This window comes from Henckelia pumila, chromosome 3, assembly GCF_033568475.1.
Source record: "Henckelia pumila isolate YLH828 chromosome 3, ASM3356847v2, whole genome shotgun sequence".
Classification (NCBI taxonomy): Eukaryota; Viridiplantae; Streptophyta; class Magnoliopsida; order Lamiales; family Gesneriaceae; genus Henckelia; species Henckelia pumila.
Window position 1 is genome coordinate 138630488 of NC_133122.1, and position 72089 is coordinate 138702576.

General features: G+C 37.2%; 3 protein-coding genes and 2 pseudogenes across 13 annotated transcripts; 1 reads left to right on the top strand and 4 right to left on the bottom strand.

The window, feature by feature from the left end:
- Positions 1–8535, bottom strand: part of LOC140889609 (UDP-glycosyltransferase 86A2-like) — a 17804-nt pseudogene extending 9269 nt beyond the window's left edge.
- Positions 8536–16201: 7666 nt separating this feature from the next.
- LOC140889610 (uncharacterized) lies at positions 16202–18756 on the bottom strand. Its single transcript, XM_073297327.1, has 3 exons — positions 17540–18756; positions 16904–17430; positions 16202–16825 (listed from the first exon to the last, which is right to left on the bottom strand). The coding sequence occupies exons 1-3, from the start codon at positions 18360–18362 to the stop codon at positions 16202–16204; spliced, it is 1974 nt and encodes a 657-aa protein (XP_073153428.1). The 5' UTR covers positions 18363–18756.
- Positions 18757–21506: 2750 nt separating this feature from the next.
- Positions 21507–29210, bottom strand: LOC140890453 (transcription factor bHLH140). 2 transcript variants are annotated; one of them, XM_073298240.1, is made up of 5 exons: positions 28866–29210; positions 24821–25767; positions 23510–24128; positions 23220–23390; positions 21507–23029 (listed from the first exon to the last, which is right to left on the bottom strand). In XM_073298240.1, the coding sequence occupies exons 1-5, from the start codon at positions 28992–28994 to the stop codon at positions 22700–22702; spliced, it is 2196 nt and encodes a 731-aa protein (XP_073154341.1). In that variant the 5' UTR covers positions 28995–29210; the 3' UTR covers positions 21507–22699. The 2 variants fall into 2 exon arrangements, with proteins under 2 accessions (XP_073154341.1, XP_073154342.1); XM_073298241.1 differs by having other exon boundaries at positions 22936–23070.
- Positions 29211–37207: 7997 nt separating this feature from the next.
- On the top strand, positions 37208–39823 carry LOC140889611 (receptor-like protein 7; annotated as a pseudogene).
- Positions 39824–56542: 16719 nt separating this feature from the next.
- LOC140887788 (putative F-box/FBD/LRR-repeat protein At3g49040) lies at positions 56543–64021 on the bottom strand. Of its 10 annotated transcripts, none has more exons than XM_073295274.1 (7): positions 63909–64021; positions 62636–62674; positions 60992–61310; positions 57581–58174; positions 57283–57445; positions 57062–57208; positions 56543–56995 (listed from the first exon to the last, which is right to left on the bottom strand). In XM_073295274.1, the coding sequence occupies exons 4-7, from the start codon at positions 58171–58173 to the stop codon at positions 56690–56692; spliced, it is 1209 nt and encodes a 402-aa protein (XP_073151375.1). In that variant the 5' UTR covers position 58174; positions 60992–61310; positions 62636–62674; positions 63909–64021; the 3' UTR covers positions 56543–56689. The 10 variants fall into 10 exon arrangements, 9 of the variants coding, with proteins under 9 accessions (XP_073151375.1, XP_073151370.1, XP_073151369.1 ...); XM_073295269.1 differs by adding an exon at positions 61603–61735 and having other exon boundaries at positions 57283–58174; XM_073295268.1 differs by lacking the exon at positions 63909–64021 and adding exons at positions 61603–61735; positions 63645–63902 and having other exon boundaries at positions 57283–58174.
- Positions 64022–72089: the final 8068 nt, after the last annotated feature.

The window sequence follows — 72089 nt, forward strand, 5'->3', positions numbered from 1 at the left end:
GAAGTTCTAGAGTTTAACAACTACTCCAAACTATAACATGCCATGATAACAGCACGGCAAAGCTTGCATGTCAATACAACATAATAACGAAGTTCGATATCTAAACATGTTCTAACGACGCTAGGTAGACATGCTGACACGACTTCTAAACCGAGTCTCACTGCTACAACTTTCCCTCGGAGCTAACCATGCCTCTTCTGACTGGATCCTGCCCCACCTGTTGCCAAGCACACAAACAAAACAAAGCAACAGCCGGATAACCGGTGAGAACGATATTCCCAGTAAAAGCAACATATCAAGAAATATAACGATAAACATGCTTTCAATTCAAGAACGAAATCAAAGCAACGTAATGAAATGCATGTCTTTTAACCGGGATATCAAATGTGATAAACGAGGGATTGCTGCTGTGCTTTTGGGATCCTGAGGATGAGATCACGTAACAACTCACCGACTCTCCCAATCGAGGTGGTGCCACGTATCCCACTCCTCTAGACTTTGGGCAACCATAATGAGTATGCTAGCACTAGGCGAAATACTACAACCTAGGCCACTCAATCATAGTTCCCAAACGTCTAAACAAAAAGGGCGGTTCTGCCCGCTGAAAACAAGATTGGCTCAAGATGAATGCATAACAGAAACATAACGCATAAGCCATTTAACAAAAGCCAAAGAAATCAAACAAAACACAAGTTCTTCATGCTAGAACAAGTGTAGATGCAAGTATGTGATTTCAAAAGGGAAAACTCGATAACCACAGTCTCGAGTATGCTATCCCGCTACGATGACTGCTTTTACCTTTCAATGCAGTAGTTCCAACTTCAGGAAAGCTACAACAAAAGATTGTATCAACAACTATACAATCTAAACAACAACTACGGATCAAGGTAAATCTCATTACCGATCTTCGTCCAACTCTGAAACAATCAATCAGCTGCTAACTCAGGGCTTGACAACTCCAAACGAATCTGTTCAGATACAAGAGATTGATCAACAACAAAGACCAACTTACAAGCCAAGTTCAACAACTCAAAAACGGTTCAAAACCCTCAAAACTCAAACCGACGGCATAACGGCTATAAACTGAACAAATCGGCAACGCAGACAGTAGTTCAATACTGATATCAACTCAATTCAATGCTAAAACCACAACAACAAGACAAACCCAACAAATCTCAAAACCCACATTTTCGAATAATACTTCCAAAAATCATAACAATTCCGAACGTCGCTCTATTTCAAAACCGACAGATAATAAACGATCATAACTCGGTAGAGAACAACATACTCGAATATAGAACGATTCTAACAACATCCAAAAACTAGAATGTGCCGTATCGAAGAAGAACTTACGATAAAACAGAGCTCTCACTGCAGTGATCGATAATCTGCCTTCAGAAATAAATTCCAACGGCCGGATCGAGCTCGGGCTGAAATCTAGGAGCTTGGAGAAAGCTTGGGGCGTTTCAATGGAGGGGAGGCGGCTAAGGGAAGGTGATGAATGAATAATACAAGACATTTCCCTTATAAATATCTAATAAAACCCATATTTGCGTTTAGTCCCTGAAAAATCCAAAATTTGAAAAAAGGACCCTGATCAAAATCAAACCGGCTCGAGAACTCTGTAATCACTGATTAACTCAAATAAACTCATTTAAGATAAAAAACGGGGCGTTACATACACTCATGGAGGTAGCCGATATTTTATGTCAATCATTGATGATTACTCAAAAATGGTTTGGACTTACCTCCTTAAAACTAAGGATGAGGCTTCTGGAAAATTCAAGGAATGGATTGAAATGGCAGAAAACAAATCAGGACATAAAGTCAAGTTCCTAAGGACAAATAATGGTTTGGTGTTCTTATCCAAGGAATTCAAAGATCTGTGTTCACAAAGGGGAATATCAAGACACTTCACAGTTCCTTACACACCCCAGCAAAATGGAGTGGCAGAAAGGATGAATCGTACACTATTGGAAAGGGTACGGTGCTTAATCTTGAATGCAGGTCTCCCTAAGACTTTCTGGGGTGAAGCTCTAGACACTGCAACATATCTGATAAATATGAGTCCCTCCAGTAGTTTAAACTTCAAAACACCTCTTGAACTTTGGAAGGGAACAGCAGCCAACTATGCCAATCTAAGAATATTTGGTTGTCTACCATATGCACACATAAAGCAATCTAAGAATATTTGGTTGTCTACCATATGCACACATAAAGCAAGATAAACTGGAACCAAGGGCTTTGAAATGCATCTTCATAGGATATCCAGAAGGGGTCAAGGGTTACAAACTATGGAACTTGGAGCCAACTGGACCAAGGTGTTTCAATTCAAGAGATGTGACCTTTGATGAAACAAGAATGATATATAACTTGAGAAAGGCAGAGCTTAAAGCAGAAAGTGAAATCCCTACTGATAAGGCTCAAGTTGAGGTGGAGTTACAGGAAATGGACAAGGTAGAACCTCAACACCTTCAGGAACAACAAGAGGCTACTGAGGCTGTCCTACCTCAAACCGAGACAAATCTGGAATCCTATAAATTAGCAAGGGACGGACAAAGAAGGAAAATAAGGCCTCCTGTCAGATACTCAGATGCAAATTTGGTTTCATATGCTTTAAGTACAGCAGAACAGGTGGAGTATGGTGAACCATCATCATATAAGGAGGCTATGCTAAGTAAACACAAGGATCAGTGGAAGTTGGCAATTCAAGAAGAACTAAATTCACTCCTCTACAACAAGACTTTGGAATTGGTTGATAAACCAAAACATCAAAGGATCATAGGCTGTAAATGGATTTATAAGATTAAAGAAGATTTTACAGCATCAAACAAAGTCAAATTCAAAGCCAGATTGTTGGCCAAAGGATACTCACAAATTGAAGGAGTGGATTTCAATGAGATTTATTCCCCTGTAGTGAAACACTGCTCAATAAGGATGATTCTTGCCATAGTCACTCAAATGAATTTAGAGCTCGAACAACTTGATGTAAAAAACAGCTTTCCTTCATGGTGATTTAGAGGAGACTATTTTCATGGAGCCTCCTGAAGGTTATCTTATTCCAGGAGGTAAAAGTAAAGTCTGTCTACTCAAACGATCTCTCTATGGTTTTGAACAAAGTCCCAGGCAGTGGTACATGAAATTTGATGAGTTTATGATGAAAATAGACTTCCACAGGAGCTGTTATGACACATGTGTATACTTCAAAGAAGAGCTGGATCATTCAAAGACATATCTTCTATTATATGTTGACGACATGCTAATAGCAAGTAAAAGCAAGGCTGGAATTCAGAAATTAAAAGGAAAGTTGAATTCTGAATTTGAAATGAAGGATCTAGGAAAAGCTAAGAAGATATTGGGGATGAAAATTCAGAGAAACAGGAAGAAAGGAAATTTGTTCCTAAGTCAAGGAGATTACCTTGCCAAGGTACTGCTAAGGTTCAATATGCAAGAATGCAAATCTGTTACCACACCACTTGGACAACATATGAAGCTATCATCAGAACAATCCCCTACAGAAGATGATCAGAAGAAATAAATGGAATCCATATCTTATGCAAATGGAGTGGGTAGTATAATGTATGCTATGGTGTGTAGCAGGCCAGATTTGGCTTGTGCAATAAGTGTTGTTTCTAGGTTTATGGCAAATCCAGGGTTACAACATTGGGAGTCTCTTAAGTGGATACTAAGGTACTTAAGGGGAACAGAAAGCATTGGACTGCTGTATCAAAAGCAAGAAATTGGACAGAAACCAGTAGTAGGATTTGTTGATTCCGATTATGCTGGAAACATTGATACAAGGAAATCTTTAACCGGCTATGTGTTTACAATGTATGGGACTGCTATAAGTTGGAAAGCTAACCTACAATCTGTGGTTGCTCTTTCAACCACATAGGCATAGTATATAGCCATGACAGAAGCTATAAAAGAAGCACTTTGGCTAAGAGGATTGATCACAGAGCTTGGGTTGAAACAAGAACAAGTGGTGGTCCACTGTGATAGCCAAAGTGCCATTTATCTTTCCAAGCATCAGACTTTCCATGAAAGAACCAAGCACATAGATGTAAAACTTCATTTTGTCAGGGACATAATTGGAAAATGAGAGATCAAAGTGGAAAAGATCAGTACAAATGAGAATCCAGCAGATGCTCTAACAAAGACATTGCCTCATTCGAAGTTTAAGTATTGCTTAGACTTGATTGGAGCAATGGAGGTAAAGTAACTATTAAGCAGAATGGGAAGGAGATCAACCATGGTTATTAGACAAGGTGGAGATTTGTTTAGAAATGTCTATCAAACCATGCCTTATAAGTTTTGTGGGCCTCGGAAGGACTCCTAATATCTTTTGGGCCAACTCAAGTTACAGTCAATGACCATGACTTATTTGTGATTGGGCCCAATAAGGATAAAGTAGTTATTAGGAAGCCCATAATCGTGCTAGCCGTTGAGGATCAGGCGTTTGTTTATAACTGATTCGGGACTTCTTTCTTGAGGTATAACAAACACAGAGATTAATAAGGTCGATTGATTCATATCAAGAAGCAACTCTCCAGAAAACTCAAGAAGGGAATACACAGCTGAATCGGCAGATTCAAAAGAGAAGAAAGACCGAAAAGATCAGAGAGCAGCTAGGGATTGAGGATAGAAGCTCAATCCGGGAATCTGTAAATCTGAGTCTATTTTGTTCTTTGTTGTTCTATCGATCAAAGTGTATTGAATCTTGTTGTTGGTTTAATAAGAAGTGGCTATCTCCCGTGGATGTAGGCTCGTTATAGCCGAACCACGTAAATAGGTGTTCTTGATTTTATTGCTTTGATTTTACTGCCTTAGTTATTGATCTTGCTGGGGAAATTGATTGACATAAAAGGAGACTTCTCTGTATTGTTCTTGGGGTTAATTGTATCGGATTAGATTGGTTAGACAAACATATTAACAGAAACAAGCAACCCTTTATCTTTAGCATCATCTTCGAATCCATCCGGTAGAGCATGAGTTCCGTCGAAGCTCACGATGTCGGCTCGAATTATCCATATGAAGTTTACTTCACTAAGTAGAAGCCCGTATGCTATTTCTTGAATCTCTTGCTTACTGATCTGAGCCAGGCTGCCGAAGGAGACATACAGAACCAAGCCCGAACGCTTGGATTCGAGCCATTTTTCGCAGTCGGATTCGGCCCATAAACTCTTGGTGATTGTAAGTGGTACTGTACAATTCGGGATGAAATTTACAAGGCCGATTGCATAAGAAGTTTGTTTCTGGTTGAGAGCTGAGAGAGCTTGAAATTCGAGTTCTTCCACTGTGTTGCGTAAGATAAAATCTGATTTCTTGAGCTCTTCAAATGCTTTGATTGAAATTATTTGCCCTTGTGTTGCTGTTTCCGATTCTTTTAGATTAGCCATCAAGTCTTTTGTGGTTATTGCCTCAATTCCAGGTAGGTACCTTATTTCTTCCTTAACATTGTCTAATATATACACACCATGAAAAAACTTACTTCAATAATAATGGGACATGTATATATTTTGACTATTTGTGATTTCAAAAAATGATTAATTGAAAATGTAAAAATATTTAACATAGAGCACGAGAGTGGATTTGAATCAACGTTTTTTGGCATAAAATCACTTTTCATCCCTAGGGGTAGTTTTTCGTATTACCTTACTATAAATATTGGTATGAAAAAAATTCATACCGATATCGATAGTAAAATTCCAAAACTTTAGTACGAAAAAAATCCATATTGATACCGTATAGATACCGAAAAAAAATTCGGTATATCGAAAAAATGTCTGTATATCAAAAAAAATTCGGTACGATATGCCAAAATTTCGATATTTCGGTACGGTATGTCAGCCCTAGACTCATCCCACGGAAAATTGAAGTTTTACTTGCATTTTTGCAATATTTTTGGTTTTTTATGTTATCGAAATTGAATCTCAGTAAGGGATGTAAATGAGACGAACAGTTCGCGAACAGTTCGGGTCTCGGCTCGTTAAAAGTTCATTCGAGCTCGTTTAATGAGGCTCGTTAAGGCAAACGAACCAAGCTCGAGCTTTACAATATTCGGCTCATTAGCTCGTGAACATGCTCGTTAACAGGCTCGTTAACAAGCTCGTAAGTCATCTCTTAGACGAAAAAATAATAGTATTGATATTTAATTTATAAATTTACACTTTACTTATGAAAAATATTGAAAAATTTATAAAAATTAATTTATTAGAATAAAATTACAAATTTTAATAATATTATTATATTTTTTCAAATATATAATTTAGTTTTTAATTAATTTAATGAATATTTAAATTTATAGCTTAAATATATTAAGCTCGTTTAGGCTCGATAAAAGCTCGAATAAGCTCGTGAGCCATGAATATATTCGTTAAATAAGCTCGGGCTCGGCTCGTTTATAAATAAACCGAGCTTGAACATTCAAAAGCTCAGCTCGGCTCGGCTCAACTCGTTTACATCCCTAATCTCAGTCATGTATCTCTCTATTTTTACCACATCACCATATCCACGAATGAGGGCCACGCTTGAGAAATGAAGATGACTTGCTTAATTTGACGACTGACATACAAAAATCTCAAAGAGACAATTAAATATGATGCTACTAACAACCTCAAATATTTCAACCGTATAGTCGCAATTGAAATATGCTAATTTTGAATTTTAATGTGATATATATTTTAATTGGAAAAAGCATTTTTTCTTAATTAAGTTGGCTAAATTAAATAAAACGTTTGATCCTCTAGTTAATATGGATCCTATGTTTCTTTTATACCAATTTTTTTTACATGTAAACATCGTTATATCAGTAATAATATCCTGAATCTTATGTATCATTGGAAAAAAACTACATTATTAGTTCTGTAAGTTGACTTGTTTTGGGTTTTAATCTTATAATTTATCAAAGTTTGATCAAATTCCTATCAGTTGATTATTTTTTTGGTCTTTTTTTTTGCCTGAAACCATTAAATCCATGAAATATGATTAATTGGCACCGATGCTCTCGCACGTGGCACATGTCACGACTCACGAGAGTAAACCCTATATATGTTAAAACACATTAAAATTCATCTAAGGAAACAGAAATGTGAAAATGAAGTACTACAACCCTCAATATATATATACTTCAAAATGAGAGGAGAAAGGTTTATAGTTTTCTCTTTTATTTTTATTTTTAGTTAGTGTAATGCATGAATGTGCGAGAAAGAGGCGCGCCCGCGCATGTCCACTGAGCGCCCGCGTCGTCGTATTTTTTTATTTGAGGAGTCTGGGTTTTTATGGAAACTTTTGGGTTTTTCTTGGGCTTATCTTGGACGATTTTTATGGCATATAAAAGGAATTTTTTGAGTCATATGAGGATTATCAGCCGTCATACACACAATTATTTTGAGAGCGCAATTTCATGAGATTTTGGGGGATCGAGCATTGAAGAATACTTGGAATGAAGACGAAGAATTTTCAACCGGACACGGAAGAAAGACTACGGCTTTGTTATTCTATCTTTATTTATCTTTTGAGTGTAGAATTATGTTTGGATTTTTAAACATGATTTGGTTTGTTTTGAATTTGAATAAGAACTAAACTTTTCTAGTCTAGAGGTCGACGTAGATTGGTTGAGACATATTCATGAATCTTTGATTTTAATGAATTGAATTTCTGTAGATTAATTGTGTTTCTAGAATCGAATGTTTTCTTAATTTACTGGCCATAAATTGAGTTGTTATATTTATTTGAAATCTGGCACTCAGGAGACGGGATTTTGAATAAGATCAATAGAAACTACACTGTTAATTGTTAATATAGCTCGGGAGAGTATATAACCTTAATAGAACCTTTAAGGAACATCGTTTTATAAATATCACTGCATCTATATTTTTAATAGGAATATTAAAATTGAACTGTATTGATACACTCTATTTGTTGCTCGGGAGAGGGGAATAGAATAATTTAAGTGTTCTTGGTTATTAATTGAAAAAAATTCATGAAATAGATTATTTAGGAATGAATATTGTCAAGACCAAGTGAAATCAAAACATCTAGACTATTTTTTCTCTGATAAATAATCTCTTAAAATTTATGTGTGCGTGAGCTTGATAATTTCTTCTATTTATTTAATTATTCAGCAAATCTCTAAAGTTTAATTTTCTAAATAAAATTAGGACTATTTTAATTATAAATATTGAATATTTTCATATTACTCCTCGTGGGATCGACACTTTACTCATTTTTTACTAAAACTTGACAACCGTGCGCTTGCGAGCGTAAATTTCGCAACAAGTTTTTGGCGTCATTGTCGGGGTGCTGTTTTTTGATTTTGTTTAGTCTTGTTACCAATTCGTCTACGATCCTGCATCAGCGATTATGCAGGGTCGTCTTAGCAAGCGTGTGGTGGATATATTGAGTGTGGATGAAGGTTACTGTGATGCCCTTTGAAGCCAGTTTGATTGCTAAATTGATGGCTGGATTGATATGTCCTTGGTACGGAAGTGGGATTACAATAGCATGAAGTGCTTTGCGAGTTGGCTTCGCCATGCTTTTTTTATTCACAAGAGATCAGGATCATAATTAGAGGTAGCTAGGATATATATATATATAAGATTTTTGTATCATTTCTTTTCTCAAAACATTTTTCAATTATATAAATATAAATCGATTAAAATCATGGTAGAAGACCTAACTCTTATAAAATATATTATAGCTAGACATGTATATATATAGTTTTTGAAATTTTTATTTCATATTAATTCTTTAATTTTATAAGTTTTTTGATTCGGTTCCGTTCCGTGTCATAACTCACAATTGAACTAATGTTCAACAAAGTACGGGTGTAACTTTTGATAATTCATATAAGGTGTGCCGTGTGCTAGACGAGGTCCAAATAATAATATTTAATCTTATAATATTATCTATACTATTATATAAAAATTGAATCTATTATAGTAACTAACTTTGAGGACACCAAAATTTTTTATTTCATAATTACCCTTTCTTATCCTTTATCTCAATAAACCTCCCTCTCAATCTATTATTTAATTTTAAAAAATTACATAAAAAATCATTTATTTTGCACATGCAAAGCATGTGCATTTTGCACTAATATTAAATAAAAGTACAACTGCTATTATTTATCTAGCATCATTCAACGATTATACGCATTGTGTGCTTATACAATATATTTTTAGTTACGCGTTTTACTTCTGTAAGGGAATAGGGGTAGGTAAAGATTTAAGGAATAAATATTCCTTTCAACTTCAATTCTGTTTTTTTAAAAAAATTAATTAATACACTCCTCTTCAAGACTCCCAACTAGAGGTATCAAAATAGGCTAGGTCTGTCGGGTTGGCTGTTCCATCATATAAAATTGGTGGGTTGGGCTGGCAGTTTTCCAAACTGCTAAAGGTGGGCTGGCCCGCACCGACCCGCCTAATGGTAGGTTGTGGTGGTTGCGGGTTGGCCCGCAAAAACCCGCCAATTTACACGTGAGCCCGAAGGGTTGGCCTGTCCCGCCACCTAAAATAGATGGGTTGGATTGTTGTTTTTCCGCTTCGCCTAAAAGGTGGGTCGACCCAGCCCGCCTAATGGTGAGTTACGACGGTTGTGGACCGGCCCAACCCGTTGACCAGTTTTGACACATCTACTCCCAACTCTGCAAACCTAGCGTTCACTCATTCTGCTCAAATTCTCCTTGATCGCCGCCCGCCGTTACCGTGGTTCAGGAAATATTTTATATTTGATGGGTATAAGTATATTTTTTTAATATACTTTTTATATATAAATTAATAGAGTGGGTCAATCTGCGAGAATAATATTTTTAAAGGACTAATTCTTAATTTGGTAGTCCTGGATGATTAAATTGCATTTTTTGAGCCTAGGAGGGTTATTGTGCAATTTAGCTCAATTTTGCCTATAAATAGGAGTGAATCTCTTCATTTCAAGGTAAGTGACTCTTTAGCCTACAAAAGCTCTCTGCTCTCCTGTTTTGTGTGGAGGTGATCGCTGACTTGAGCGTCGGAGGGTTTCCGCCGGGTGACCACCCGGCGCCTCTAACGTGTGTTCGTGAATCAGGTGACCACCCAAAAGGAAGACGTGCAACTTCTTCAGGTGACCGACGGAGTAGGAGATCAGGAGATCGTTCCCATCTATAGGTGACCGAAGAAGCAGGAGACCAGGAGGACGTACGACTTCCTATTTTATTTGCTGAATAGGGACATAATCATTTCGCCCGCATCAGATTGGCGCCGTCTGTGGGAAAGCCACCTATCCACTAGAGATGCAAACGCGATCACATGCCACCCGTAACACTGAAGGTGGATGGGAGCTCCCGCCTCCTAACCACCCGCCTCCTAACCATCCGCCGCAAGAGGAGTTTCTGATCACCCCAAATGCCTTGAAATCCATGTTGGAGGAAGCTGCCTCGCGTGCGGTCGCGGAAGCCATGACACATTTTTTGGCAGCGCAACAGCATAACTTGGAGGACAATCCAAATGTAAATGGTGAATTGCCTCCTCCTCAACACCAAGAAAGGAGACGCACACTAGAAGAAGAAGTTGGAACGAACAGGGTACCAAACCCCAGTGCAAGAAGGGAAACAGTGCTCCATGAGGAGGAGGTAAATAGCCACGGGCCCGTGCGCCCCGGAATTCGGACTGAGGAGAGAGGAGAAAGTGCTCTAGCAATCTTACCGGCCCGGCGAAGCCCATTCACTACTGCTATTTTAGCCGAGGTACTGACAGCTGGAGTGAAGATAGCAAGTCTGCCAGAGTATGATGGATCAGGAGATCCTCAGGATCATCTCGACAGGTTTTATGCAAAAGCCGATCTATATGACTTCAGTGATGCCGCATACTGCAAAATCTTTCGGACTACGCTGACTAATCGCGCACTGGCATGGTTCAATAAACTCCCAGCAGGAAGCATTGCAAGCCTGGAACAACTTACTCAGCGTTTCCTTCATCAGTTCTCCATTAATCGAAAATACCCTAAGACTGCATCATACCTATTCTCGGTTGTGCAAAAAGAAGGAGAGAGCTTAAGAGAGTATGTGCAGCGTTTCACTCAGGCTGTTCACGAAGTCCCACATGTCAATCATGATCTCTTGGCAGGAATTATGCAACAAAACCTCCGTCATCGAAAGTTTAAAGAATCCATAGCAGGAAAACCCCCAAGCACCTTGGAAGAATTACTGGAAAGAGCCGAGAAGTATATACGCATTGAGGAGACTATTGAACCACGATATTTAGGAAAAAGAAAAAGGAAGAAGAAAAACCAAGAGAAGGCCGAAAAGAAGAGAAACGAGGATTCCAAGGCCCTCGTCTTCAGCAGGTACCCCTAAATGCACGTTTGACTGATATATTGGTGGTTGCGGAAAAACAAGGCTTGCTGCAACCTCCGAGGCCAATGAAAGACAACCCAAAGCGACTGAAATCTGACAAGTATTGCCACTTTCACAAAGACAAAGGACATTCTACCGAAGACTGTTACAGCTTGAGAACAGAAATAGAGAAGCTAATCAAACGTGGCTATTTAAAAGACTTCGTGAGTAAGTCTCACCACCAACAACGAGACAACAAGTCTTATGAAGATCGTCGAAACAGAGAACCCCCAAAGAATCATGAGAAGCAAGGAAAGCATAATGGAGATTTCCATGAGAACATGCCGACCGGAGGGGTTATCGCTGTTATAACCGGGGGACCAGCTTGCGGAGATTCAAATAGAGCGAGGAAGACTCTTCTGCGTAATGCTTCTAGGGGGAATCACTATCCTCACCCTAACCAAGCCCAAGTCGTGTGTGAAATATCGAAAATATCAAAAGAAATGACATTCACTGAGTCAGATAGGGAATACCCTTTAGTTGAGCACAATGACGCATTGGTCGTCTCTGCTACAATATCCAACTTCTGGGTGAAAAAGATGCTGGTTGACTCAGGCAGTTCAGCAGATATCATTTTTCTTAATGCATTTGTTAAAATGGGGATAGACAATGCACAGCTAACGCCCATCAGCACCCCTTTAGTTGGATTTTCTGGAGAAGTAGTGGAAGCACTAGGAGAGATCACACTTCCGCTCTCGCTAGGTTCGTATCCGAGAAGAGTTACAAAAATGGTAAAGTTCTTGGTAGTAAATGCATCATCTGCATATAACGTGATACTGGGGCGCCCGAGTCTAAATGTTTTCCAAGCCATAGGATCAACCTATCATATGAAGTTGAAGTTCCCAACGTCAGAAGGAGTTGGAGAGGCTGTTGGTGATAGCAGGTTGGCTCGGGAGTGTCATGCTAACATCCTGCGAGACCCTGCCAATTGTAAGAAAAGGTCAAGGGTGGACGAGATATCAACTCAGAAGAAGAGACATCCACAGACAGATGAGCCCAAAAATGATAGAATACATACTATCGATAATGAAGTCGAGAAAGTAAAACACTTAGAGGCAACCGAAGCGCTAAAAAGAATAGAGGTAACTCCAGGAAGTCCCGGTAGAATTCTTAAGATTGGAACGGAGATGCCTGCTGAAGTAGAACAGATGATAACAACATTCCTCAGGGAAAATGCAGATGTATTCGCCTGGGAAGGTGAACCCTTACCAGGAATACCTCATGAGTATGCCCTCCATCAACTTAATGTGGACCCCAGGATGAAGCCAGTAAAGCAAAAGAAACGATCTTTTGGAGCAGAAAAGAACAAACATATTACGGTCGAAGTAGAAAAACTGGTGAAGACCAAGTATATCAGGCCAGTCTCCTATCCCGAATGGCTAGCAAATGTGGTGCTTGTTCCCAAACCCGGAGGTAAGTGGCGTCTATGCATAGACTTCACCGATTTAAACAAGGCTTGCCCCAAAGATCTCTTTCCATTGCCGCGAATCGACTTGTTGGTTGATTCCACCGCCGGATGTGAGTTGCTCAGTTTTTTGGATGCTTACCAAGGGTATAATCAGATAGGTTTAGCTCCTGAAGATCAAGAAAAAGCAAGCTTCATTACTGATCAAGGTATCTATTGCTATGAAGTAATGCCTTTTGGATTGAAAAATGCTGGGGCCACGTATCAAAGATTGGTAAACAAGATGTTCGAGAAATTGATCGGGCGGAGTATGGAGGTCTATATCGATGATATGTTGATAAAAAGCGTTATAGCTCTCAAGCATGTGGAAGATATCAAAGAATGTTTTGAGATATTGAGGAAATACAAAATGAAGTTAAACCCCGAAAAATGTGCTTTTGGGGTTCGAGGAGGAAAATTCTTAGGATACATGGTTTCCCAGCGAGGAATAGAGGCGAACCCTGAGAAAATTAAAGCAATCCTAAGCATGGCACCCCCCAAGAGCATAAAAGGGATGCAGGAGTTAGCAGGAAGGATGGCCGCCTTGAACCGTTTTATTTCCAGATCGGCTGACAGAGGGTTACCATTCTTCAAAGTCCTAAGGCAGGGAAAAGGTTTTCGTTGGACCGAAGAGTGTCAACATGCTTTCGAAGATTTAAAAAAGTACTTAGCAACATCACCATTGCTCATGAAACCAAAAGACGGAGATACCCTTTTACTCTACTTGGCGATATCGACTGAATCAATCAGCGCAGTTCTGACAGTGGACAGGGAACGGGAACATAAACCCGTGTACTACATAAGCAAAGTATTGCAGGGCGCCGAGCTCCGATACACTAACATCGAGAAGTTGGCCTTAGCATTAGTAGTGGCAGGAAGAAAGCTGCGTCCCTACTTTTTATCCCACCAGGTGGTTGCACTAACAAATCACCCTTTGAAGAGAATATTGTCCAGCCCAGAGACATCTGGAAGGATGACCAAATGGGCCGTCGAGCTAAGTGAGTATGGGATTGAATATCAGCCGCGCCCCGCCATTAAAGCGCAAGTTCTAGCAGACTTCATAGTAGAAATGGAAACCAATGGCGCAGGAGTTTCAGCTCCCACTTGGGCAATCCACGTAGATGGATCCTCCACGTCTGGAGGAAGTGGAGCAGGGGTGTTAGTAGAGAGTCCACAGGGAGATCAGTTCCAGTACGCCATCAAATTTCAGTTTCCAACATCAAACAATGAAGCAGAATACGAAGCACTTATCATGGGAATAGAACTGGCTTTAGCGGCAGGGGCTGGAAAGCTGATCGCCTATAGCGATTCACAACTCATAGTCAATCAAGTTCAAGGGAACTATGAAGCCAAAGAAGATAGTATGAAGGAGTACTTATCAAAAGTGAAAGACCTTCTTGTTCGTTTAGAGAATTTTGAAATCAAGCAAATTCCTCGAGCTGAAAATGAAATAGCAGATCAACTGGCCAAATTCGGCAGCTCCGCGACAGGAATTAGTAGCAGGAAAATTACGTTCATCACGTGTGATAAAAAGGGAATAGGAACTGGAAGTCTTAACATCCTGTGTGCGAATCAGGGTAAGCCAAGTTGGAAGGATGAAATCATCAAGTACCTGTCAGAAGGAGAACGCCCCCCAGAGCAGGACAAAGCAAGAAAGCTTAGGGTAAGAGCCGCTCGATTCACTTTAATAGACGGAGAACTGTACAAGAGGGGGTACTCTCAGCCGTACTTGAAATGTCTTGCACTTGCTCAGGCAAACTACGTACTCAGGGAAATCCACGAAGGAATTTGTGGAAACCATTTGGGAGGCAAAGCATTGGCTGGAAAAGCACTCCGACAAGGATACTTTTGGCCTACGATGAGGCAAGATGCGCTCGAGCTAGTAAAACGATGTAGGTCGTGTCAAGAACATGCTAATATTCAGCATCTACCAGCTACACCGCTTCAACCACTCGAAAGCCCATTGCCTTTTGCTCAATGGGGAGTGGACCTAGTAGGGCCTTTTCCTCTTGCTGCAGGGCAAAGAAAGTTTCTTATCGTAGCTGTCGACTACTTTACTAAATGGGTCGAAGCAGAGCCACTTGCAAAAATTTCTGAGAAAGAGGTGATTAATTTCCTATGGAAAAATATAGTTTGCCGATTCGGAATTCCGCGAGCACTAGTGTCTGACAACGGCACTCAGTTTTCCGGTGCCAAGTTGAGGGAATGGTGCCTAGGACTGTCCATCCAACAATTCTTCACTTCTGTCGGGCATCCACAAGCCAACGGACAGACCGAAGTAACCAATCGAACTATCCTGCAACATATCAAGACTCGAATTGGGGAGGCCAAGGGAAAATGGGTTGACGAACTACCCAGTGTCCTGTGGGCATACAGAACCACTCCGCGAAGCTCGACAGGAGAATCTCCGTTCAGCCTGGCCTATGGGGCCGAAGCCATTGCCCCTGCAGAAATCGGAGAAGAATCACTAAGGATAAAACATTACAATGCAGAGGGAAACGAGCAGGATTTACGGGCATCTCTAGACCTTATTGAGGAGCTTAGAGAAGGGGCAGCAGTACGAGCCGCAAGGCACAGAGCACGGATGTCAAGGGCATATGACCACCGAGTAAAACAACGAACTTTCCAGGTGGGAGACCTGGTAATGAGAAGAGCAGATGTCCTACACCCCGTAGGAAAGCTGGATCCAAAGTGGGAAGGACCATATAAAGTAATCAAAATAGCCCGAGAAGGAGCTTATCGCCTTCAGCATTCGAACGGGAAGGTGCTGCCTAGAACGTGGAATGTGGCAAACTTAAAGAAATATTTTCAGTAACTCATAGCTGCTTTTCCTTTTTAGCTAAGCAACAAGAGTAATAGTTCCGTAGTTGTAATACGTTTTCATATAAATAAAAGTTTTTGTAAAAGCATCGCATCATGCTTTCTCCCTTCACAAAACTGCATGAGTAAATCACGCATGTTTACTCACTTAAAAGCATTTATAATCGTCACTAAACCCTGGTCGTCAAAAAACAGGTCACCTAAAGCATAAGAGGCCTGGCCAGCCCAGCTAAGGTACTTTGACACTGTAAGAGGTCAAGACGAATAGGAAGCCCCCACCACCCATGAGGTAGGTGTACGATTTTCCAAGAGACACGACAAACCTTGGAAATCTGATCAATTTCCAAGTACTAACGAGAGTATAACAATAAGGAAATATTTCGAAGCAAGCATAAAATAAACCAAGATATATAGCAGAGTATAACAAAAACCAGCTCCAAAAAACAGACAGAGTATAAAAACATCGGAATATCGCTCTCGCAGGAGCTGGAAAGAGACTATAATAGAAATTCCAAAAAACGCAAAATCGTTTAAAGGACAACTCTCTACACATGAAATAAATATCATGGAACACCAGGAGCATCATCTCCCTGGAGGGAGTTCAAAGCCTCTATAATCTCGAAGTCACCAAAATCATCAAGGGGCGCAGCTACCCTCGGCATATCAGTCGGTCCCATGTCCGGATCCGGAAAACCAGCGCCAATCATCTTGACCACATTCTCCGAAACATGCTGCTCGCGAAGAATTCGGCGGCTCTCAAGTATCAACTCATCATGAATCGCATAAGCACGCCGAAAAACTTCCTCCTCAAAAGCAGCGGAGGCGCAAAATGATTCAACAGCCCTCTCCTCCAAACTCCTCTGCAACTGCAACCCCGGAGGGGAGGACAAAAACCCAGCTCCAGTCTGTACCTCAGTATAGTGCCTCTCATAAAGAGCACTAAGCTCAGAACGAAGAGTCTCCCCCTCCTTTTCCTTCACACCAAGCTTCTCCGGCCACTGACGGAGTTCTTCCTTAATGCTAGAATTCTCCCCTCCCAAACGGAGAATCTCTTCCTTCGCCCTAACCTCCGAAGCTTCAAGGCAAACAACATCTTCCTTCAGTTTGGCCAACTCCTTCAGAATCTTAGCCTCGTCAGCTTGAGCCTTGTCTTCTTGAGCCTCCAGAGCTCGTACAGCCGACAAAATCTCAAGCCAATAAGAGAAAAATAAATAAGAACCTTATTGATAATATCAAGATAAGAAAAATAAACTCTTCAAGAATACCTGACAAGAACCAAGGGCAATAGAGTGGCGTAGGATCGAAGAGGATCGAGGGATCAAATGGTTCAAATCATGATCCCCTACTACCTTGGCCCCCCGCCTAAGGCCAATCTCAAAATCACTGGAGTCCCAGAAGGACTCTGCACCATCCCTATTCACCCCGTCAAGAAGCAAGGGGTGTGGTCTCGCTTTCCTCACCGAAGAGGATGAAGCCTCCCGAAGTTTCTTCGCAGGATCAGCAGGAAGGACTTCACCCCCTTTTTTACCCTCCTCCATCGGCCTCTTGCTCGCCCCCCTCCGGTGATCAATAGCACCGGAACCCGAAGATCTCTCATCAGGCAAGGAAGGGATACTATGGCCCTGGCGTCCTCGTGGTACCACGCCTCGGCTCACTCCAGCACGGGGAACTGACTCAGAAACACGATCAGATGCATCTCTCCCATTTCCCTTGTGCTTCGGCCCACTCCAAGGAAGAGGGCGACCGGACGTATTCTCCCGATGACGGAGCTTACTCAGGTCAATCTGGTTACCTGTAAGGAAGATTGCATAAAATATAAAAAAAAATGTTCAGAGCCAAACAAATATAAGTAGTAAATACAAGAAGTAAATGATTACACAAGCAAAAGACCTAAATAGTACCAGCACTAACTAAACACCGAGGGTCAAAATTTTCGTTAAAGAGCCCCAGAGACCGACATTGTGATTGAAGCTCAAGAATAGATCCTTTATTCTTTATTATAGTAAGCCCAGAGCTCCAATCCACGGGCACCCCCCACCCGCAATCTTTAGCATAAAAGAAGTCTGACTTCCAAGCACCTCGGTGAGATCGAAGTTTACGTAAGAACCTACACTTCGGACGGGGCTGGAAATATATATCAGAATCCGGTTTCGTGGGACGAGCTGAAAAAAGTGCATGAAATAAATCCAGGCTTGGATCCAATTCAAAAGCACCCACTTGATGTCGAAATCCGAAAAAATACAGAAGGGCATTAGGAGTCAACTGACTGAGACTAACGCCTAAACTTTTTATTAACCCTATCAAGACAGGGCATGGAGGAATTGAGAAACCGCTGTTTAAGTGTTCAACATAAACTGTGAAAAAACCAGCAGGCGGAGAGTGACGAGAGTCACCGGGGCACGGAACTATAATGTCGCAAGATCTGGGTATTCCTTTGCAGCGGCACACATAAGAAACGCTTTCACGAGACAAAGGATGGGACACCGTCTCACCAGGAATCCCATCACTGTCTGACTCGCTAGAAGAACCAAGGTCGGGCTCAAGATTAAAATCGACAGGCTTTAGGCTCTGTAATGATGCCGACGCAACGTCAAGTGTGACAGAATTACTCAAATTGACGATACCTACACCTGAGCTGGGACTGTAAACCGGCAATTCAATTTCAGTGTATCGCTCAGAATCAGGGCTATGATTGGACTCAGTCTGAGATTCACGCAAAGACATCAATAAGGAATATTCTTTCCCTCTGCCGCATCCTACGTAATTTTGCGGGGATCTCACAAATTAAATTTTGTATATTTGAGATACTTCTTTGAAGATATTCCTCGAAAATAATTAATGCATAAACATGAAACATATATACATAAACAAATATACAGTCAATAAACTAAAAATTAATTGCATAATACATAAGTACAGTAACAACAACCAAGAGAGCGACACCCGCTCTTTTTTTTCTCCCATCTCCGTCAAAATAGTAAATAAGCGACACCCGCTTTCCAGTCAAAACTCCGTCATGAGCGACTCCCGCTCCCCTTCGCAAAATCCGATGCACCAAAATGAGCGACACCCGCTCAAACACTTCCTGTCAAACACCGTGAGCGACGCCCGCTCCCCTTCAAAGAGTCCGAACGGCACCTCGCCGCGCCCATTACTCCGCCCAGCAACACACCGCGGCCACCACTCCTCCACTACGCCGATACAAGCAACACACCATCGCACTACTTCCAAAAATCAACAAAGAGCGACGCCCGCTCATCTTCTCCCCCTAGCAATGCATCGCTGCCCTTATCACCATCCATCACCCTAAGGCACGCAAGCAGAACTCCACCTCAACTCAAAAATACACCAGCTCTCCGCAGAAGCAGCACCATCACCCACCTCCTGCAACAAACCAACATCGCATATCTCTCATTGATGCAATCGCAACACCTTCTCCGCACTACCTCCGCCACCAACTAGAGAGCGACGCCCGCTCAGATTAGCAACACGCCGTTGCTCATGCCCATACCAACAACCCCATCGCCATCATGCCTCCACCAGCCACCATCCCAATCTTCACACGGCCCCAGCCGATGCACAAGAACATCATTCCCAATCGCGAGCCGTCACTATCCCCACCACTTCATGAGCTTAACCCCACGACCCATCGCCATCGTCGCGCTAGCATCACCATCACGCACCAATCACCACCCATGGCCCCAGCCATCCCTCTGCCTCCTTCGAAATCTCGAACAAAAAAAAAGAAAAACAGAGAAAAAAGGAGAAGCAGAGATGAGTAACAACAAGAATAGTGGAGAGACCACCAAGAAACACAAATGATATCTTCGCGTGAGCACATCCACCTGAAATTTATTAGCTCCTCGCGTCTAATCGGTTATAATCGACGCCATGGAAGAAAAAAAAAAAAAAACAAACAGGGAAGAAGAAAAGTGCCGAAGAAAAATAGTGGAGAAACCACCAAGAAATGCAAATAAAAACTTCGCGCAAACACATCCACCTGAAATCGATTGGCAACTCACCTTTGATAGGTTGTGATCGACGTAGTGGAAAAAGAAAAGAGCAAACAAGAGGAGCAGAGCGTGAAACGAAAAACAAAAAAAAAAGAAGAGAAAAGAAGGAGACAAAGAAACACAAATATTGTATCGAGCAAAATGAATATAAAATATAAAAAATGCGTAAATGGAGGAAGAAAACAAGAATGCTACCTGTCATTTTGGGGAAGAACAATATAATAAAGAATTGAGGTACACTATCTTTTTATAGTGGCCGCGTGAAACCCTAAGAGTAAGGTGTTTTAAGGTATGAGTGAGTGTAAAGTGAAAATATTGCACTCTCAGTACAAAATAAAAAATAAAAAAAAAAAAAAAAAAAAGAGGGAGAGAGTAAATAATAGTAATAGCATACTCTCGACCATCTTCAATAAAATTGTAGCTACTCAAGAGTAGGGGGCCTATGATGGGTATAAGTATATTTTTTTAATATACTTTTTATATATAAATTAATAGAGTGGGTCAATCTGCGAGAATAATATTTTTAAAGAACTAATTCTTAATTTGGTAGTCCTGGATGATTAAATTGCATTTTTTGAGCCTAGGAGGGTTATTGTGCAATTTAGCTCAATTTTGCCTATAAATAGGAGTGAATCTCTTCATTTCAAGGTAAGTGACTCTTTAGCCTACAAAAGCTCTCTGCTCTCCTGTTTTGTGTGGAGGTGATCGCTGACTTGAGCGTCGGAGGGTTTCCGCCGGGTGACCACCCGGCGCCTCTAACGTGTGTTCGTGAATCAGGTGACCACCCAAAAGGAAGACGTGCAACTTCTTCAGGTGACCGACGGAGTAGGAGATCAGGAGATCGTTCCCATCTATAGGTGACCGAAGAAGCAGGAGACCAGGAGGACGTACGACTTCCTATTTTATTTGCTGAATAGGGACATAATCATTTCGCCCGCATCAATATTTAAAAAAGAATTAAATTTGTATATAATCTCCTCAAAATTTTCCCCTAACTTTAGTTTGGCCAATTCCTGAATTTTTCTCCTTGAACGTCGTGGCGCCGCTCGCCTCTGATCGCCATCCGCCGCTTACCATCACCGTTTCCCTGGTTCACGTAATAGCCCAAGTTACATACAATCGGTCCTCCTATTGAAACCATCAATTCTGGTATCGTATGGATTTTGGTTAATTTCTTGGAAAATAATAAGTTTTCAAATTTAATTAATCTGACCATAATTTGGATTGGTTAATATGATCATTACAATTCCAAGGATTTACATTCATGTTTGCTTCGTTATTATTTCTGTAAAATAACATGTTCTTTAAATCATTTGGTCGTGGAGTTATTCATAAACTGGCAAATCGTGGATTGGTTATCCAGTTGGTTTATAAAAATATCTTGTCTTTGAAACTAAAAAGTGATTTAGGCATGGAAGTGAAAAATGGATAATGTATGTGAAATTTTTTTATTGATTGAAATACTTTTGTGATGCAAAAATTCATTGCAAATCATGAAGAATTATTAGTAACTTTCTCATTTTTATTTGTTGTACCTATTTTTTTTTTTTGTAAACAGTACTTGTATATAATTGTATTTCGTAAAATGACTGAGAAGTTCTTATTTATCACGAATTATTCTTTTGTGGTTCCTTTTCATGTTTTCTTTTATATCAATTTTAATAACTTGAATCAACTCACGTTATAATAATCTTTTCATAATATGAGTCGCATAAATTTCTATATCCATGAGTTAATAATCATTTTTTCATAATATGAGTTGCTTAAACTTCTGCATCGATGAGTTAACAAATTTATAGTGAGGAAAGCTTCTTTTATCCTTTTTATGATTCAGACGATGTGATTCACGTTTATTTGTTTTTGTTAAGTTTGTGATTAACAAAATTTTCCTTTTTTTTTGCAAAAAATTAGTGACAGAACACTAAACAAAAAAATATTCATTCATCTCGGCTAACTATTGCAATGCTCAAGGAACAAACTGGACCTAAATGGGTTGTCAATAACTTCATTGAAAGTCATAATCATCCATTCTCGACTCCTTCAAATTTTTCGACTCCTTCAAATGTACATTTGCTACAGTCACATCTTAAGGTTTCGGCAAAGAAAGCATTGACTCAACAGTTTTCAGAAGCCAATGTACCAACTTTTCAACAAAGACGGTTACTAGAGATAGAGTATGGAGGGCCTGAGCGTGTAGGTTGCACAGAAAGAGAAATTAGAAACTTTGAAGAAAAACTAAGGGATGAACAAAAGGGTATCGATGCTGAAACACTGATTGAGTTCTTTACGTCAAAAAAAATAGAAGAATTCTAATTTTTTCTTTGATTTTGAGACCGATTCAGATAACATATTTCGTAGGTGTTTTGGGTGGATTCTACATCGAGGAGGGCATACAGTGTATTTGGTGATGTAGTTGCATTTGATACGACGTATAACACCAACAAATATGAGATGATCTTTGCACCATTTGTAGGAGCTAATCATCATCATCAGACAATATTTTTTGGTTGTGGCTTTCTAAGTGACGAGAAAACCAAGTCTTTTGTTTGGTTGCTCAAAAGTTCATAAAAGTCATGCCTAGAGGTGCACCAAATGTGATCATTACTGACCAAGACCCTGCTATGACGAAAGCCATTGCACAGGTTTTCTCTCAAACAGTGCATCGATATTGTTTGTGGCATATACTGAACAAATTCTCAGATAAAATAGACCCTGTGATTTTTCATAACCACTATCAAAGCATAAAGAATGTCATTGCAAATTCTACATCTAATGAATTTGAGAAGTCCTGGGAAGAGATAATCAAGTGTGCAAAGTTAGAGCAAAATGATTAGTTGTCATTGATGTATGGCATGAGACACAAGTGGGTGCCAGTATATTTTAACCATGTATTTTCAGCTGGAATGTCAAGTAGTAAGAGATCTGAAAGCTCACAAAAGAAGCCAAGAAGATTATATCAGTCAGTATATACAACGCATCTCTTTTTACCACCTTGGAGTCAAAACAACAAAATTTAGAAAGCACAACACAGCAAGTTGAATCTGCAAGTTACTCAAGTATGTTGTTACTTCCGGAGGAAACAAGTCTGCCATTTTGGAGTAGACTGGCAGGGAAAGGTGCTTTACAAGAACTAATATGCGATTTCAGACGTGGTATGTTTGGATGGGCACTTCTACACCGATGGCACCTCAATTCCATGCCTAAAAACTCATCATCTTTCACTGTAATCTTCCCATGCTCCTCGACTTCCTTTATCACGTCCACTGAATCTCGGAAGAATGGTGTAGTGAATGAGTTCCAATGCTTCTTGTGTTTTAGACAATGGGAGTCGAAATCCTGGCTGATCACATGAAGGTGCAATTGTCGCATGGAAGGCTCCTGGAGGAAGGAGTGGTAAAGTGTCATCTATTAGCATGTAACTGTTCGTGGAAAGAAACAAACCAGGTACACGATTTAAATATCATGTAAAACATACGGTTAACTTTGAAGGTTTGGATTTCTTATTGACGTTTATTCTTGAAGCATTAACCGCTACAGTAAAACTATGACAACATGATCAGAAACTTACGGAATGATATCCAAGACGAAATGACAATGATTCATTATCATCCAGGAACTTTTCTGCCCATTTCAAACCAACAGTATGCATTGTTTTCAACAATGAGATGTGTTCTCTACCGACAATTGCGGGGCAATCGAGACCATCAGCCCGTGCTAACACCAATAAATGATGCTGTGCCTGTAAGAACAGAAAGAAAAATGTTTCAGCCATGTTATTACTTTCAAGTATGTGGGTGTGGGTGTGGGTGTGGGTGTGGGTGTGGGTGTGGGTGTGGGTGGGTGAGAGAGAGAGAGAACCTTGGGATATGCATCATTCATCACTATAATGTCATCCGATACTTCCAGTAGAGCATTCTCATGCTCCTCCGGATGCATAGCGACTTTGTAAAGAGCTTGAGCCCATGAGCCCCAAGCATTGATCTTGCCATCTGTAACCCTTTTATCCTCAGAGGTTTTTTCATCCGAGTAACTGTTTCCACCAGTCTTAAGGACCTGTTGAAATCCCTTGTACTTTTTATTCTTGTCCGATTCATAAGTAGCTTCCCTTTTTCCCTTCTGATGATCACTCGAATGACTTAGCTCTTTGGAATCTCCAGATTCTGACGAGGAGTGTGACTTTAGTATAGACACAAACCCTTCAAAAAGGGACGAGTAGGCCTCCCGAAGTATCTTGCAGCCTTGAACATAGTCATCTTTGAGACAGTCTGGTCTCATGGGATTCATATTTGGTCCAAGTACATGTATGACATGGGTAATGCCTTCCCTAACAAACAATGGGGAAAATGAAGGAAGAGGCACAACCACAGAATTTCCCGGTCTCAGGCATGCTGCCTTTTCCTTGGTAGCTATTTCCAAAGCCGATCCCGCAGCATTGAAGATGGCAGCATTCACGCCTCCACCTCCTGGTTTTAGACGCCTGCACTGAGTTAAATTTCAAATGACAAACCATGCAAAGTAGAGCATAACTAATAAGAGAAACACTGTATGTTGCATGATGATAAAAACAAAGATAGATGTTTGACATTACCACCATCTTCATCATTATGTTCGAAAGATGGAACTGAAAATGCCAGCATCATATAAAGATACACTCCGCTTAAGAGATGGCAATTTATACATAGAAATATTTTGGTAAATAAAGATACACATACTGCAGAATCTCTCCTAAGACCTACTTGAGACAGAAAATGCTTATCATCCACAAATATTGGCAAGTTCTTGTAGCTTCAATCAGATTTAAAGTTATGTTTGTTTATGTATTTACATTTTCACGAAGAACCATTAATTATTTGTTTAATGATCTGGAATAAAGCATAATTTCAACTAATCCACTTACAATAACATGTTGCTAGGAATCTGCACCACATTGATGTTCACAAACCCAACTCAAACAGTTTGATGTGATGAACTAAAAATCGCATCACCAATTCTTTGAAAGTGAAACTTTTTCACGAGGACACACCTTACAACCAGGAAAGGAACAATCATGAGCAAGAAAAGATCTCCATTTGATGACACATAAATAATTCTATCAGTCAGCTACATGCAGCCAAGACAGATTAGTTGCTTGTCATTGCTGTATTAAAGTTATGATTTTTACAAGCTTACCAGTTAGCAGCATTTGCAATTACATTGTAGTGTAAGCCTTTATCAGAACGGAGTCGAGTTATATCTCCAACCATTGTAAAGAACTTTTTCGAGTCAATGTTTTTTTGTGCAGCTTTAGCCTTCACCAGAGACAATATTTTGGATCCATGTGACAAATCTACCAAAACAACAGCAGCATCCCCTATCCTACTTACAAACTCCCTAACTTTTTCAACAATAATATCAGATGCCTTTTCCAGATTGAATTGAAAGTCTGCGGTAGAAATAGATGGAAATGCCAAAGTGGGAGCATTGCTTGAAATAATATTATCAGTGGAACAGGCTGTATCATGTCCTTTTGAATTCTCATGAGCCGCACTCGTAAGATCAGAACCCTTATTTACTCCCTGAAAATCAGAATCCTTTTCTGGGGGCGTCTCATTAGGAATGGGTTTCTGAAAGCTGGTTGGTTCAGATCCAGTTTTACTTGAGGGATCCAATTTTTTAAGAAATTTCATAATACCTACTTGAGTCATTGTATCCTTATTCTTCTGGCCAAAATAGCCCGAAGGCAGAGAATCTAATGGGCCAAAGGAACCATACATACTGATGGTTTGGCTGACATCTTTTTCATCCTGACAGATCGTAATTCTAGTGAACCCCTCACTTAGTTTAGGTAATTCTTTCTTTGAAGCCATTCGGTTCACAACAGCAGCAGCTTTCCCGCCTTCTAAATTTCCTTCATGTCCAGTACGCTTTACAGAACGAGAAATACAAACCTTGGTTGGAAGATCAAGCACCACAGCATGTTTCTCCACTTGTTCGCCACCGAGGTTTAGAAAATCTGCACGCTGCTCTTTGTCAATGTTACATCTGTCAATAAATATACTTTCACCATTCTTTAATGCAGCAGCAGCATTTGACAGACACTGATATTTTGTACCAGCTTTACCATTATTTATAGAATCCTGCATTTCAAGATAAAATACTAAATTAATCAACAACAAAAGAACGCGATCATCAATAAAGAGGACAAGACATCCTTCACATAGCACATCAAAAATCAAATGTTCGCCAACTTCCAAAAAGCGGATGCATAATCAATGATATAACAATGCTCATTAGATAGACCTCCGAATCCAAGTATCTGGTTTTGAAGATGCATCAATGATCAAACATTAGATCATCTAGTTCCTTCTAGCCTAAAAACTTAATAAAACTCTCAATGGAGCTTTCATTAACTTCTTTAGCAGCTTTATTTAAAAAAAAAAAAAAACTTATTTAGCAGCTTCTAAATGAATAAAGGTCATAAAAAACAGAACAAGATTAATCATCCAAGCATTTTCAGTTTTGCATTAACAAAAATCAAAATCCATTGAACAAGATTAATCATGATGTTCTTTATATATATGTCTTATAAAATAAGTGGGTACAATCGAACCTCTCAACACTTAAATATAAGTTGTCAGGTTAATAAAACAGATATTGTTAGTTTCAATATGTGAGTTATCCAAAAATTTTAGCCATGGGTAGCCATAATTAGCTACATTGTTCTGAATGGATGTTTTTATTTTGTCTAAATAGTTTGATGCAATGATTGGATGTTTTTATTTTGTTTAGATAGTTTGATGTAATACTTTCCTTACTCCTTTTGCATAGGCTCTGGATCACCCAATCTATTTATTGAAAATTGCACCCTTGAAAGCTACGACGGACATATGAATCATATGAGCATCTTGTCCGGAGATATGAGCAATGAACAAGTTTAATTCATCAAAAATACCACCTTCATGCCTTCAATCCCTCCATTGCTTTTCCAACAGCAACAACCAACTTTTGTGTTCTAAAATTCGACCCATTAATCTTTGAATCACATTGGCAGTAGCCGTCGGTTTCAGAGTCTCCTCCTTGTTAGCCCAAGCTCTCACAACAATCCTTCTCAGTCACCATATCGAAAGCACGGGCCAGACCTGACATATGCACTCCCATTGGTCATTGACTCATTGCTATCCTTTATATGCACGAATTCCACCAATGATGGCTCAAGCATATATTAGTCATCTATGCACAAATTCCACCCATGACGACTCAAGTATCTACAAGAGTGCCAAGATATGTGGTTGTGGTTCTCAATCTCTCACCACCATTCCCACCCCTTCCGCCCATGCTCTGGTTAGCCTCATGCCAGCTCCATCTAAGATATTCTCTTAATCGCATGTTCTCAATACCTAAATGAACTTTTCTTTGCTTTGTTCTAATCTTGTAGCTAGTTCGTTATATGACTTCGTCCCAAATGATAGTAATCAATCAATGCATAAACATTAAACACTAGCTTGTGTATTTTTTATCTTTACTTTTGAAAAACTGTTCTATCGAGGTTGCAGATGTCAATTGGAGTTCAATTTGTTGGCAGGATTGATACATTTTTCTTATTTATTCTACTGACGAATTAAACTTTCTATGTCAAATCAAACGATGAAGACCGATGCCAATGAAACACAACACGTCATATGCATACATTATGATACCGGACATGAAGCAATTTTGATCATCGTAGTCTCCAATTATGTGTTTCAAGTTAACATTGTACATAATATTTGAGTAGCAGAAAATTTGGAAACTAAGATTAACGATCAAACAAACTAATCATTATCCATATACTTGATCGATGCAAGAATTAGAAACGAAATTGAGTTGTTCCCTGTTGTAGAGGACTATGGAAGGTTGCATTGTAAGAACAACCTAGATCTCTTCCATCTCTGTCTGAATCCCCATTAACTTTTTGTTTTTAGCAAAAAATTGCATTGAACTGAAATGTGGAAGACGAAGAGAAGTCGCGAGATTCATTTTCTTTGATAGATGGAGGTTTGGCAGGTCAATGCAAATTTCTGCTAAACCAAGACATAATTGGCATCCAGACAGAGATTGAAGAAATTAAGGTTGTATTTCTGTGCAACCTTCCATAGTGCTCTACAAGACTACAACATGGAACAGCACAATTTCGTTGCTAATCTCCATCAATACGGCTTCGAAAGCAGTTTTTGGGCACCAATCATGACTAAAGATCAAATCCAGGCCGTGATCCAAGCTAAAGCTTACCAGTAGTGAAGGTAAATCTCCGTGAAGAATATCTTGTATTGATCAAGTATATGAATAATGATTAGTTTGTTTGATCGTTAATTCTTAGTTTCCAAATTTTGTGTCAGTCAAATATTATGTACGATGATAACCTTGAAACACATAATTGGTGATTACGCTGATTAAAATTGTTTCATACCTGATATCTTAATACAATACTTGCATATGATGCGTTGTGTTGTGTTTCATTGATATCTGTCTTCATCGTTATGATTACTCCCCCTATCACGAAAACCCATTATATTATTTGATCTTTCAACCCTACTTTTCTTTCTTTATCGATTAAAATACTTTTTGATTTATGAGATTATTTCATGTTATTGCCCATGGGCAGAGAAAGACCCCAAGTATGGTAGGCCATCAGCTCTCTTAAGAAGGCAGAGAAAGAGCCCAAGTATGGTATTGGCATAGAATAGCCCACAATTATGATAATACCCATTTCGCATTTTCAAGATAAAGATAATAACTTTGATCAACAACGAAAGAATACGGTCATCAATAAAGAGGGTAAGACATCCTTCACAAAGCACATCAAAAATAAAAATGTTACGTAACTTTCAACCAGCAAATACGTGATCAATGATAGAATGCCAACTCTAAGGCAAAAGACAGACCCCCGAATCAAAGATGAATCAATTATCAAACATTAGATCATGAATCATCTATTTCCTTCTAACCCAAAAGCTTAATAAAATTCTCAATGTCTCATACATGACATGAGAGATCCATTAACTTATTTATCAGCTTATAAATCAATAGATAGAATTAAAAAATTAAAAATAAACAGAACAAGATTAATCATTCAAGCAATTTCAGTGATGCGTTAACCAAAAAAAATACATGGAAGCAAAAATCACCCATCTAGCAAATAATTTCATGCTGTAAAACCTGAATGCAGCAAATAGATGATGCCCAAATGTAAGCAAACCTGGCAAATCCGTGCCCAGGGTCGTCGAGAAATTCGCATTACTTCGTCACAGAAGGTGGATTTTCCACTTCCGGGCAAGCCCACCAGTATTGCCACAACTGGCTTCGACTTTTCTTGGCTTTCTTCCATTTCTCCCCAGGAAACAAAAATAAAAAGAGGCAACTAAAATACAGCTTCAAACGAACAAATCTAATATATTTTTAACATCATCGATTAATGAAAACAGCAATCGGCCATTTTCACAGGGATTTTCTTCAACAATTTTCATAGCCTTTCGACTCTCTCTGTCTTCCTAGGCTGAGAAGAACCCTGACTCGGAGCCGCTGATGGACCGAGTGAACCCATTTCCTCAAAACAGCCCAATCCTTGTACACGTATCGTTCGTTTGAAGCCCAACATAGGATAAATGATAATAGTTGTGGAATGATAATTATAATTTAACAAGATTCAATGTGTAAAATAAATAAATATATAAATAATTATGCTTTTTGTTTTGATTCTAAGATTATAATGTTCATCAATATAAAATTTCCTAAACCACTTTCACATTAAAAAAAAAATCTTCTTGCCCTTTTTTTTAGTCGTCTTCATCGTTCACTGAAGGAAAATTGATCATAATAAATCACGTAAATTCACTTTTCCATTTGCATTAAAATGCAGCAAAATACACCAACAAAAATTTTTTGGATTTATAAAAAAAATGGGAATGAGAATTTGAATTAGAATTGAAATTGGATTTGGATTTGAATTTTGGATTTGTATTTCATAGAATTGAAATTTCGTTTTGATGTTTAGTAAGAATTTAAAATATAGTATTGTAAATTCATAATATATCAGATAAATGATATTTTGTAAAATTTTCAAATAAAATTTGAAATCTACAATTAAATTATATAAATATAATTTTTAAAAATTTTATTATAATTTTTAAAACTCAAATTCTATAAAATCCCACAAAATCCGATTTTCATTACATATAATTACAAATGATAAGAGTAGAAGTTAGAATAATTAATTCATATGGATATGTTGGCTTAAGACATCACCGCCAACTAAGGTGAGAGAATGAAATATTGAAATGCATATCCGTTATAGATTAAAGGACATAAATATATATATAAGGTTTCGTTTGAACATATGGTGTCAATTCGGATGGGTTTGGATCGGGTTGACAAAAATCATTCTTAAAAGTTTGTCAACCCGACCCGAACCAACCCAAAAATGCCAAACAGAAACCCGAACTCGTTTAACCCAATCAACCCGAACCAACTTAGATTTTATTTTTTTTATTTTTTTAACAAAATAATTAAATAAAAATTCGAAAAATACAATAATAATATTAATATTTAATTTAATCACGTAATAACAAAATCTAAATAAACATTAAATTACAAAAATATATTATATCAATATACAATAATATTTTTTCAAAGATACAACTTATAAAAAATGTAGTTAATCTATCTTAATTTTATATAAGAATTATAATAATTAAAGTTTCGGGTCATTTTGGGTCAACCTGAACCCAACTCGAACCCGATTAATTTTTTCGGGTTAGCTTTCGGGTCAACCCGATTCAACCCAAATCCAAAAACCCCCAACCCTAACCTGATATTTTTCGAATGAACTCATGTCGGGTTGGCGGATTTGATTGAGTTTTGACACCCCTATTGGACATATATTTATAAAAAGTTTTTATGAAATGTTTTAAAAGTTTTTTTAAAAAATAAATATGTATTTGAACAAATATTCTATAAATTATTTTAACATTTTAAAATTAATTTTGTTCATATTTTCCTTCTATAGTTTTATTTTAAAAATATTTAAAAAAATATCTCTCAATTATTCCTTGAAACTATACTTAGAGAAAAAATTTTAAAAATATTTTACAAAAATTTTATCTAAACATATACTTTAAGTTTTTTTTCCACTTATAAAACATTAAATTTTGTTAAAGTATATGTCCAAATAAAACATAAATATTCAAATAATTCTGAATAGCGGAAAGAAAATTGCCTTTCAGATTCAAAGGTAGCTGAATTCTTCTCTTACCAAAAATTTGGATGTGGAGGGAAGCTGAAAATTTTTGACAAGATTTTTATTAGCTCAAACAATTTTTTAATTTTTTTTTTTAAAAATGGAAAGCAAGGACACACATGTAAATATCCTTCACAAATGTGAACGTCCTTGGATTTAGAGGTGTCAAAACTAGTCAGCGGGGCGGGCCGACCCATAACCCGTAATAACTCATAATTAGGCGGGGCGAGACGGGCCGGCCCATATTTTAGACGGGTTGAAAAAACACCAACCCAACTCACCTATTTTAGGTGGCGGGGCGGAGCGGTCCAACCCGACGGGCTCACGTGTAAATTTAGGAACGGATCTAGAAATTAGAGTTGTGGTGGACTTAAAATTAATGTAATAAATCAAATTTAAAATATTAGCACGAAGATCGTTAGAAAAATAATATTAGTAAATTTTATTTTATTTTTAAAAAAAACTAGCCTCCCAAATGTTTAAGAAAAATTTTAAAAAGAAGTTTCACTAAGATTAATTTTCAAAACGTTCATATCAATTAAATTAACATGTAACTTTCGCAATCTATCAACAAGTTTCATTTAGATTTAAAATTTACATTTTTAGTATATTTTAATATATTTTCAAAATTAACTTCTATTAAATAAAATTTTTTGATAAAATAGATCAATATTAAATTAGTGTTTTTCTATTAATTTACTATGTTCTATTCATGAAAGCTATACTAATTACTATGTTCAAAACACTTGACGCACTAGTAAAAAAATCCAATAATTTATTTTGGTAATATACATTAGAGAGACACGAGAGTCAACCGCTTTGAAGTTTGAGGCACAGAATTCGAGGTTAAGCGTGGGGGATTTAAAGCATGTTAAAAAGCCCAAATTAATTATAAATTACGACTTACCAAAAAGTCAAATAAATTATTCTCTGAACATGCACAGTGGCCAGTGCGAACCCAATAATATGTTTTTCCTTAAAATTTGTGGCATCTTTACCAAAATAAATATATTGAACTGGGCTTAAATCTAACTGCACCCTTGTATAGCTGTCAAATGGACCAACACATGATGGGATGGGCCTGCCCACCAAAAACCCAGCATTTGACGGGTCGATGGCAGGCCGACCCACCATTCTCGAGGGCTGGAAATACTCAACTCAATCCAACTCAAAGTGGGTTGCGGGTTAGGCGGGCTGGCCAGTGGGTTGGCTCACGACAAATAAAAATAAATAAACAATATTATAATTAATTATAAATATCATTTTATAAATAAATATTAATAGAAACATATTAATAAAAATTTTAATTATTGATTTAATTTGTGTAAATATTATATAAAGTAATTAATACAAAAAAAATCACAACTTTTATTAAAAAAATACATATATCACAATAAAAATAAAAATAAATTATTAATTCTCCAGGCCCGCGGGCCAACCCAGACCCGCGGCGGGTCTAGGCGGGTTAGCCCATCTAGGCCCACCTTTTGTTGGGTTGAAAAAATTTCAACCCAACCCACTTAAAATGTGTGGCGGGCCAGGCTGACACGGCGGGCCTAACCCAAAATGACGGCTCTTGTAACGCCCCGATTTTATCTTAATTGAGCTTAATTGAGTTAATCGGAGATTACAGAGTTCAAGAGCCGACTTGATTTTGATCAGTGTATATTTTACAAATTTTGGAAATTTCAGGGACTAAAATGCAAATTGGAAGTTTAATATATTATCTACACTTGGGAGAAGGTTGACTAGTCCCCATTCTTTCTTCTCTTTCCCTTCCATTGCCTCCTCCACCATTGCTACTTGCATTGAAAGGTACAAGCAGTCATCGTTAGCGGGATAGTATACTCGAGACATTTGGTTCTTGAGTTTTCCCTTAAAATCACATACTTGCATCAATACTTGTTCTAGCGTGTGAAACTTGTATTTTGTGTTGTTTTAGCTTTTGTTATGTGGCTTAATATTTATATTTTCTTATGCATTCATCTTGAGCCAAACCTTTGATTTCAGCAGACAGAATGGCCCTTTTTGTTTAAGACGTTTTGGGGGATATACTCGCAAGGGTGTGGATTTCGAGTGGTCCTCCGAGTGCGAGGAGAACTTTTGTGAGCTTCGACGACGGTTGACTTCTGCGCCGATGTTGGCATTACCGTCAGGATCTGGAGGGTATGTGGTTTTCACAGATGCTTCTCTTCAGGGGTTGGGTTGTGTCCTGACTCAGAATGGGCATGTGAACGCGTACGCTTCTAGACAGTTGAAATTGCACGAAGACAATTATCCAGTCCACGATTTGGAGTTGGCAGCCATTGTGTTCGCTTTGAAGATCTGGCGTCATTATCTGTATGGCGAGAAATTTGAGATCTTCATCGACCACAAGAGTCTCAAGTATTTGTTCACTCAGGCGGAGTTGAACATGAGGCAAAGACGTTGGATGGACTTGCTTAAGGACTATGATTGCGAGATTAAGTACCATCCGGGAGCTGCTAATCTCACTGCTGATGCTTTGAGTCGCAAGGTGCGACTATCCGCACTTCAGACTTGTTTGATGTCTAGTGCGATCAGTGACTGTTGTTCTTCAGGGTTTACCTTCAAGCATAAGAAAGGTATGCAGAGTATCCAGATGTTTGCGATACTATCTGAGCCAGCTTTGTATTCGCGGATTCGAGATGCTCAGATGTCTGACCCGAAGACCCAGCGTTTAGCTCGCCTAGCTAACGAGGGTAGCTCGTCTGGATTTCACTATCAGTCAGATGGTTTTCCGTATTTGTCTGGTATGCTTGTGATTCCGCAGGATGAAGAGTTGCGAGATGAGATCTTGTCTCAGGCACATCGCACTAAGTTGAGTGTTCATCCGGGAAGCAACAAGATGTACAAGGATCTACGTACTCGATTTTGGTGGAAGGGAATGAAACGCAGTGTTTATCAGTATGTTTCGAGATGTTTGGTGTGTCAGCAGAGCAAGGCAGAACACCGACGACCTGGAGGTTTGCTTCACAGTCTGCCTATTCCTGAGTGGAAATGGGAGTTTATCACGATGGATTTTGTGACCCATTTGTCGATGTCCTCAAGGAATTGTGATGCTATTTGGGTTGTTGTAGACCGACTCATCAAGGCAGCGCATTTCATTGCCTATAGCCGAGAGTACACTGTAGATCGCATGGCTCGTTTGTATATTCAGGAGATCGTTCGACTTCATGGAGTGCCTGTGAGCATTGTCAGCGATCGAGACCCCAGGTTCACTTCTAGATTCTGGGGGAGTGTTCAGCGTGCGATGGGCACTACTGACAGTTTGAGTACTGCCTATCACCCGAAGACAGATGGTCAGTCAGAGCGCACTATCCGTACTTTGGAGGATATGCTTCGAGCTTCCACTATGGACTTTGGTACAGCCTAGCAGGATCATTTGCCGTTGATCGAGTTCGCGTATAACAACAGCTATTATACTAGTATTGGGATGACACCTTTTGAGGTGTTGTACGGGCGACGTTGTCGTACTCCACTCTTCTGGGAAGAAGTGGGGGAGAGACAGGCTGAGGGACCGGATTTTATCCAGCAGGCAGTAGACAATGTTAATCAGATCAAGAAACGGATTAAGACTGCACAGGATCGTCAGACCAGCTATGCTAACACTAAGCGTAGGCATCTACAGTTTGATGTTGGGGAGAAAGTGTTTCTGAGAGTGTCACCTTTCCGCAAGATTCTCAGATTTGGACTCAAGGGCAAGTTGTCTCCCAGGTTTATCGGTCCGTTTAAAATCTTAGAGAGCATTGACAATTTTGGCTTATCGTTTGGCTTTGCCACCGTATTTGTCCAGTATTCACGACGTGTTCCACGTATCTCTGTTGCGACGGTATGTGGCGGATGAGTCTCATATTCTGCTGCGGTCTGAGGTTCAGGTGGATAAGAATTTGACTTATGTGGAGAAACCTATTCGTATCCTGGATCATAAGGATAAGGTCTTGCGAAACAAAGTCATTCCTCTGGTTTTAGTTCAGTGGCAGCGTAGAGGCGCTGAGGAAGCTACGTGGGAGCTCGAAAGCAGGATGCGTAAAGAACATCCTGAGTTGTTTTGATTTCATTTTTTTGAGTTGTATTCAGTTGTAAACTCTGTAATCATTCAGTTGAATAAAGAATGTTTCTGCTTGTTGTGTTACATTCAGTACTTAAGATCTGTTTTCGAGGACGAAATATCTTAAGTGGGGGAGAATGTAGTAACCCGTAACCAAATGAGGTAATTAAGGGATTAAGCAACACTAATCAAGCGTTTTGAACTGATTAAGATCGAAAGCTCCGAAGGTAGAATCGGAAGCTCCGAAGGAGATCAGAAGCTCCGAAGGAGATCGGAAGCTCCGATGTGCGATCGAAAGCTCCGATCGATTTACGTCAGCCATGACGTGTGGTTGATCGGAAGCTCCAAACAGGATCGGACGTTCCGATCACCCCTATCCGATGTCAACAAGTGAGATTTTGACACGTGGCAGATAAGGATGTTCGAAAGCTCCGATGGCAGGATCGGAGGTTCCGATCGAGGATCGGAGGTTCCGATCGTTGTCTATAAATAGAAGGCCGAGGGTTCATTTCCAATTGCCAATTCCTAGTTTTCCCTCTCCTTTTAGTCTTATTTGAGTTGTTCTAGCCTTCCTAGGCTTGACCCGGAGGTCGGCGAGACATTCGGGAGTCGCAGCGCAGTTGTGCCCAAGTTCTGGAGGCATCGACATCAAAGGGCTAACGACGGACGAAAGTATAGCTTTTGCTTCCTAAAAATATTTAGGAGTATGCAATAGCTTAGTTAAAGCTTTTAGAGCACTTTAATGATATTAGTATCATTTGGCAGTGCAGTGCGGATTATAGGCGTGGACCTAGAGATGATAGCTTTTGCCTAGTATTTGAGGTACGAAAGTACTGTTCGAGATATCCTGACTGAGTATGCATGTATTATGTGACTGCATGATTTATATGCCATGATTTTATGCTGCATACATTTTGCATCTTGCCACTATCTCCTTCGAGATGTCTGTTAGTAGGGTTGTACCCTATCCTGTTAGTGGATGGACTTCCATCGATTTGGGTCCGGCGTATCCACGATTATCTCGGTATGTGAGCCACCTCCTGAAGCGACGGCACAACGTGCTACATACCAGGGCCCGGTCTGTCTCTGTTATCTGATCCTTGACTTCGAGTCTGTAGGGAGTTCACTTTGCATGCATGTATACTCATACTCTCATGCTGAGCGTTTATGCTCACGTCTCGTACTCTGTGTTTCTGGACATCCTATTCCATGGGGCAGGTTTGCGTTTGGACGATGCGGGTGGATCCAAGAGAGGCTAGTCAGTGGTTGGTCAGCTGGAGTTCCGCCTAGGTTTTTATTCTGTTGTTATTGGGTTGATATATCTATTCGATCTGGTTGTATTTTATTTGGATATTTACAGATTTCTTTCCTTGGAATTGTATAATGTTTATGGTTTCTGCAGTTGATTCTGATTTTTGTTTAATTAAGTTAATTGCATGCCTAAATGTCTGTTAGTAGGTGATTCCGGTGAGGGTCACTACATTGGATCTCTGACTCGATCTACAAGCAAATCCCTTGAAAAAATCCCACGAACTATCTTTAGTTACTTTTGCGGTCGTCACGAGCACACTTTAAACCCTTAGAGATTTCTGGCGATGCCCCAAGAATTACCAGAGAGAATATTTAATTGTGTATTGTGTGTTGTGAATTCATTCAACTTCGTCTATCTACCAACTGGAGGCTACCTATATTTATAGAACACTTAGTATGGTCTGACTAGAATTCTACTTTACCTCAAACTATTGATGCACTTTGATATATCAAATATTCTATATCAAATAATATATTATGGGATAATAATATTGATATATCTAATCTTTTGAATATAGTATATCTAAAATACCAAATATATAAAAAATCACAATAATATCCAAAGTAAGTTATGAATATGAAACTCGTAATAATTAAGAGGGGATATTTGGAAAAATAGACTCGTAAGAAGAAAGAGTAACTTTTACTCTTGAGTAATCGCACAATTATGACTGCCAATATTCATTTATAGTTCGTTGAATTGGGCCAAAGACTGCAAATCATACGTCTCATTGATTCATAATCCAAATCATATTGGAGCCTTTTTGTAAGTTAAAAATCGCACATTCTCTCTGTATTTCTTACCCAAAAGTGTGCAACTTTTGGCTTGGATCCGACAAGGCATGAACTGTGAAGTTGACAGATTATAATTCTACCACCTTTTCACTTGATAGGCTGATCAAGGGCGTTTCTTGAACTCTGTCTCATGAGAATTCTAGTTAGTCCATGGATTCTTTTGATGTTTTTGTTCGGAATTCTGTCGGTCTCTCGGGTTTTTGGTCATTGTTTGAACGATCAAAGATCATTGCTGTTGCAGCTGAATAGCAGCCTTGTTTACAGCTCCGGATTTTCAAGTGGGCTGGTGAAGTACTGGAACCAGAATGTAGACTGCTGCAAATGGGACGGGGTAGCTTGTGATAGCATAGGACACGTTGTGAGTTTAGATCTGCATAACCAGTCGATTTCAGGTGGGATCGAGGAGGATTCGAGTCTTTTCAGATTTAACTATCTTGAAAAGCTGAACTTGGCATTCAACAGGTTCAGCAACAGTGACATTCCAAAGGGGCTTCAGAATCTTACCAATTTGGCATTCCTCAATCTGTCAAATGCTGGTTTTGGTGGGCAGATTCCCATCGGACTATCCACATTAAGGAGCTTGGTCAGTCTTGATCTCTCCACCCTTTTCCCAGACCTTTCCAATCCCCTGACGCTCGAGAATCCAAATTTCATGATGCTTGTCCAAAACCTCACTTCTCTCGTGGAACTAACTCAATCTCGATGGTGTTAAAATTTCAGATTCTCCTAGAGATTGGCCCCAAACTATATCTTCTTCGTCTTTACCCAATTTAAGAAATTTAAGCTTGCGGAATTGTGGTCTATCAGGTCCATTGGATTCTCTTTCACAGCTTCGTTCTCTTTCAGTTCTACGCCTAGACAGAAATAACCTGTCATCAATAGTTCCAGCTTCTTTCACAAATTTCTCAAATTTGACTACCTTGATTCTCAGCTCTTGCTCTTTACGTGGTTTCTTTCCAGAGACGATCTTCCAGTTCTCCACACTGCAGAATCTTGATCTATCAAACAATATGGTTCTGCAAGGTACCATACCCCAGTTTCATCGTGTTGGATCTTTCAGGACTATAATGCTCAGCTACACTGGTTTCTCGGGTTTATTACCAGATTCCATTGGCAATCTTAGAATGTTGTCCATGTTAATCTTGTCTAATTGCAGTTTCACTGGACCAATTCCATCCACAATAACCAACTTAACAGAGTTGGTTGATGTGGATTTCTCAGTCAATGCATTCACCGGTTCAATCCCAACATTCCAAATGTCCAAGAAACTTAATTACATAGACCTCAGTTATAACAAACTCATGGGATCGATTTCTTCCGAGCATTTTGAAGGTCTCACTAATCTCACATTTATAAATCTGGGTTTTAATTCACTCAGTGGGAGCATTCCCTCGTCTCTCTTCAGTCTTCCTTCACTGCAGAAACTTCAGCTCTCTAACAACTTTTGCATTTGTTTTAATACCTAGTTGGATTTGGAAACTTGGAAGTGGACAGCTTTTGCATTTGAATCTTTCTTGCAATTTTCTGGTTGGATTACAACGGCCATACATTAAGCCTAGTTCACTTTCCATGCTAGACTTGCACTTAAACCAACTCCACGGTGACTTTCCAAAATTCCCAGAATCAGCAGTGTATGTCGATTATTCCAGTAATAGCTTTCAAGAACCCATTCCACATGATACTGGGAATTTCATTCCCTATCTTTTTGTTTTTATCTCTGGCAAATAGCAGCCATACCGGAACAATTCCTGCATCCCTTTGTGATGCAAATTACCTTGAAGTTCTTGACCTTTCTGGCAACTCATTGAGTGGTAGTATACCACACTGTCTATTAAGAAATAAAGAGAGACTTGGGGTATTGAATCTCAGTAAAAACAACATCAGCGGTGACATTCCGGACAATTTTTCCATTAGTTGCGGCCTACAAACTTAGTAGGAACAATTTGGAAGGGAAAATCCCTATATCCTTGGCCTATTGCAAATCTTTAGAAGTCATGAATGTCGAAAGTAACAAGATTTATGATGGTTTCCCATGCATGCTACAAACTTTATCCAGGTTGCGCGTTCTTGTCTTGCGCTCCAACAGATTTCACGGAGGCATCACATGTCCTGAGGCCAATCAAAGCTGGCTAAATCTTCAAATCATCGATATAGCCTCAAACAACTTCGTCGGGTATCTGAATTCGTCCTGCTTCTCAAGTTGGAGAAGAATGATGCAGGAATTTATACTACCAGGACACAGTGACAGTAACCATCAAAGGACTAGAGTTGGAGCTCGTCAAGATATTGACCATCTTCACATCGATTGAATTTTGACCCAAAGATTTAGGACAGCTCAGATCACTTTACGTTCTGAATTTATCGCACAATAGTCTCATAGGAACAATTCCAAAATCTATGGGGAACTTTAAAGGTCCTTGGATCACTTGACCTTTCAAGTAACCAGCTAACAGGGATGATACCAGAGGATCTAGCAAGTCTCACATTCCTGAATTTGTCCTACAATAAACTATTTGGAAGAATCCCTTCAGATCGTCAATTGCAAACATTTACTGAAGCAAGCTACGAAGGAAACGCAAGCCTATGTGGGTTCCCTTTGAACATAACCTGTGAGGTTTCCCCAACAGTAGCAGAGGAGGTATTAAGCAGTTCAGTTATAACAGAAATTCTTGCATTCTGCATACAATGGAGGAGCAGATGGAACAAAGGAGTGGAACGTTTTCTAAAGCTGATGTTTCCAAAATAGTGAATCTGTTTTTCAAGTCATCGGTTGCTAATGTATGTGCAAATTTTATGTTTTTAGAGAGAATTCATGTACGCCTGAATATTGATTTTTGTTGATATGGTACAAACATAAAATAATTATCCATGGAGCAAACATAAAGGTTTCTTTTCCAAAATCAAAATATAAAATTGGAGGTGTAAGTCCATCAGATCCAACAGGTAATTAATTTGTGGGTGATGCTACGTGTACACGGAGGGTTACACGTTGCACTTAAAATTACATAAATATTTTTAATGTATTTTGGAAAGATTTTTTTCGAATCAAGTGGAGGGATAATTTTGTAATTTAATGTGTAGTGTGTAACCCAATGTGTAAATCAATATATACATCTAGCATTTCCCTTAATTTGGTTCAGTTCATTGGAGGGAAGTGGTTCTCTCTTGTTTTTTTTTTTTTTTTTTGTCCATAAAATAAATTTCATATACCAAAAATATAAATACAGATACATCAAGCAACCATAAAATGATCTAGGTTAATTCAAAAAAAATAAAATAAAATGATCTAGGTGAGTGTCCCACTCACGCAGAATCTCACTGATGATAAAGACTCCAGGCGGGGCGAGGCGACATGTTCATTTCGGTCATCTAAAAGGACGTATTATTTTATTTGTTCTTCCTTCGTTTAGAAATGATCATCCAAATCACGGAGTGATGTGATCGATGGAGTGATATAAGAAATAGGGTCTCGTCTCCCAAATTAATAGTTATTTTTTTTAACATGATTTCTCTTTGAATCATTTTAAATTAAGAATGTCTTAATATTTTTATCATTTTTTTTGGGAATTATGTGACTAGATAGATATTTAGAGCCGAAAGCTTGAAATACTTTCTCAACTCATATTTCATGTTAAATATCTTCAATAATATTAAAATTATTTTCTTTATTCACTTTGTTCATGTTGGAAAAATGAGTTGTGTACTCATTTAGAGTCGATAAATAATTCAAACAAATTGTGTAACGAAAAAACTCTATATCGCGAGTAGAATTCGTAAGAAATTATTTCTTGATTACTAAATAGGATGAATGAGAAATTAATTTATTAGTTGGAATTTTATCGGTTGAAAATATTAATGAAAAGTGAAATACGTATATATAATGTGATATATTATAATATGATATTATATATATATATATATAAAATTTTGCTATGTTGCCTACTTCCCGTGCCCACCTCCATACCCACCTATGAGGTGGCAATCATCCCATATATATATATATATATATATATATATATATATATATATATATATATATATTATAATATGTAATCACTCGGCCACAATTTGATATATGCCACACGGCCATTCCGTGTGGTTTAGTTGAAATGGTGCACCACTTCATGTGAAGTGGTGTGTGCTCTATTAGTGAAAGGTTGTGTTTTTTCATCAAGGCTTTTCAACATTTATAAATAGGTTCCTTCATTTGCATTTGAAAGATATATTAATTCCTTGAAATATCTCACCTAATCGTGAAAAGATTTGAACTAAATATTTTTGCCTTCTAGACAAAGATATGCTAGGTTTAAATATTCTATGTTATTATCGAAAATACATGAAAAGATATTTACCTAGATTAATTATTATCTTGATAAGGAATTATTGTGTATTATTGTTATCAAATATTATCAAGATATTATTAATTATATTTAAAAGAGTCTTATTTCTAACAAAGTCTTATTTCCTTATTTGTAGGACTCTAAAAGAAAATCCTTTCAATGCTTGGACTCTCATCTATAAATAAAGGATTCTGCGCACAAACAATACGTGCACTTCAGATGAGAATTCAGAGAGCTTGCAAACAAAATCACATTGAAGAATTCGAAGATTATGAAGAAACTTTGTAGCCATCGTTGTTGTTGTCTTCGTGCTGCCGTTTGTGTTGAAGACATCGGAGACAACACTGTGGGAACAGTGTTGATCGAAGATATTTTTTGTTTCTTCAAATTTAGGCTACGAAAGTTGCATCTGATTTGTTTTATACTCTGATTATTTAGTATGCAAGTTTGATTTCTCAACTTGTTGAGAAATTTAGGATTTATTGATTTTTCGTAAAATCACTAGTATTGCTTTGTAAGACTGATTTTACTTTTTTTAGTGATATTTAGCCCTAAGGCACCCGCACTAGTTTTTATACTCGTGCAAAATTAATTTCTTGTGTTATTTATTTTTGTTTATTTTACGTATTTATTTTTTGCTGCACTGTATTGTCTTTGGTGTTGTAATACTGCGGACAACACTGACTCTTACAATTACAATACGTTTTCTGTCAAGTGGCATCAGAGCCAACTCTTGACTTTACTAAAAGAGATTCTAGTTATTTTTGTTTTGTAGGTTTATTATGGACGTGCCGGTTGTTGACGTCAGATTTCGACCACCGGAAGTCAATAATTTAGATTTATGTGAAGATTCAATTTCCTTGATCCCCCAGAAGTTTGAAGAGTATTTGAAGAGAAAAAACAAACAAAAATTTGGACAACAATTTAAGCACCCTAGTTTTCCTGCTCTTGAAAATCTTTTGAGGGTGTCACCTACTCGAGAACCATCTCGACCAAGGTATGTTGTTAATTATGAATCTAATACCAAGAATTTTGATTATGTATAATGCAGGGAATGAAATGGATATGGATACTATGAAATTGAATGTGCAAATCGATTCCACAAAGGTATGACTATGTTCTTAAGTGATGATCACTCTGACAAAGATCAAGAACAGACTGATAAAGAAAATCATACCTCCCTGGCTGCATTGTTGAAAGATAAGAAATTTTTTAAGTCAACCAACTGGGTGTTGCCTCCGGTGTTGCAACACCAGGCCGCAACACCAGTGAAAAATCAGTTTGCTTGAATACATCTACTCTTGGTAATTTTAGTGATCAGGAAGCTGTCAATAATAATATAACTTTAGAATGTGTACATGAACTTTATGAGGAGTGTATATTGATCGGATCAAACTGACAAGTTGAATTCAACTTTTTCTAAAGAAAATTCTGATTTGAAGTCTGTCATGACCAAGCTTGAAGTGATTCTATGCAAGAAAGATTTTGAGTTGTGCAAGGTTAAGGGGGAGCTTGAAAAAGAAACTCTAACACTTGTTAAATTTAATTCTTGTGCATCCAAGCTTGATTCTATACTTATGATGTGTAAAAATGGTAAGACTGGTCCTGAGTTAGAAAACAGAGTGTTTGAAGTTGGAGAATCATAAAAACCCACTATCGCCCTGCCACTCAAGAATTCTACATCAAAAGAGCGTGTTCCTCCTCAAAAGCCAAAGCAATGGAAGCGCCATTTTATGTGTCAGTACTGTTTCAAACCAGATCACATCAGGTCTTTTTGTTTCAAGAATAGGAATGACGGCATGTATTGGAAGTCAAAGCTGATGTTGCCCCCCATGTTGCACAACACCAGGCGCAACACCACCAAAAACAATCCCACAACAAAGAAAATTTGGGTACCAAAGTTTGATTTTCAGTGTTTTGTTGTTTATATTTCCTTGAAAACTAACTTTTCAGGTTACTGGTACTGTTATAGAGGAAGCTCACGCCACATTGCAGGTTCGAAAGAACATCTTATGGAATGTATTGAATAAAAATGTGGTAAAGTGACTTATGGAGATGGTACAAAAGGAATGTTTGTTGGCAAAGGAACACTGAACATGGAAGGACTTCCAAAGCTTCACAACGTGCTACATGTCGAGGGAATAAACTGAAACTTGATATCTATTAGTAAATTGAGTGATGATGATTTTCATGTCAAGTTTGATAAGAATACTTGTAAAGTTTTTGATAATGCTAACATAAGTGTTTTAATAGGTACAAGATCAGCAGAGTACTACCAATTTGGAGAGGAACTTGCCTACAACAACATGAAAGTGGATGATCTTGATTTATGGCACCAAAAGATGTGTCATGTAAATGTAAAAACATTGAAAATTATGTGTAAGTATGAAGCTCTCCAAGGTATGTCTATTTTGAATTCTGAAGTTCCATATATTTGTGGTGCATGCCAAGTAGGTAAGAAAACTCACGTGTTGCATCCCGTGTTACAAGACTTTGGTACAACACGGTGCCTTGAACTTTTGCATTTGGATTTAATGGGTCCATACAAAGTATTCTTTTGTGTGTGTTGATGACTTCTAATGTTTTACATGCATAAGATTCATCAGAGAGAAGTCGGATACTTTTGATGTTTTTAAAAATTTACTCGCAAATATTACTAACCTGCATAACTTGAAGGTTGGAAGGATCAGGACCGATCACGGTAAGGATTTTGAGAACTCTTTATTTTCATATTTTTGTGATAATAAAGGCATATCACATGAGTTTTCTATCCCAAAGACTCCTCAACAAAATGGCATGGCCAAAAGAAAGAATCAAACGTTTCAGGAAATGGCTAGGGTGATGTTGAGCTCAAAGAATATCTCAAAAAGAATTTGGGCAGATGTCGTGGATACATCTTGTCATGTATTGAATCGAGTATACTTAATGAATGGTTCTACTATGACTTTATATGAGACTCTCATGGGAAAGAGGCCAAACCTTAAATACTCTCATGTTTTTTGTTGTATTTGTAATATTTTGAATGAAAGAGATCACCTAGCCAAATTTGATTCCAAAATTGACAAATGTTTGGTTTTTGAATATGCTTCGAATAGTCGTCCATATAGAATGTTTAATTTGAGAACTATAAGAATTATGGAATCTATTAATGTAGTTTTTGATGATTTTGCAGATCTCAAAGGAAAAACTGTTGAGGATGATGTATATGATCTGCTGGAAATTTTTAGTCCATTGAAAGATCCAGGTATTGCCTCTGATGTTGCAACATCAAGTACAACACTGGGACTAATAGTGACTGAACCTGAGGATAGTTGATAACTGTGTTTCATATGCATATTTTCGATGTTTGTTTTTCCTGCATTCATATGTTATTGTTATTGTTTTATTTAGTTTTAGCATGTTTAATTCATTTGTCTGCATAATACTCTTCCTGGTCCATTTTGTAGGGAAATGTGGAAAAATCCAAAATTCGAACAAAATATACTCGCTCGAGCGAGAGGCTATGCTCCCTCGAGCGAGGCCGTGAGAGCAAAAATTTTCCAGAAGTATTCTCGCTCGAGCGAGACCTGTGCTCGTTCGAGCGAGCAAAGGAGTGAACATCGAGACAGACACTTGCTTGCTCGAGTGATAGTCATGCTCGCTCGAGCGAGCGAGGCAAGAAAATTAATTCCCGGATCAGAAAGTGTCTCGCTAAAGCGAGACTTGTGCTCGCTCGAGCGAGCGGAGCACACATACTTTTTAAAAATAGAAACTCTTGCCCGGGAAGGATACCATATTTTGAAGATCCTTGGGCATATAAATATGAATTTATTCATCAGAATAAGGGTTACACAACTTTGTTGAAGGCAAGAGGCGGCCAACATCATCTCTGATTCTACTTTTCTTTTTCTTTTTGATTTTTAGTTTATGTTTTGGATTAAAAACTCTTGTTCTTGAATTATGTTAAACTTTGAGTAGTTTTTTTTTTCGATCAAGGCCACGTGATTGGGCCAGACAATTTATGTAAAAAACTTGGATGTTTATTTGAGAATTTTCAGATTTGATTTGATTTTATTGATTGTCGAATTTATATTTGTCTTGTGAATTACCTGGCCAGTTATTTGCTTGCATGTTAATCGATTCCAAGTCGACAGAGGAGGTTTTGATTTCGATCACTTTGATAATCAACATATTCTATAATCGACTAGAAATAGAATTCGGTTTCAATGTGCGGTTTAGGTGTTTACTGAATTTTTACAGTTATTCATTCATTCAAATTTGATTAGAATTACGAAAGATTAAACCGTCAATATTTGAATAGGTTTGATTGTTCTAGAAATAGTCCTTTGAACAAATTAGGAAAATTCCCGTGAATTAAGATTAAATCTGAGTCTTGAATCAACTACTTGTTACATAAATTTTTTGGTACCTACGTGAATCCTTGATCGAGATTTTCCCAAATTTAATTTTAATTCAAAATCTCTGCCGCGTTTTTACTGAGTTGAATTTCATTTGCAATTAAATTTCTTAGTTTAAAATCTGAAATCGCTCTTATTGATTAGTCTAGATTAAGTAGGAATAATCATATTCTGGTGTTCATATTGATACAGTCTTTGTGGGTTCGACATCTGTACCTTTGTCCACTTTACTATAATTTGATCTGGTACGCTTGCCAGTAGATATTTAATCACACCGATTTAAGCAGTTAAGTTTTTGGCGCCGTTGCCGGGGATCGAACCCGGGTCACCCGCATGACAGGCGGGGATCGAACCCGGGTCAACCAAGCGATGATGATGTTGTTTTGATAAATGCTGGTAAAGACATTTCAAGCAAAATACAGAAGAACCATCCATCATCACATATTATTGAAGATGTTTTTGGAACAATGCAAACTTGAATGAAGGACAAAGTGAACTAATTCGAGGTAATTGGGTCAGTATGCATGAGTTTATGTACTCAAATGAGGTAAGGTTGATTGAATATCATCTTAAAATTGGCTTGAAACGAGGTAAGGTTGAAAAAACCATTTTTTATTCAAAATTCCAAAGGTGAAATACCTGTTTGCCAAATTTTTGTGGATAAAATCATTTTTTGTGCTTCTTCTGATCAAAAGCATGTTGATGATTTTGTTGAATGCATGTCTTCCATCTTTGAATTGAGCATGGTAGTTGAGTTGAGTTATTTTCTTAGTTTTCAAATTAAGAAAATGCATCACGATATTTTCTGTCCCAAAGCAAGTATGTCAAAATTTTGATGAAAAAGTTCTGTAATGAGAACACTAAATGCATGAAAACACCAATGGAATCGATTGAAAAGCTGGGTAAGAATTGTGTTGTGGCCGGTGTTGCAAACACCATGTACCACATCATGATTGAAAATTTTTCTACTTAACTGCAATTCATGTTGATATCATGTTTAGTGTGTGTTTATGTTCTAGGTATCAATCTAATCCTAAGGTCAAGAATTTAAAAAAAAGTAAAACGTATCTTAAGATACACCTTCGACACCTTGGATTTGAGATTGTGGTACACTAGGGAGACAAATACCATTCTTGTTGGTTTGACTGTGTTTTTATGTGCTAGGGTTTTGAATGATAGAAAATGCACTATTGGAGGGTGTTTTTATCTTGGAAATAGAAGTTTTTGTTCAAAACTCTTTTGGATGAACCAAATGGTAGAGGATAATGGATTTGAAAGTGAACCCCCCATTTTTTATTGTGATAATTTGAGTGCGATTGACATTTCAGAAAACCCAGTTCAACACTTTCACACAAAACCCATTGACATTCGACGTCACTTTATTCGAGATTTGGTATAAAAAGGTGTGATCCGAATGGATTTTGTTGGAACTAGTAACTAACTGGCAGTTATATTCACAAAAAATTTAAATTTTGAGAGATTCTTCAATCATGAGAAGTCTCTCAGCATGTGTGCATGATAAACATTTACTGATGTTTTTCTTGGTGTTACAAGACCATAGACAACACCGTTGTTTTTCTTTTCATGCATATTTAGGACTTTAAGGCATTCTGCATTCATTTCGTGATGTGTAGTGTTTTAATCTCTGTTACAGTGATTCGACTAATGCCAAGTTTTTCAGCAAAATTTTTATTGAAAAACACTGGCCCTTGCAAATCAAACTCTGACTAAACCACTAAGTACTTGAGGGATGTACGTGTATTCCATGTTCTTTTCCCATGTGAAAGGTGGTTTCGCAAATTCAGTGTTCAACTTTTTAATAAGTTTGATGACCAATGTCATATATACAAACTTTATCAATAATCGGAAGAAAATGGAAAAAACTGCCTAATTGAGTCCAATGAAGACTGTTCTTTTAGTGTGTAGGCTACCACTTCTGAAAATTTTCTGAAATCAAGGGTAATCAAGTGTGTAAGTTTCAAATAATTTTTGAAAAACTATGGTGTTTTTGATGATGTTGTCAACACTAGAGACAACACTACACTTGTGAACATATCATGTGCATGTGGTTGCATTTTATTTTTATGTTACATTCTGTTTTAGACATAAATAAGATATGCATATGCATTAGGGGTGGAATAGGGTTGGGACCCGTCCCGTAAACCCCCTACCCAACTTCCGTCCCGAAAAAAATCGAGAAACTTTTTTTTCTCCCGATCCCATACCCGAAACATTTCGGGACCCGACTATTCGGGATCCCGAATGTTTGGGATCCCGTCGGGTAGGGAGAAAAAATCCCAAATTTTTTTTTCATATTCAGATTTCGTTCAAAAAATTAAAAAATGTGATTATTTTATTAAATATACTATTTAAAAACTTATATTTATAAATAAAAATAAATATTCAACTTAAAACATATATTATTAAAATACTTCGGATAATGTTTCAAGTTTTTGTTAAGAGAAAAAATGTATCGGATAATTATTAATAAAATGTTCGGATAAGATTATTAAATAAATTTTGTTAAATAGATTGTCAAATTAATCTCTTGAGTCTTGTTCTACATATTTGTTCTAATGAGATAATTATAAATATTAATTAATTAAATTATCAATTTAATTTTAAAAAAAATACACAAAAATAAAATGTCATTTCGTGATTTTACAATTTGATCGTTCCACAATAAAAATTATGCGAATTAAGTTCACAATTAAGTGTTATATGAGTTGAAACCTAATAATATTTAGCTTATTATATTAATAAAGTTATTAATAAAATATATTATTATATTATTTCGGGACGGGTCGGGGATCCCGTCGGGATAAGGTTTTATTCCCGATCCCTCTTCCGATATTAATCGGGATGGAAAAATCCCAAAAGTTTGGGTCGGAAAAATTTCGGGTTGGAATTTTTTCGGGAGGGGAATGAGATGGGATTCAGGAAGGGTCGAGATTTCGGGAATTTTTGCCACCCCTAATATGCATACATAATTGTGAATATTTTCTGTTCAGGGTTTGACGTTCTAAATGAACAAAATTTGGTGAAATACTCTATTTACTAAAAATTGGATTTTTGTGATTGACAATGATTTAGTGGAGTTAAGATGATGTGGAGTTATTTATGTGAATTTTTTTATTTCTTTCAATCTCGGACTATTATCATAATTGAATTGGATTTTATCCCTTGATTCGAAAAGTTTTACCCATAGGAATTTTCATTGGTAAGTGTTTCTGGATGAGTTTGTTAGAAGGTGAATGTTTGAATACTAAATTTATTTTTACTGTTCAATGGATTTCTTTTAAGCATATATTACTAATTGATTTGATCATTCTTATGCTTAATTCGTCTTTGCAGTCATCAAATTGTCTTTCTACATTCTCTCGCTTTTATTATATTTAAGCTTATCTGCATTATGTGCTAATCATATTGTCTTTTTGTTTTGGTTTTTTTTAGAAATGTGCGTACTTCTGCTATCATTGAGGAAGAACCTGATGCAGATATGCAACAAAAACTTGCAGATAACGGGCCTAATATTTATGGTAGTTCATCTTCCATCTCTGAGGATTATGAATTTGTGGAAGCGAATACTTAAGATTCTGTCGGTGATGATGTTGTGAATGATGTTTCCAACACTGGAGGCAACATGGATTATGTAGATTTTAATATGACACATTTTTGTTTTGACAAGTTATATTCAGAAGATTCTACTGTTGATTGACATCTGTATGTCAACCATGAGTTCATTGAAGAGAAGAAGATTGATCTAATGCTTGCAAGAGGCAGAATTTGTTTGAATTTGTTAAAGACTCGAGGTCTCTTTGCTTTTGTGTTTGCTTTTTCTCCTTACAGTCGAAAGTCTGTTTTGAAACTCTTTGCAAACTTCGCTGCTAGTGTAGATGCTGAGCAATCTGCCAAGTTTGACAGAGTGTCTGTGCATGAGAAAATATATGTTTTGATTCAGTTTCTATCACTGCTCTATATCGTACTTTTGATGAAGAGAAAGAAGTTCTGCTGGAAATCAATTAGTGTTGTGAAGAACGAGACTCCTCCAACCAACTGTACTGTGGTAACCAAGTATAAGCTCTAGTACTTTTTGCAGTTGGAACATCAAGTCCCTTCAAGTTTGGTGAACCTGATATTTCAGTTCATATTCCAATTTGATAATGGAGGTTTATAAAAGTCCACAAATTTGTTTTTTTCATTCCTCATCTTTGGGATTCTGAAATTATATGGCTTTATCCGAGACATTGATGAGTATTTGTCTCTGGTTGGTTAAGAATTGAAGGTTGCTCATATTTTTCTGAAAGGAAAAAAAGACCTAACTTGGTCTGAATCTGATGTTGTGCCTCGTGTTGCCAACACTGCGCGCAACACTGTTCACACAACTGATTTTATGCAGATCACTCATGCTGCTATACAATCTTTGATGGATCATGTAGTGAGAGAAATAAGCCAGGAGAAGGAATGCAGTGTATACTATGAAGCCTTATTGGCTGAGTATCGATTGATGATTGAATTGGATGTTTTTGTTCCTCCCATTACTACTGAGGAAATTGTCTTTTATGATGATAATGAAGCTTCCCTGACTCAAGTTCTGGACATTCTAAAGCAAGGGAAGACTGATATTTTTGTGGTTTTTTTTGCTCAACCTTTCGATGATGAGCTTGATAAAGAGATGCTGGAATAATTTGCTGCAATCAATCCCAATGTATATGATAATTCATCCACATCTAAGATAAGTTGATGCTTAAGCTAGTAAGGAATCAAGTCTTCTGAAGAAGAAGATGATGATGATGATGATGCTGGTGTTGCTGATGGTGTTGCCAACATCACAGACAACACGGATGCTGCTAAGTTTTATTTGACTACTGTCATTTTTCTTCAAGTTCTACTCTGGAGAAGATGTTGCTGTGTGAATCTTGTATGTGAATAGAGGGTTGATTGATGAGAAAAATATTGATGTGGACGCTTATGAAAGGTTCAATTTGGTTGAGTTTTTGAATAATCAAAAGCTATTTTATATTTTTATTGCAGTGGTGCCCTAGAGCAGGAAGCGAGTGCTGGAATTTTTGAGAGAAAAGCTCTTTTAGGTCAAATATGCCACAATCAATACTCTTTATGACACACTAGATGATGAAGAAGGGAACCACCCTGATATTCATGAAGTTACTGCTTACTCACCGGTGGTTTACTCAAAAGTTTCATGGCCAACTCTCTGTTGCACAGCTCATATCCTTTTACTCTATCTTACGCAATTGGATGCTTTCTACAAGCTTCACTGTGGTAACTCGACCACAAGTGTTTGTGTCATTTTCTATAGAGACTCAGAGCACTTTCATTTTTAGCAAGCTCGTATTCAAGACTATACTCCAGTTTGCAAATGGAAGATTTAAATCCGTCAAGCTGCCATTTCCATCTTTGATCTATGGAATTTTGGAATTTCAAGGTTTGCTTTGTCATATTGGTGAAGGTATCTATGAACTAACTGAAGATTTGCAGGTTGCAGCTGCTTTAATAAGAGGGAAGAGAAATCTTGACATTGACCTTCCTTGGTCTGAATCTACTGCTGCTGTTACTGATGTTGATGTTGTTCTCGGTGTTGCCAACACGGGAGACAACACCGAAGAACCTGAAGAAATTATGCCTCAACAATCCACTCTGGATTTCTCTCTCACTATCATTCAGGCTCTCATGGCTTATGCTGAAAAGAAGATTGCCCAAGCCCAGGAGGACTTGGATTTTTATGGAGCCTTGTTAGCTGATTATCGTACAAGATTTTGCATTTCTGTCCAAAAAGGAGAGAGAATGCACAAGATGAGGCTGGTCCATCTGGGACTAAGGATGATGAGGATGAGGACACTGAAGAACAGGAGGGATCTGATACTGATCAATTTTATATTGATTGGTGTCACCCCATATTTTTTTCTTATCTCATCTTTGCTTTAATTTTTTGATTTTTTTGATTTTGATCTAGTTGTGTGCCTTAATTGTTAAATATGCTCTAACGAGACTGCTCCTTCTACCCCACTTATGCTCTATAATACAGGAATAATAAAATCCCCACGTGTTACTGTCCATGGTATCCGTCGTGTTGTCAACACGAGGGACAACACTTCAGGGGTAGACTTACTAATTCAGGGGGAGAAGTGTTTTAAACTCAGGGGGAGTTTATGTTTGAAATTTTTTGTGCTGGTTTTGTCCAGAAAGGCAAAAAGGGGATATTGAAAGGAATTTTAATTCATTGAAATATCTCACCTAATCGTGAAAAGATTTGAACTAAATATTTTTGCCTTCTAGACAAAGATATGCTAGGTTTAAATATTCTATGTTATTATCAAAAATATATGAAAAGATATTTACCTATATTAATTATTATCTTGATAAGGAATTATTGTTATCAAATATTATCAAGATATTATTAATTATATTTAAACGACTCTTATTCCTAACAAAGTCTTATTTTCTTATTTGTAGGACTCTACAACAAAATATTTTTCATGCTTGGACTCTCATCTATAGGTAAAGGATTCTGGGCACAAACAAGACGTGCACTTCAGAGCATAATTCAGAGACCTTTCAAAGAAAATCACACAGAAGAATTTGAAGATTCTGAAAAATTTTTGCAGCCATCGTTGTTGTTGTCCCCGTGCTGCCGTTAGTATTGAAGACATCGGAGACAACACTGTGGGAACAGTGTTAATCGAAGATATTTTTTGTTTCTGCAAATTTAGGCTACGGGAGTTGCATCTGATTTGTTTTATACTCTGATTATTTAGGATGCAAGTTTGATTTCTCAACTTGTTGAGAAATTTAGGATTTATTGATTTTTTTTGTAAAATCACTAATATTGCTTTGTAAGAATGATCTTAATTTTCTAGTGATATTTAGTCCTAAGGCACCCGCATGAGTTTTTATACTCGTGCAAAATTAATTTCTTGTGTTATTTATTTTTGTTTATTTTACGTATTTATTTTTCGTTGCACTGTGTTGTCTTTGGTGTTGTAACACTGCAGACAATACTGACTCTTGATTTTATCCTACAATTACAATACGTTTCTTGTCAGCATTTAAAACACACCAATCTTCTCTTCTCCTATTCTTCTATTTTCTTTAATTTTTCTGCGAATTTTTAAGCTTTCAGCGCTTAAAATCTAAATTACAAGACATAAAATCTTGGTTTGAATTTTCTACATTTTTTGCGCTTAATTCAATCTTTAGAATTAAATTCTAAATTTGTTTTGAATTTTAAGAAAAACACTTAGATCCAAACTTTACAAGACATAAAATTTTTGGTTTGGATTTTTTAGTTGAACGATTAAAATTCGAGTTCATAGTGTTCTAAACATTTCAAAGTTTGCGTGACTTTAAAATTTTTAGTGCTACTATTTCAAAGTTGATAGTCGTTGTATCTTGGGAAACGTATTGTCAATAGCCGTAAGCACTGGGGCGGGGCAATAACTTTTTAAGAAAAAAGAGTCAAACTCTTACCTCGACTATTTTTTCATAGTCATTTTTGTTCACCCGCATATACTCAATATATCTCAATACTATAATTTTACCCAACAATTTTAAAACATTATTTGAACCAAAATGATCTCTACAATTACAACGACCCTTACTGTTCATTATGTAGAAAAACACGAAAAATTCAATGGGTTTGATTTCAAGTCGTGGCAACAAAAATTGCTTTTCTACTTGACTGCCATCAGTCTGGAAAGATTTCTTAAAGAAGATCCACCTGCTACTGACGAAGGAGAACAAGATCCTCGAAAGAGGGCTGCCCTTAATGCATGGAATCATAGTGACTTTCTATGAAAAAACTATCTTTTGAATGGACTTGACAATACATTATACAACGTTTATAGTCAAGTGAAAACTGCAAAAGAGTTATGGGAGTCACTTGAGAAAAAATATAAATCCGAGGATGCCGGCTTGAAGAAATTCATAGTTTGAAGATTCTTTGATTTCAAAATGACTGACTCCAAACCATTTATGGCCCAAGAGCAAGAATTACGAGTGATCTTGCAAGAAATTCATGCGGAGGGAATGACTCTTAGTGACTCATTCCAAGTGGCGACCATGATCGAAAAGTTGCCTCCTATGTGGAAAGAATTTAAGAATTATCTCAAGCATAAACGCAAAGAGATGAGTCTTGAAGACTTGATCGTGCATCTGCGAATAGAGAAGGACAACAGGGCATCCTATAGGAAGGCCGGAACAAAGATTGAGGCAAGGGCAAATTTGGTTGAACAAAATACCAGCAAAAATAAGAAGCACCAAGAAAATGGTCCAAAGAAAGGAAAAGCCAAAAAGTTCAAGGAAAATTGTTACAATTGTGGCAAACCCAACCATTTGGCATGAGATTGCCGAGAAAAGAAAGGTAATCGAAAGAAATCAAGGGACCAATTGAACATCACCGAAGACGATAAATTTTCAACTGACATGTCTGATCTCATGCTGTCTGCGGTTGTGTTTGAAGCCAATCTAGTGGATAATCCAAAAGAGTGGTTTATTGATACTGAAGCAACAAGACCTGTATGTGTAGAAAAAGACATGTTCTCTACTTACACCCCGATTAGTGAACGTGAACTCTTTATGAGTAACTGCACTGCGTCAAACATCATGGGTCTAAGTAAAGTGGTGCTAAAGCTGACATCTGGCGAAGAACTAACCCTTATTGATGTGCTACATGTTCAAAAAATTCGAAAGAACCTTGTATCTGGATCAGCACTTGTCAAAGCTGGATTTAGACTAGTGTTTTATTCTAACAAGTTTGTGCAGTCTAAGAATGGTATGTTTGTAGGAAAAGGCTACATGGGAAAAAGCCTTTTCAAATTAGATGCGATGAATGTACTTCGTAATATTGAAAGCAATAAAAGATATGCTTCTATTTACTTGGTTGAATCGTGTGATTTTTGGCATGATCATTTCGGTCATGTAAATTATAATTCATTACGTAAACTAGTAAAATTATAGTTAACAAGAAACACAAATGTGAGATTTGTGTGGTCTTAAAAAATTATAAATCAATTTCTACGAAGTATTATTTCGAGTGTCTTCCGCTTGGTTTGAAAACCAAACTCAATTTAATTCATCGGTGCTCAATATTTCAAGAACCGAGATATTGTAGCTCAAAATATTTTAAAAATGTGTATTCATCCCCCTCTACACACTGTGCCCGATCCTATCAGTTGGTATCAGATCAAGTTGTTCTTAAAATAGCATTTGAAACTGATTTTTATCTTTCAAATTCGTTTTTCATGATTTTTCTAACATATATATGCGTAGTTGAGTTTTCTGACAGCTTTCAGCGACTTTAGAAAAATGGCATAAGTCCTTGCTCAAGTGTCCAAATGACAAACCGCTTTCTGCATTGCAAACTAGACTCGTAGAGAATCGCATCAGTATAAAATTTGTAGCCTGGTCTTGCATGAGCAAAATCAGTTTATTGGTCAAACTCGGACCATGTGTGATGTGGCAGAAAACAGGGAATGGACATGAGTTGGTGTTTTTGTCAAGAAGCTCAAGGATGTTGCGCTCATCAATAAAAATGAATTATTATCTCAAATAACAGCCATACATCATCCTCGAAATTTAAGTCTGAGAAAACTCGATACACTCGTTTTTAAATTAGCTTTGAGAAGAGAACTTGAGTTGATCACTGCCAATATGATGTCCTACTAGTGTTGTGTCTTTGAATTTAAGCATGTCTTGTCATTTACCTTACGTCAGTGGTTGTGCTATTAAAAAAGGACGCTGAAATGATTTATGAAAATTTTATTTGACATGGGAGAAATCCTGACTTTCCTTACCAAGTATGAGTTTGGACGAGTTGGGAGAAATCCTGGCTTCCCTTACCAAGTATGGGCAAGAAGAGTTGGTGGTTATCCTGACTTTCTTGCGGCATAGTGCACTGCAGCCATGATCATGATCGAATTCACATAGTCACAATTCAAGGATCTAAGTTCAAATATTTATGACTATGTTTCAGTACAGTTTATTCAGTTACAGTGATTATATTCGTCTTATCCATGCATATGTTTCATTTATGTTCACTTCTTTCCTTTAGAAATCATTTATTTAAATTAAGGGGCACAAACAAAAGTATTTTTAGTATAATCTATTTTTAATCTGCGTGTGCTTGTATTTATGTAGTACTCGTTATTTCTCTCATGTTCTTGTTGGGCTCCTAGGCTCACTACATCTACTTGGTGCAGGTTTAGGTTATCATTAAGCTTGCGGGGCAGAACTATCGAGTGGACTGTGATGCGGGCACGACACATCCCTCTGACCATGTCAGTCTTCCGCAAAAGTTTATTTTAGCACTTTAAAGTCCTTCATCTTGTTAATTTAGTAAATGTAAATGTAAAGATAATATTCTTTGGTATTGTTTGTGGGCACTTATGTACCAAATTGTTTAACTTTTGGATAGTTTGGAGTGACAATCTCTTTCTTAGGTTTTCGTTATTTTCTTTTCTCGGTCTAGTTTATTTAGTATTGTTGTTTGCATTTGTTATGAAATAAAATTATTAAATATTTATAAAATAAACTATTTATATAAATTGAGATGTCGTTCATACGACGGAGTGAAAAACACGAAAAAAACTCTCCCGAGCTTTTTACTATTATGGATGCCCTTAAATAAGTGGATTCCCTTAAATAAGTGAATGACACATATTCTCAATGTTAGAAACCAAAACCAAAACCAGGATAACTTCAAAATGGTGCATTAAAGCTGATCTGTCCCATCAACTTATTACCTCAAGCTGCATGCATACCTTTGTAACTTTCCGTTTGCCCTCGTAACAATGCAGAAACAATTCCAAATATTCAACATCTTATAAATAATTAAATAACGTATAGATATCTTATGAGCTACATAATGATTAGATTAGTCGAGACCGGTGTAATTTGCTTGAGATACTCTCGTGCAAGAGCCGCAGCCCTCTGTCGGATTTCCGGAGTTTGTTGACAAGGTTCGACAATGAGTGTTTCTAGTGCAACGGCTTGCTTGATGATAATAAATAATAAGCTTAAATCAACTGGAGACCCTATGCATCCTGAGAGAGTCACCTCTTTGAGATGGCTACGTGGTTTAATCGTCGACATTCCCGTTTCATGTAAATCTTTTAAAAGTGCATGATATCCATCATCATAAACTTCAAAACTCATCCACAGAAGCTGCAAATTAAAAGACATACATCAAGATTTTGCAAGTCATCTACATATATATAAAACCAAACTTACCTTTATCTCAAGTTTCTGCAAGCTAGGACATCGCCAATACCGAGGAAAATCATGAAGAAAAGCCCTGCTACCATCCATACAATTAACTTGAAGCTTGAGATGCTTTAGATTATTTAATACCGGTAGGGGTGGCAATATACAATGATTCTGCCAATGGAAGAAACATCATCAATAAAAATAAAAAGTAACACTGATACTATATTGATTATAGTACCACTTACAGAGATTTCTGTTGAGACAACATTAATGTGCAGCAGTTGATCAAGAACGGGAGACGCAATTCCGGGTAAGATGTGGCCAAGTACGTGACGTTGATCGGAAGCATTGAACTCAACAAGCTTTGGGACATTTTGGAGGAAAATTGAATACTCGGGGTGTGAATACCTATGTTGTATTTTATAGCATGTCAAAGAAACAAGGTTGATCATGTCATGAACCTCAATCGACACCAAATTCCTAGAAGAAGAAATCTCCAAGCACTTCAACTTGGAATGTCCAACCAACGACACCTTTTCTAACCTGTAAGAACCCACAATGGACAAGTGTTCCAGAACAGCACAATTCGAAACGAAAAGCTCGACATCTCGATCATCTACATGAAGAGAGCGTAGGGACAATTTTCTGAGTGACTTGAGGCCTGGAAACAACCCTAAGTCGCCACCTTTTCTATTAATCAAAGTCTTACGGGGAAAAGTGTAATAGCCAGGCATAGCTTTGTTGTGATAAATTATGCGTATGTCGATGCTTTCTACTTCTTTTTCCAGCACTAATGGAAGCAACCTCTTAATATTTCCTCCCTTCAGACAGGGTATATGCAACTTGAATTCTTCCAAAAACAGAGGGTCTTTATTTGAAGCAAAGAAATCATAAGTCTCATTCATGTGCTTGGAAAATTCCTTTTCCTGTAATTGTTGAAAATATTTGTCTTTTGATCGTTCGGAGGGATGTAGAGTGGAGTAGGAGAGCCGAGTGATGTAAGTATAGAGGTGGCGCCAACGAGTCGATAGGATGCTGGTGGCGATAGCTTCTCGCCATGTTAATCGAGAGATTATGGCCACAAGAGCATCGTCTGGCAACTGGCTGATCTTGTCCACCTCCCCGTTCTCACTCATTCTGAACAACCAAAGGAAACGAAAGGAACTGAAAAAATCCCTTTACAAAATAGAATATATTTGGACTCTACAAACAAATAAAAAGAAAAGAAATATCACCAAAAAAACTCCTTTGAAAAAATAGTCTTTTTAACAACTTTTTTTTTTTCTCATAAATCAGTAATCATACAGAGAACAAAACTTAATTATTAAACATACTACACCCATGTCCCATGCATATAGATGATGTAAAGATTTGTATCTTGTTATAAATATATTGTTATTATAGATGATTATCTTTATCTAGATAGATTTGAAAGATTTGTTATCAAGATAAATATGTCAAGATAATATTTGTAAATATTTGTATCTTGTAATCTTTTCATATAAATAGGAAGATTTAGTTCAATAATTTACTCATATGAATTCTCTCTCATCTCATAAATTGTCTCTTACTCATCTGTCTTATTTTTCTCGTGATTTATAACAATATATTTATTTATATGAATATGTCACGCACCCATGTTCGTGAAACGGGCCACCCAACCCAATTAAATTACCCATTTGGTTATAATTTGGATCTCAGCCAAATCACCGATATTCTTCAATTCTCACTTTCCTCCAGTTTCTCTACGCGAACAAATCGTGAATCTTCTTTGATTTTACTTTAATTCTCATCGAATCCTATTCAATTTGGGCGAGACAACGTATTCTTCTTTAATTCTGGTGGAATCACAATCCAATTGGGCTGCAGTTTGATCGTCGATGTTTCCTCTCGCCGCCGCCTTCGTCCTCACACTCCTATAGTCGGTTCTCGCCTCCAAGTATGATCTCAAGGTACACCTATGGATTCATTCGCTGAAACCATAATTTTCTATGAGCTCCAAACTGCCACACTTAGAATTTTCTGAGCATTATTTCCACTTAACTCTACCGTTCCACCTGTCACTGCCGATAGACTCGCTATTAATAGCTAACTCACTTGAACTGCAAAAATTCGAGCCCTAACATGCATGTCTCGTATTAAACATATAGGCATTGTTTGGTTTGATGTATTATTAATCTATGCATAACTTATCACAATCAATTTCGCCTTATTTTCGTCATATTATTTATTTATTTATTAATTAATAATTTTACATCAATTAAATCAAATAAATTATAATCTATCCATCAAATCAAATAATGTATTAACTACCACGGTTTTCCAACAAAAATTGGAGAACAACGGTTTTCAATAAAACCGTTGTTAAATGAAAAAAAGACAATGGTTTTTCGAAAAATCGTTGTCCATTGGGTGTTATTGAATCCCAAATTTCTTGTAGTGACTTGGTTTATTTCTGTCAACACTCTTTTCACATTAAAAAAATTATACTTCAATGATCTAGTATGAATACTACCACTCATATAGTAATATAAAAATGAATATCCAATATCATACACAGAGATGCCAACGTATGAATCAGATAGAACTAAAATATCATCTAAAAGATGCTATATTAACTCACTTTAACAGAGAGCGAAATCGAAAATACTACGGCTCCTCACAAACCAGCCCACACAAGAATAATAGCTTCCTTCCAGTCAAGACCATACCAAAATATTGCATAAATGGAAACACTACTCTAACTAAAACAACCCGGGATACTTGAACAACCACATACAGAAGGAATAGATAACCCCAAGAATGTTCTGTGAAAAGAAAAACTATTTTAGCAGGAAAATAAAAAACAAAACAAAAAATACAGCATTCCACATATATAAATAAACGCAGAATGAACGCATAATCCTAACAGCATAAATAAACTTTTAGAGCTCCTACTAACTCCCATTTCATCAACCTTATCAACACATTTCCTTAAAACTTCCAGTTTATGTAAAAGAAATCTCGGAAAAAAGTAGATATGATCATCAATCTGCTTCATTGGAATACCATAGCTCTCCAAGAATTTGACAATGGGAACCAGAGTCTTTTCCAAATTCATTATGTGTGATAAATGTAACGAAAACAAATTAAATCGAAGTGGTTCAAAATCCATTTTCGGGAAGCCTGTTGTGCGCCTGTACCTCAAGAAAACCCACATGAAACTCGAATTAAAGGCTTGAATGGATCTTAAAATCATCCCAACTCAAAGCCAAAAGTAAGATGGAAACCGAACAACAGCTTCTCCCCATAAAATCTCGGCTAAAAGTTACTGGAAAGAGCTAGAGGAATAGGGGCTGGTTCAACTTTGTATTGAGATTTGAATACAGCCTTTAAGTATCCGAAAATGACAGAAATCGATGAAGAAATGCTACAGAAACAGCGCTCAAACAACAGCTCGCTTTTAAAAGAATCGCTTGTTTCTACTCTAAGCTAAGAGAATCACCTGAAAGATGATAGTTCAGTGCACGAAGACATTGGAATGCAACAATCTATTTTTTAAGCTTAAATAAATCACTTATATTATCTTATTCCATTGCACGAAGAGATTGGAACAGAACATATATCTGCCAACATTAACACCGGTAACATTTAATAGAACCAACATCTTAAATGTTAATTTTTTGGTAAGAACACACTTGACCCTTTAGTCACAAACTGATATCAAGCATATTTGTAGAGAAGATGATCCATACTCTTAATCTTAATTCACCTGTCATATGCAAAGCATGCGCGGTAAAGCACATTTGAACCTTTCAGTGATTCAAATATGTGTTCTTGAAAAAACCTCCATACGTTAATTTTAACTCAAGCATCAGATGCAATAACATGCAAAGCTACACAAGCAGCAAGAAAATGAAGTTGAAAGCAAAAGGTTGACACAGGTATATATATAACAAGGGAGAGGAATAGTACCAGTTCACCATTACAATACACTTCAAAAGCCCCTGAACTCTGCAGGAAGGATTAAAGGAAGTTTCCAAGTAGCCAAATGCTTGCCATACTTCCAAATCTATTTGCTCGCATGGAGTAGTACCATTGAGGGGGTGCAGCAAATCCAAGACGAGGGAATATATGCTCTCCAGCCACTATAATTCCAATTGCACCAAATTGAACGACTGGTACAACTTTTCTCAACAACCGTTTCGGTAGAGGAGGCGGGTGATTGGCAAGAACAACGTCCATTCCAGGAAACTGACTTTCCAACATGTTCTTCATTGTCACTGCTGTCCCTCTGAGAAAACAGAAGTACCATAAATGTAACTCTATACTACCATAAAAGCATGTAACATTTACCTTTTGAACTAATAAAAAAAAAGAGCACTTTCTTTTTCTCATAATCAATCAAAAGTTAAAAAAGCATTTTGAATTCACATTCCAAATAATAAACTCAGGCACAATATAGAATGCAAAAAGTGAGAAAAAGCATACTTCTAATCTGCATGCTTGTTTAGGTAGTGTTTGCAACCTCTAAAAATAATTTTTTTTCTTAACAAATTGTTAAGAAGAAGTAAAGAAGCAATTACTTTAGTCATTAGGTGTGCAGGATTGTTCTAAATGTGATACAATCACATTACAGGTAGTAGAATGATTCTGGATTTCTCTCCCTTCTTTTCTCTATGTTCTTCCACAGTTCCCTTCTAATTTTCAATTCCCCTTCTTCAATTCGAAGGAGCAAGCAGAGTGAGTTATCAATCAATGCGGTATTTGACTGAGAAGGAGCATACAATCTATCAAACATTGACTCAATACATTAAAGATGGACAAAACATATTTATTTATTAAAAAAAAAATTAAAAAATTTCAAAAAATCTCCTTGCTGAGGCTCTGTCCAGCCCCCCTATTTACTTTTATAAGAAGCAGTTAATCGTCTTTAACATAACTGCACAAAACTGAGTGTCACCATAAAAATCCTTAACAAATGCACAAAAGCCTCTATTTTCAAAGAAAACATCCCTCACAACAACAAAAGAATCAACAAATTTACAAAAAGCCGAAACTACCCCCTCACCTTCATCGACTGACCATATCCGGCCACCTTCCTACACCCTAACCCTAACTTTCGAATCTGCTGACGACGAAAAATCGATACTTGTCTGAGGTAGTTCACTGTTTTCGTGTCTTTCAGTAATTATTTTAGGTGGATTTACACTTCTAAAAGGCTTAATTGCTTGGACCATTCAAATTTTCCAAGATATGTTATCATTGTGATTTCTCCTCCTGTAAGCTCTAGGCATGCGATCGAGGGAAGCATTTAATGTTTAATTTAATTAAGTTTTGTTCTCTGCTGCTAGATGCCTTGGATGTAAATACATGAAACCAAACCATTTAAATCTTGTGGATTTTCACCACCTTATTCACTACTGCTTGAATATATTTCCACCGTGTGTGTGACCGATTATACATAAACCAAACTTCAATGAATAAATTAATTGAGTGACAAATTCTATTTATAAGGAACTTCATCATTCTTGAGTTGCAACTGGTGTTCTATTTCACAACAATTTTCGTTAGCAAACAATGACAAGCAAAGTTCGTGACGTCTGGAATCAGATATACCTGTTCAGCAACATTAGTACTGAGTTGTGCGAGATTTGCCTGATTCAAACATAAATGGAAAACTTAATAACAGTAGAATTATGGCCAAGCGCTTTTAATCATTAAGCTCTATATCAAGAATAAAAGATGAAAATTTAATTCAAATTCAATAAAGCAATTGAAAAACCAAGAGAAAAATCAAATTAAGACACCCTCGGAGAACTTAGGTGTCCAGTACCATGCATGGGACATGGGTGTAGTATGTGTTGGACACAGCTCTGACGCAGTCAAAATTTGAAAGGAAATTAAAATTGAAAAGCACATTACACACGGAAAGATGCGTGTTCCCACAAACAAATCAATAAAGTTCATATTGATCAAGTAATAAAACAAATACATAGTGACATATTTACAAATGGGAATCGATATCAATATTCTTGAGAAAACAGTAATTAAAAGCCTGCTGTTGATTGGATGTTCTGTCAGAATAATTCGTAGCAAAGCAGTGCAACTAACTTTAGTTTTAAGACAATTTCGATATTCTACATTTCAGTTAGAAAATATTAAAACAAACTGACTAAGTTCTTTTCCAGTTTAACCGAGTCAATAAGTGAGAACAGATGAACTTTCAAGTTTGTACAGTGAAGCCAATCAAGTTTGAATAGTGAAGCCAATCACATCAAATAATTCTCCAAAAAATATGACAGCCTCTTAGAAGATCCAGCCCTTTCAGGGTCAAAGAAACAATCAATTTGAAATCATGAGCGAACTAGTAAAAGGAACACTATATAAAGTTGGCAAATCAGATTTCACAATAAGAAGAATGAAAAATTAACTCAAACACATATTGAATGCATCCCAATAAGCCCCTGTTTCAGTCAAAAGTTGTTCCTATTTTATGCACCCTAATTTTGAATGAGTTCCCTGTTTTAATGCACTAATTTACAAAGAAATACCAGATGATTTGCAGGAATAAAAAGAAGGTGATTTGCAGGAATAAAAAAGAACATTAGGGATACATAGCACAAACCAATTTAAAAATCTGGAACCAAAATAGCTTTCTATTTCTGTTCAAAACTAGAACCAGAACTTGTGGTGATTTAAACTACAAAACAAATAACAAGTTTCGTGACTTAAACTCATCAATGCCTGCAAAATTGTGGTGGACGTGAATCACTCAAATTGGAGGATCACATTGTAAGTAAGATATAGATTGATGCTACACAACTTTACTTTTTTTTTTTTTTGAACAAACCTAAAATCATTACTGGAAGACACGAAAACCGTAAATTACCTCAGACAAGTATCGATTTTTCGTCGTTAGCAGATTCGAAAGTTAGGGTTACGGTGTAGGAAGGTGGGCGGATGGTCGGTCGATGAAAGTGAAAGGGGTAGTTTCGGCGTAAGCCCACTATGTAAATAAATTCAATAATAAATATATTGTTATTACATATAATTATTTTTATTTAGATATATTTGAAAGATTTCTTATCAAAATAAATATATATTTGTAAAGATTTGTATCTTGTAATTTTTTCCTATAAATATAGTATTGAGTTCAATAATAATTTCAAAATATATATTCAAGACAAACTTGATCAAAAGATGATATGCATATCAATTATATGATTATAAATGCGTTGATGTAGTTGATTAATTTTGCCTCCAATCAACTATTAAACCATGGAAATAAATGTGTCATAGTTAGGGACATCTGAAATAGATATTATGTCAAATGATTATGTATTGAAAGTTAATGTTTGTGCGAGAAAAATGCACTACATAAATCTCTTGAAGAGATTGAAAATATGTTGAAAATAAATTAGATCTTATGATCAATTATTTTGAACAATGAAATTTTATGACGCGAAATTCTCATTTGTTATTCTTGTAAAACAATGTTTTCAACATTGAGGAGGAGGAATTAGAAGCTACAAGAATATTTTTGATATCGATCCCAATGAAATATAAAGTGAACATGATGTTCAAAGTTTAAATCTCAAAATACATTATTTGCTCTTGCGTATAAGATCATTTATACTATTTAGCTTCATTATGTTCAATCTGAACAAAGTATATAAGTCGTTTTTAGTGACGAAGAACTTCTTTAAAGAAAATGAGTGAATATCTCAATGTGACAGGAATATTCCTTACTCGTAACCCGGTTGAAGTTAACTTATTTTTTTCAAATAGTTTTTTCAAAAAAATTTCTAGGTGCGCCCAAGATCATACATGCAATGTCATAAAATCAACAAGAATCCAAAGACACTATCATGATCAACAAACATCTATTGTCGTGCAATGGTCAAGCAAACACGAACTTTATCAATTACTTCGCTACACTACACCGGTCTAACTTGCATGCTTAATATGATTCACGATTCAACCAACAGTTTCTCATGTTCAATCAAAAGCAACATTTTCCAAAAACAATTTTTTTTTCACAACTCTATCATCATCGACCAACATTCATCATTCTACTTATTCACATAACAAAAACACAATGAGATGCATGAATACAAACTATATGCAATAAACTAAACCGAATGAATGCAAAACAACAAAACAAACAAAACTAATCTACCCCCCTATACTTATCAAAAGCATTGCCCTCAATGCTCTAGAAACACAAATAGTATGCACAAAAAAAGAACAATTGCAAGACGAACAACAAAAACAGAATGAAACAGAAAACTGAAACTCCCTTGGTTAATTCACTGGCATCTCCATCGTTCTCTTCCTCTTCACACTCTAGCAGCGGCATCTTTTGAGGTGACAGTAGCAGACTGGGTGAATCGACATTCACGGCAAACTGGCATGGAAAAAAAAATAAAACAAAGAGAAAAATAAAACTAAACAAAAATAAACTAAAAAACAAGGTAAGAACACTGGGTTGCCTCCCAGTCAGCGCTAAATTTATAGTCTATAGCCCGACTATAATCCTCTCTTGAGTGGCGACATTCAAGGTGGTTTATCCACCATCTTAGAAAATCTCAGATCAATCCTACAACTACATGCTTCACCTTTATAGAGATTTTGCAAGGGACAAATTCCTTCGGAGAGCTGAACCTGCTGCCATTCCCCAACATCATGAATCACATCAATAAAATTGATTGCATAGCAATATTTTAAATTTGAGTTATCGCTAGCCAACTTAAACGTATGGAACACAACTTGCTCATCATTCAATCTCAACACTAACTCTCCCTTTTCAACATCCACTAAGGCCCTACTAGCAGCAAGAAACGGGCGCCCTAGAATCAGAGGAACCTCACAATTTTCATCTATGTTAAGAATAGCAAAATCTACAGGATAAATAAATTTGTCTATCTTGACTAAAATATTTTTCACGACTCCTCTTGGGTATTTAATAGATCCATCAACAAATTTAAGAGAAATATTTACTGGTTCAATGTTGCATATACCAAATTTCTTAACAAGTGCATGAGGCATCAAATTTATGCTCGATCCTAAGTCACACAAAACATTATCAACTGATAAAATTCCAATTTGGCAAGGTATAGAAAAACTCTCTGGATCTTGAGATTTGGTTGGAAGCTTATTTTTCAGCATCGCTGAGCATTCCTCATTAATTGTGACTTGCGTTATATCATTCAAATTCTTCTTGTTTTTCAGCAAGTCCTTCAGAAATCTAGCATAATTTGGCATCTGGGCTAATGTATTTGCAAAAGGTATGTTAATATATAGTTTCTTGAAAATTTCAAGAAATTTTTTAAATTGATGATCAAAAAATAACTGCTTAGCTCATTGAGGAAAAGGTAAAGTATAAATATCAACATCATCATGAACCTCAAATTTTGAAGTCTTACATTTCTTACCTGCCGTGGAGGAATTTTTAGCACACGCATCCTTCTTGGAATCTGAATGTTTCGGCCCATCCTTAATATTTTCTTCGTCCCTCTGTTGCTCAAGTTTTTCAGATTGTGCTCGAGTCACGACCATGATAGCATTCACGCCTCTGGGATTTGGTTCAGTGTTACTCGGCAAAGCTCCAGTAGGACGAGTAGATAGTTGGGTTGCTATTTGAGCCATCTGAGTCTCCAAATTCTGCAGCATAGTTTCTTGATTCTGTAGTCGAGCTTCTGTACCAGCCACGTATCATTATCTCCTCAAAGCTCGGCTTCTGCACCTCTTGCTTAGGTTGATTCTGCCAGTTCTGATTGTAGGTGTTGTTGTATGAGTTGTATGGTTGTCGTCCTTGATTTCCTGCAAAATTAGCCGCTTCAACTTCAAACAACTATTGTTCTTCTTGCAGATTCCCTTGTACTTGATTCACTGGCGTTGTTTTCATAAGTACCACTTGGTGTGTCAGAGTGTCAATCTTTGCATCCAGGTCCATTAAAGCATCGACCTCTAGAACCCCAGCCTTCTTCTCTGTCTTCACATCCAGCCACCCAATATTACTCTCTGCCATATTACCAATTATTTCCCAAGCCTCTGCTGGTGTCTTATTGAATATACTTCCACTGGCTGCAGCATCCAACATAGAACGCACAGATGTATCGACTCCATTATAGAATGTCTGCGTCTGCTGGCTCTGAGTGAGATTATGTTGAGGATACATCCTCAAAATCTTCTTGAATCTAGTCCATGCTGCATGTAAGGACTCTCCCTCCTTTTTCTTGTAAGAAATAATGTCAGAAAATAACTTCGCCATCTTCGTAGGCGGAAAATACTTGTTCAAAAAAGTTAGAACAAGTTGGGTACATGTAGTGATGGAACCCGCATGCAGATCATCTAGTCACTCCATAGCATCTCCTTGTAGAGAGAATGAGAATAACCGCAGTCGCACTACATCAGATGTTACCACATTAAACTTAAACGTGTTGCACATCGACAGAAAATGCTCCAGATGAGCGTAGGGGTCTTCCATAGATGTGCCCCCAAAACGTGCCTGAAGCTGGATCATCTGAATGATTGAAGGCTTCAGCTCAAAACTGTTCGCCTCTACAGCAGGACGAACTATGCTTGATCCATAAACAGCCACAGGTGGGCGAATTATATCCAGAACCGTGCGATTGTCCGCCATCTCTTCTTCTGACTCTGAATCGAGTTCCAGATTAATAGCTCTTCTAGCTTTCCGAATTCTACTCAGTGTGCGCTCGATCTCCAAGTCAAGTGGTAGAAGATATTTTGAGCGTCTATTGCTATGCATGCACAAGCAGAAAATACCTGAAAATCAAAGAAAAAGAAAAATTCAGAATTTAAAAATTAAAAAAAAAATTCTAGTTTCAAGTGAAATAAAAAAATCTGATATCAAACAGTCCCCGACAACTGCGCCAAAAACTTGACCGCTCAAATCGGTGTGAATAAATTCTACTGGCAAGTGTACCAGGTCAAGCTATAGATAATGAATAGAATCAGATGTCGAACCCACAGAGACTGTATAATTATGAGTACCAAAAATATATTTATTCATACTTGATCTAGACTAATTAACAAGAGTGATGGAAATTCAGATTTTTAAACTATAAAACTTAAATTAAAAATAAGATTCAACTTATTAAGAACGCAGCAGAGATTTTTGGATTAAATTCAATGGATAAAAATCTCGATCAAGGACTCACATAGGTACCAGACAAATTATGTAACAAGTATTCGATTCAAGACTCAGATTTAATCTTAATTCACGGGAATTCTCCTAATTTGTTCAAAGGACTATTTCTAGAACAATCAAACCTATTCAAATATTGACGGATTAATCTTTCGTAATTCTAATCAAATTTTAATGCATGACGAACGGTGAAAATTCAGTTTACACCCAAACCGCACATTGAAATCGAATTCTATTTCTAGTCGGTTTTACAATATGTTGATTATCAAAGTGATCAAAATCAAAACCTCATCTGTCGACTTGAAATCGATTAACATGCAAGCAAATAACTGGCCAGATCATTCCAAAACAAATATAAATTCGATATTCAATAAAATAAAATCAAGTCTGAAAATTCTCAAATAAACATCCAAGTTTCTACATAAATTGTCTGGCCCAATCACGTGGCCTTGATCGAAAGAGATAAACTACTCAAAGTTTAACATAATTCATAACCAAGAGTTTTTAATCCAAAACATCAACTAGAAATCAAAAATAAAAAGAAAAGAAGAAAGGTAGAATCAGAGATGATGTTGAGCCGCCTCTTCGCCATCAAAAGTGTTGTGTAACCCTCAATCTGATGAATGAGTTCGTATTTATATGCCCAAGGGTATTCAAAAGATAGCATCCAATCCGAGCAAGAGTTTCTATTTTTAAAAAGACTGCATTAAAAAGTTTGCACGCTCCGCTCGCTCGAGCGAGCATGACTCTGTTCCGGAGGATTTCTGGGCTCGCTTCTCTCGCTCGAGCGAGCATCTTTCTGTCTCAGAGGATTTTTCGCACGTCTCGCTTGCTCGAGCGAGTGGATTTTTCTGCTCTGCGCAATGTTTTTTAAAAATTCATATCCAGAGTTCTAGCCATCGGATCGAGCTGAAATTTGGATAGCAGCTTTAAAATATCTTGAACTTTATGCTGAACGGTGAAAATTAGATTTGGATCTCTATAAAATTAAAATTGAATTTTTGACCAAGGCTTCTCCGTAATTCATTCTTCAAAAATCTATTTTCCTACAAAATTAACCCAGAGAGTGAAATATACACACATGCACTACAACACATGAAAACATATAAAAAACAATATGAATGCACGCAAAATAGACATAAAAATATCACAAAATAATGCATACAAAATGCACTTATCAATTATTCAGTTACATTGCTCATGTTCGACTTAGCCATGCATATGCTTCATTCATATTCACTTCATTATTTTATAAATCATTTGTTTAAGTTAAGAGCACAAAGTGTTTTTAGTACAAGTTATTTTTAATCTGCTTGTGCTTGTATTTATTTAGTACTCGTTATCCCCCCCCTCTCATATTCTTGCTGGGCCCCTAGACTCACTACACTACTTGGTGCAGGTTTATGTTATCATTGAGATTGAGGGGCAGGACTATCGAGCGGACTGCGATGCGGGAACGGCACATCCCTCCGACCCATGCTAGTCTTCCGCAAAATTTCACTTTATAAAGTTTAAAGTCTTTCATTTTGTTGTTTGGTTAAATGTTATTGTAATGACTTATAGAATTATTTTTGGGCATGTAAATATGTAATTTGTGACGACCCGAGTTCTAATCTCTCATAATCAAATCATTAAACATAATAGACAACAATCAATGTCTAAATAAAAGAATACAAAAGAATAAAAAAAAAAAAATTTTAAAAGTTGAGCACCTCGCTCGATCGGTAAAAAGTTACCGATCGAGCGAGCACAAACGCTCAAACTCTCGGGTGAACCAAGTTTTGCTCTCGCTCGATCGGCTAAAATGCACCGATCGAGCGAGCCCTCCATGCTCACACCTCTGTTCCAACAAAATGATGCCTCGCTCGATCGGTCATGATCTACCGATCGAGCGAGCACAGGAACAGAAAACAAAACAGAGAAAGTTGCTGTCAAAACTCGAGATCTTTCATGCCATTTCTTCAAGCATCAACTCCTAATGTTTTCATACATGATCTAATTCATATCAACATCTATCATGCTATACAATGGATACAAATAGATCAATACAAGGCCTTAAAACATAAACAAGGCTATCACAACAAGCAAGAAGCATTGTTATACCATTCAAGATCATGATACCCAAGTTGATTCAAAGGATTTACATAACATTTCAAATCCTATAAACATCAACCAAACCACAACTAGATCATCTATAAGTTGTGAATCAAGTAGCTATTACAAGATCATGTTTAAGGCTCAATTCTACTACATGACAGCTCATTCAACTCATCTAACTCGGATCATCACGCTATATTCATCTCATCCCTTGTTCTTTAAGCACGCTTTTGCCCGGTTCCACTCCCTCCTATTGCAATGACACATACAACAAAACAATAGCCGGATAACTCCGGTGAGAAATAGATTTCCCAGTAAAAGCGACTAAACATGCATAACAATCATATATCAAAATCATGATATAAAAGTACATACAATGCATGTTTTCAAAACAAGGCTCGTCTCATCATTCATCAGTTGGGATCCCGAGAAGTAGATATCATAACTAATCCACCGACTCTCCCGATCGAGGTGGGGTTACTTATCTTTCTTCTCTAAACTTCGAAGCAATCATATATGCAAATCAGACGCTAGGCTAAAACAAACACCCAGGCCATACATATACAATTCCTCAAATCATCTATTCGAACGTTTTCGTTCATTTCAAAATCAAGGAATAAGTCTTCAAGATGAATGCAACATATATCATCATCAAGGCATTCCTAACATCAAAACTTATTCAACAACTCAAATGAAAACACATAAGAGCAAATAATCAAACAAATATGTGATTTAAGGAAACTCGATACAAACCATCTCGAGTTGTATTCCCAATCAAATAATAGTCCACTTTTACCTTTCAAATGGAATATGTAGGATGTCTTCTAACTGTTCAAAGTTTGTTCCTTCTTCTATCGATTTCAAAGTTGACGTTCTCGAATTTATATGCCCTGTTTATGCACTGAGATGATAGCATAACAAGCAAGAAATCATCAGCTAATAGTTCAGCAACTTCTTAATCCAAGAACAATAGCAAATCACTTCAAATCAAAAGTTTGACAGCATATCGGTATAAACTCGGCGATTCCGAACGATACTATAACAATCTCTAAGCATATCATCTCTATATCAATTCAAACCCAACATCTCAGCAGGTATAAAGATCAAATCAAAGCTGGAACATCACAAGAATATGATATATCAACCAATCCTCAACCCAACTTTGATAAAACAAGATATAAACGCTCTTCAACAACAATTCAAACATAATTCTGATATCTGTCATTTTTGAATGACCAAACTCTGATGAACAAAGAAGAAACTTACATCAAATCAAAGGTCATCTTACGAGGATTCCAGAACATCTTTCGGAATCGAAATCGGATAACCGGAACTCAAGATATGTGAATTTGAAGGCAAAGATTGCAACTAGAAAACTTCTCTGTTTCTTCCTCTCGATTTCTTGGCTTGGATTTCTGAATAATCTGAGGGAATACACATGCATGCCTAATCACCCTTTTCATTTCTGATAAATTCATTAGAAATTGCACTTTAGTCCCTCAACTATTCAAAAATTTCAATTTAGTCCTCAGCTTCTCAATTTATTCAATTTCAATCCTAAATAATTTAAGAATATTAGAATTTAAATCAATACTCTAAATATTCCCAAATTAAATATTCTCGGATCAAAATTAAATAATTTTGGACGTTACATAATTGCTTAATCTTTTGATGTTCGAAATATCGAATCTTTTTCTCTGGTTCTCGTTCCTTTCTCGGTCTAGTTTATGTAGTATTTTTGGTCATTTTTTTTGTTGTTGTCTGTGACAGGTGGGTTTGAAAATAAATAGATAGATCATGACG

What these genes read in the sequence shown, in the direction of transcription:
- LOC140889610 (XM_073297327.1), bottom strand. Translation starts at nt 18,362, where the DNA reads ATGTCTTTGCGTGAATCTCAGACTGAGTCCAATCATAGCCCTGATTCT. An exon ending in TCGGTGTTTAGTTAGTGCTG is followed by an intron (nt 17,431 to 17,539) that starts GTACTATTTAGG and finishes TCTTCCTTACAG; the next exon opens with GTAACCAGATTGACCTGAGT. An exon ending in TTGCCCTTGGTTCTTGTCAG is followed by an intron (nt 16,826 to 16,903) that starts GTATTCTTGAAG and finishes TATTGGCTTGAG; the next exon opens with ATTTTGTCGGCTGTACGAGC.
- LOC140890453 (XM_073298240.1), bottom strand. Translation starts at nt 28,994, where the DNA reads ATGGAAGAAAGCCAAGAAAAGTCGAAGCCAGTTGTGGCAATACTGGTG. An exon ending in CCTGGGCACGGATTTGCCAG is followed by an intron (nt 25,768 to 28,865) that starts GTTTGCTTACAT and finishes CTTGAAATGCAG; the next exon opens with GATTCTATAAATAATGGTAA. An exon ending in TGAATGATGCATATCCCAAG is followed by an intron (nt 23,391 to 23,509) that starts GTTCTCTCTCTC and finishes CTGTTCTTACAG; the next exon opens with GCACAGCATCATTTATTGGT.
- LOC140887788 (XM_073295265.1), bottom strand. Translation starts at nt 58,173, where the DNA reads ATGAGTGAGAACGGGGAGGTGGACAAGATCAGCCAGTTGCCAGACGAT. An exon ending in TTGTCTCAACAGAAATCTCT is followed by an intron (nt 57,209 to 57,282) that starts GTAAGTGGTACT and finishes TTCCATTGGCAG; the next exon opens with AATCATTGTATATTGCCACC. An exon ending in TGCAGAAACTTGAGATAAAG is followed by an intron (nt 56,996 to 57,061) that starts GTAAGTTTGGTT and finishes TTTAATTTGCAG; the next exon opens with CTTCTGTGGATGAGTTTTGA.